Here is a 72,089-nt window from a genome sequence, read left to right as displayed (position 1 = left end):
GGGTAGGACGGAGAAAAAAAAGAGGGTGGTGGTGGAAGGGAAAGAGGTGAGCTAAATGGTGGCCGATGCCAAGGGGCCCGAAAGGATTTGAGGGGCGGAGGGAGATGAGGGCCCGTACATTTGAGGCAGGGGGAGAGAAGAGAAGACCTCGGGGAAGAAAGATCGCTCGGGTCCTAGTCTTGGAGGCAGGGGTGGAGAGGAGGGAAGAAAGTGCTACCATAATTCTGCCCTCCCCCATCCCACGTGGACGAGAGAGACTTTTGACGAGGCGGGTGGAGGAGGAGGCCGGGGAAGGAGGAGCCGTCATCTTTTAATTAATCTATAGGCAAGGGAGGCGGGAGGGAGCCTTCTGGAGGACGACGAGGCCGGGTGCTGGGTCGGAAGGGGGGGCGGATCCGGTTACGGGGCAGGGAGGGGAGTGTTGGGAGGAGGGAGGGCGGGATCTTTGGCGGCGGGAGAGGGGGCGGCGTCTCCCGGGGAGTGGAGTTGGGGCGACGGGGGAATTAGATGGGGGGATCCTTACCCTGGGGAGGTTGGGTGGGTGGGGTGTTTGGAGAGGAAGGCCGAGGGCAGGAGAGAGACTTTTAAGCGGGGTTGACGCCGCGGTGAGAGTGATCTCCCTCGAGCCGAGCGAAGGAGGAAAAAAAGGAGCGCGTGTTCGTTTGATCCCTTGTTTCGTATGGGCGATCGATACAAAGGCGAATTCCTCCGATATTCGATAGCCAGTTTGACTCTCTCGTCAGGGCCATCGAAGCGTGAGACGGGAGGGCCGTTCCAACACCTGGCCGTCCGCTATCTTCCGATCTGTTGCGCTGATTGATTCCGCTCGGCTAAATAACGGAGAACCGGGACCAGCAGGCAGGAGGGTAGGGGGGCAGTTTCCGATTCGTAATTATTTCCTGAATTCGATGAATGAGAGAGATACCGAGTGATTGTGAACCATATATATATATATATATATATATATATATATATATATATATATATATACGAGAATATACATATATATTTAATGCCTAATAATAATTTTCTATATCCCATTTGATTAAGATTTTGCTACACCAGTTCCTTAAGATACTTTAATTTGCTTCGCTGAATTAAATAATCAATGAGATTCATCACTTTCTCCTTTACAAAAAAGGTAGTATTGCCAATTAGTAGTTTTGCCAAGAATTTATTTAAGAAAACAGGTTTGACTTGGGTAAAATCACTTTCGGACTGACCTCAAGCATGCCAATTTTAGTGCAAAGAATGCAAAAGCAATGTAAAAGTAATACCTAGAGTACATTTATTTGCTTTTTTCACATGTAGATGTAGTTTTAGGAAATTAAAGTAGAAACTTTCAACAGAAGATAGCACTAAAATCAATGACCCTATATTTGTATCAACACATTGAATACGAAAGCATAAATATCAACAATGCGATTAGTACTACATTTCCGTAACCCTACAGTTCCAGCAATTCCACACTTGTAGCGCCCCTACCTGAAGAAAACGAAGCCCGCCAACTACGTATGTTTCGGCTGGCGAAGGTGATTATTACGTTTAGCCAATTATTTCGAACCAATGAAATTGAATTTTTTAAATCTGCAGACATCGCTTTTTTTCTCAGCCTGGGAGATGCAATCAAGTTACGCACCGTAAATTCGGACAGATATCATTCCTCGAGGGAATGCTAAAAATGCAATGCCAATAAATGGGTCGGATACAATTAGTTGGAGCATCTCCCCGAATTTCCCGCTGGAAGGATGACCGAGTCGGCCAGGAGCTCCTCTCCAGATATCAACCAATCGTCGGCAACCACCGTGCCGTCGGCGCCGAAGGTCGGAGGTGTAATTGCTGTGCGGCGACGCCACCACCACCGAAGGCTTGCAGTAGTATATCACGCCGTGATGGGCTCCACCACTGGAGGTGCAGCCAGCCAGCGAGCGACCCAACCCCTTTCCCCATCCCCTCCCCGACTCCTTCCTTCCTTCCTATAACGCTCCCCCCCCCCCCTTCCCCAACTGCCTTCCGATTACTCAATTAGCTTAATGGTTCGTGGGTGCAGGACGAAGAAACCGGCGCAGTGCGATGGAAGGAGGGGGCGGGGGGGGGAGTGGGAAGGAAGGAATCGGAGGGGAAGGACTCGGAGGGGAAGGACGGGAGGGATGAGTCGATTTAGGGACACCAGTGGTGTGCGCGTTTGTGTTTGCGAGGGTGTGCGTGCGTAGGGTGGAGCCGACGGGGGAGTTGCCGCAGGGGAGAGGGGCGTGGGGGCCGAGGGAAGGGACGGGAGGCGGCAGGAGGAGGAGGGGGAGCGTGGGAGTGGTTGAGAGAGGCGCTGGGTTCTCGGCGAAAAAGGGGGAGTGGTCACCAAATTGGTTAATTAACAGACTGACCGGATCACGCGAGGAACGGGTTTCTGGGGCGCTAAAGGAATTAAGCTTCGAAAAATGCCCCCGGAGGTAGTTATGGCATCGCATCCCTTATAGCCGAGTCCCGGTGACCTCGGATTTTTGCTCGCACGACGGTGAAAATAAATTTTTTCAAGCAGAAAATAGATGAATGTTATTTACAGTGATGATTACAATTTCTGCAATGATTTTGGCATCGAAAATGTACCATGGTCTGAAAGTGCTTCCACTCGCATTGCGCTTAGTGTGGAAGTTATGTAGTGAATTAGACTTCATCGCAGGATGGATTAACGTCAAAGATTTAAAATGATACCTTGGAAAATTTTCTATTTGTTCATTACTGCATTACTATGCAATGTAATCATGACTTTTTCTTTTGAACAATTAATTAAAAATGTTTTGCCACCGCAAAACAAGAGAAACACGCAAATTTAAGACTGTAATGCTTATTTCAGTAATTTATTCAACTTGAATGTCAGAACAATTATTTGAATGGGGAATTTAAACCTAATGATTATTATTACTAAAATGCATCCAATGATGCACATAACAGGAAGAACAAATAAGGCATTACACGTAGAAGTATTCCGGAAGTATATGAAATATTATATTCTAAAAACGACATCAAAAGAGGCCTATATTATATTATAAAAAACCCTAAAAAACATGAGGTCGCCAACTACCTTCTAGTTTAACTGATCTCAGAATACGAATCCGTGCTAATAATAAAATCAAAAGCTGTTTTCTCAATCAAAAATTAATAGTAAGAGCATTGGGAGTTAAGAATTACTGAGGAATGCCAGAGTTGGAAAATATTCAATTATAATCAGGTTGAAAATATAAAATTTTGCAAACGTTATAGACTTTATGGAAAAAACAGACTGGAGAGTTACAGAAAGCTATTATTTAGATTAGATAAATGATGTTATTAATATGTATTTTTACACAAACTTCGAAACTTATTACAAGTCATTTTTTAACAACAGGATTCAGATTAATGATCGTCAAAAGTCACTTTGTCAAATTTGACACTTTAAATATACTTCAAATTCATTATATAAATATAAATAATAACAACAATCGATAATCTAATAATACCCGGAACCCCGCCTAATCAATGTACATGATAACATTTTAGATTGTATACTGGTATACATGTGATATTCGTTTCCACACCATTGAAGATATTAAGCTGACTCTTCTTGTAATTCTCTTGACTATGTTATACTATCCTCTAGTGAGCTATCCTGAGGGATCAATTACAGTCTACTTAGTAAAACTTAAATCATTTCCGTAAGGATTCACTAGCAGTTACATGAAGAGAGATATAAATTCTACGTAATACTTCAATCATTTAAATTAAAATATAGATAGCAATTAGTTAAGTTAATTTTACTAATACCCTAAGATTAGTTATTTTAGGGTGTTAGTAAAATCATTTGACGCAGGAAAATTGATCGTGATAATTTTTGTTCATGTAATCGTAATCATTTTTTTGAAATGTCCATGAGGTTATTGCTCAAAATACATTTTTCAAGCAATTGATACTGAGTAGTTTTTGGTTAGAAACAACACTAATTTCTCATTTGGCTGACTTCTGTAACTCAATCAAGTTTTACTGAAGGTGTTCGTTCGTAGGTTTCCGCGGCGATGAGTAGGTGATTTCCACATTTTTCGGGCTGCGTCCGCATACTACCTTGATCAAAAAGTTCCCGGAATAACCACCGTGTGGCGCTCCCATCGTTCCGATTTGAGTTCTGTTTTTTTGTTAAATTGGTACATCTGTTGTTGACATTCCCTTTAAATCTTAGTGTCATAACTTGACATTTGCAAAAGTTACGTAGCCAAGAGTACATCTATCTCTGTGTGTGTTGGCGATTTTTTACAATTTCAGAAATGGATTTAAATTTGCAACAACGAACTTGTATTAAATTTTGCGTAAAAAACGGATTTAGTGGCGCACGGACGTTGGAAATGTTGGAAAAGTGTTTCGGCAACGATTCTCTAAAAAAAACGGTCGTTTACCAGTGGCACGAGCGGTTCAGAAGTGGTCGTGAGTCAATCGAAGATGATGAACGCAGTGGCAGACCATCGACATCGAAAGTCGGTGAAAAAATTGATAAAGTAAAAGAAATGTTGGTCAATAACCGCAAATTAACCATCAGAGAAATAGCGGAGGACTTGAACATTGCCTATGGATCCGCCCAAGACATTGTGGTTAATGATTTGGGTTTCCGTCGTGTAGCAGCAAAAGACCTCAATTTCATGCAAAAAAGAGACCGTGTTGACGTCGCAAAAGACATGATTTGCGAGGCTGAATCCGATCCCACATTCATCAAAAGGATCATTACTGGAGACGAGACGTGGGTTTATGAGTACGACACGCAATCCAGACATCAGGCAAGTGAATGGCGTTCACCAAATGAGCCGAGACCAAAAAAACCACGTCGTTTTCAGTCAAAAAAGAAGGCAATGCTGACGGTTTTCATGGATTACAACGGTGTAGTGCATCATGAATTTTTGCCAGAAGGCCAGACAGTAAACAAAGAGTATTATTTGGGCGTTATGAGACGTTTGCGTGAAGCAATTCGCCGAAAGAGACCAGAAATGTGGGCAGAAAACTCGTGGATTTTGCACCATGATAACGCACCGTCGCACAGTGCTATCATTATTCGTAATTTTTTGACGAAAAATGCAACAAATACCATCCAACAGCCACCGAATTCACCTGATTTGCCTCCCTGTGACTTCTTTCTGTTCAATCGAGTTAAAAAACCATTACGGGGAACGCGTTTTAGCAGCCGAGAGGAAGTAATGGAAAAATCGCAGGAAGCACTGATGGACATACCGAAAACCGAATATAAAAAATGTTTCGAGGATTGGATCAAGCGCTGGCATAAGTGTGTTGCAGTCGATGGGGATTACTTTGAAGGGGACAATATAGATTTAGATGAATAAACTTGTATTTTTAATTTTCTGAATAAATTCCGGGAAATTTTTGATCAAGGTAGTATGTCGTTTAAATGCACAACAGTTTCGCCAGCTATCCTGTTGGCGTCCTCAGGTCAAGGATCTGAGTTACACATACGTGGACGCAGCCCGAAAAATGTGGAAATCATTTTACTGAAGGTGTTGGACGACGACTGAGCACCAGAGCCGTTCGTATACGTCGAGCGTCGTCGTCGTTGTCGCGGATCCATGGAGTTGGAGTCGCTAGTGACAAGTATCTGCCACACAGGATAGGGGCGCACAACGTAGGTAGCGTAGTTGCAAAAAAACAGGGCCACTTCCAATAATCAGGGCCGATTGCAATATTAAGGGACAAATATATATCTGTGGACCACCAGCGAAAATTATTTCCGCAGATGGTCCATAATTCAGACCCAGTTACCACGATTTATGAGCATTTTCCAAAACCAAGGAACAACTGTACACAAGAAAATTCAGACTATTATTTCAACTAAAATATGCCGGATTTAGAGAGGATACGTATGCATGCGTGTGGTCGGGTTTTCATAACCCATAATAAAAAGCTAAAATTTATGGATTTTTACCGAGAAGCTCTGATATACTCGTAATAAAAAAAACGTATGACGTTTTTGATATAAGTGGTACCCGTTATCAAAATGACTAGCCTCGCTAATATCTGAAAGAATTTTTTACAGAGAGAGTCATAAAGCATTGGTCTACCGTTCCGTCGTTAGTAACGGGAATTCGGAAGTGTGCTGAATTAAATAGGGACTTGATATAGTGATGGGTGACCGGTTATGGCTTGTGGTAAGAGAACGGGAATCATGGTTGTCCATTTAAATCCTGCTTTATCCATGAATTACCAGTAATATTAATTTCCACTTGACTGTGTGTGTGTGCATATACACCCAGATAGGTCGAAAGTTAGGAGCCAGACGAAAGACAGTCCACGCAGCGTCTGTTCCTCAGTGAGGCGGCTGCAATGACGTCTGACCCTAGTGGGGCGGCCAATAAGTGATGGTGTTACACTAAAAACACTATTGAGGAAGGCACGGGACACCACCTCAATTATCATTCCCAAGATTTAAATCATGGAAAATACAGAGACTTTGAGTCCTGGCAACTACGGGGCTCGGTCCATGCGGCCGTGTGTCGTGCCCGGCAGCGGGGGAGACAAGGCTTCCACAGTCGTCATCCCATGAAACCCTTGCAAGGGGAAGCCGGCAGCAGCAGGACAGAAGACGCAGGAGAAGAAGGTCAAATTAGTTAGAATAGCAACGTGGAATGTTAGGACTATGATGAGGAGAGGCAAATTGGAGAATATCAAGCGAGAGATGGAAAGGAGAAATATAGATATTGTAGTTCTATGCGAGGTGAGATGGAAGGATGACGGGGATTACTGGAGTGATCAATATAGAATAATATACAGCGGCGGGGATGAGAGCCAACAATGGGTTGCCATAGCCTTAAATGAATAGGTTGGAAGAAGCATAGTCAACATAAAACAGGTAACGGATAGAATATTACTAGCAGAGATTAAAGCAGAACCGACGAACTTGGTAATTATTCAGGTATGTACAGGTATATGCCACCGAGCAACTATACGGCAGAGAGGTCCATAGGATATACGATCAGTTAGAGGACATAATCGCGTGTGTTCCCGTAGGGTAACATTTGATAGTGATGGGGGATTGGAACGTGACGGTAGGCGAAGGAAGATATGGTGATGTGGTCGGGGACTGCGGTTTAGGCACGAGGAATGACCGCGGGGAGAAAGCAGTTTAGTTCTGCAGGAGACAGGGGTTAGTTAAACCAACACTTGGTTTGGACACCACAAAAGACGCAGGTATACATGGAAAATGCCAGGTGACTCAGAAAGGTATCAGCTAGATTATATCCTGGTTAGACACAGGTTTTCGGAACAGTGTGATAAATTCGCACAGCTTTCCGGGAGCGGATGCGGACTCTGACCACAATTTAGTTGTTATGAAATGTAGCGTCCGTTTCAAAAAGATTAGGCAGGGGCGGTGGGTTAGAAAATGGAATGTGGAAGCATTAAATGGTTTGAAAAGGATGGAGTATCAACAGGCTGTTCAGAATATCATGGAGGACGGTAAGGAGCTAAGTACTATCTAAGTACTAAAAAAATGGGAATGTATCAAGAAAGAGATATCGAAAGCCGCAAAATACACAATTGGAGCCGTTAACGGGAAAAGGACTAGAAAAAGCTTGGATCATGAATGAAAAAATTACAAATATAAATGAGATAAGAAAATGGAAGAAAATAAACACAGAGTTAGGCAAAATGAATAACAAAGAGTTAAATAATAAATTGAGACGGTCCTCAAATAAAGCAAAAAAAAAGCATGGTTGAAAACGCAGGGTGAGGAAGGGTGAAAGTGGTGCGCTGTATAGCCAAGTTAAATCTTTATCGGGAAGTAAGAAAGGAAGATCTATGCTAACAGTTAGAGAAAAGGTGGGTAAGGTAATAGCTGACGCAGGAAAGATCCAAGAGAGATGGAAGGAGTATATAGAAGAACTGTATAGTAAAGAACTCAGACCAACAAAGTTAGACATTGAAAAAGAAAATGACGTAGAAGAAGACAGCTTACGTCCAGGCATACTAGACAATGAGATAGAAAGGGCATTAAGGGAGATGAAACTAAATAAGGCCGTAGGGGTGGATAACATTCTTTTAACTTTTAAAATGTTTAGGAAAATGTTGGAGGAAGAGGCTATATGGGCTGATTCGTAATATTTATGAGGAAGGAATCAGGCTGGAAGACTTAGTGAGATCAGTTTTAGTTCCTATTCCGAAAATGTTAAAGGCTACATCATGTGACGACTACAGGACAATAAGTTTGATATCCCACGCAGCTAAAGTTGTTCTCAGGATCATAAACAAAAGGATAGAGAGTAGGGCATATTACTTCAAATGTTCTCATCACGTGTTTCTATTCCCATTCCAAACCCAAGCTCGTCATCGCCTAGGATATAGTTTCCACTATTTCGTAATCTTCTCTTCAATGGTTCACAAAACTGCCTGTTCTGCATATGAAACTTAGCAATGGAATATCAGAAATGAAAATTAGGTTGCGAATATTTTTTTCCGTTTCGGCCGACAGTGGATCACGTTTCGATTGTAATCTGTATTTTCCAGCCTTGATCTCCATCCAGTTACAAGTATAATGCCTTTATTACTCGCATATCGATGTTAAATTTTGGATAAGTTTAACTTCAGTATGATGCACATTACCTCAATAATACGATTAACACTTCAAGGAAGAAATGACTGTTCTTGTGGGTTAGAACTGCAAACCTTAAAGTGAAATACTTTAAAGAATAAATTATTTACTAGCCCGAACAGTGTAAAGGGAACTTTAATTATATTTACAGAAAATTCCAGAAGGTTAAATTTGAATGAGTAGGATGAAGTCATTAGTTTTTAAAAATACTGCTTCGTTAAACTTTTGCAATAAAATACTATTTCATCAACTACATTCCTCGATTTTGCCCAGTGCTACCAGCCATTCAATGCCTTAACAATTCTATTTCCTTGCCAATGTATTTTAAGAAGGAGAGATTTAAATTCAATTACAATATCGTAATAATGTGAAAATTGTAAATGTATAAATATTAGTAAAAGTTTATGCGATAGTACCACCAGTGAAAAACAGCGAGCAGAGAAGAATAGTGACAGATGAAAAACAATATAATCCCCGGGGTGCTTGGTGCCGAGGACCCTCAGGCTCAACGGTCCTGGGCCAGGGGACGTCGCACGTCACCGTTGGCCTTGGAGCAGGGAATCGGTGCGCCTGCATCCTGAGGCCCCCAGGAGATACTGGTTGGAAACGGGACGAGGTGGGAGGTTTTAGATCGTGGGTGGGATGAGGGCAACACAAATACTCACGAGAAATGAGCGATTCCGGGGGAAAGAAGATGTCGTGGTGCGAGAGGAAGGAGAGGAGTTCCCGAGAGAAGCAAAGTATAGGACGACGGGCTTGATGAAGAGAGAGAGGGAACGAGAAAAGGACGGCACTAAGTTGGCAGCGTCGGCACGGAAGCAACGGAGACTCAATTTCGGGAGGAGGCAAGTGGCAGCGGGTGGGAGATATGGGACGCCGGAGGTGGAGGGGCGGTCCGGGGAAGGGGGAGGACGGGGGAGTCGAGGGTTGGAGTTGGGCCGATGGGAGAGAGAAGAGGTCGTGGGCGGGAGGACGGGGGAGGGCACCTAGGGCGTCGTCGGTTGATTGATGGACGGGTTCCTATCGACCCCTCGCCGGGATCCGCCCGCCGGCCTACACCACCCCCTCCCCACGCCACTCCACACCAGGAAAGAGGGAGGGAGAGAGGTTTTCGCCGATATCGTCTCATCCCTTCCACCCTCCATCCCTCCCCCACACCCATCCCAAACCCCGTACACGCGGACAAACGACAGAGAAGTATACGAAGATCCGTCCCGGTCGAAGTATCGAATTAGCTCGATCCCTTCCTTTTCGGGAAGCAGGACATGGGCGTGGGGAGGTGCTCGGGGATTGGAAGGAGGGACGGAGGGTGCTTGAGAAGCAGACGGGGCAGGAATGGGGGCGCAATGGATAAATAAAGGGAGAGGGTACAGGACGGAAAGAGATAGTTATGTGAGATGGCATCCGTATAGCACAATATAGGAAAATGAGGAATATTACAAAACGGCAACATTGAAGAAAATAACGGGACTCGACGAGGTATGAGCTCCACTTATTCCCCGATCTTCTTTCCTTCAAACTCACGGCATCATCACTGATAGTCACGTGTTGACATAAAATCGAGCGACTCTTTTTTATGAAATGCCTACTAAACAACAAAAAGAATACCTTTTTTAGACAAATAATAAGGTAACTCTAAGTCCGCCCAAATGGCAAACACAAGTAAACTTCAGATGGTTTTGATAAATCATGCGTACTGCCTATTTATTTTAGTTAACAATGCTGCAAAATTGAGATTTGTCCTTGTTGACAATCTATTCTAAGATGGACACCGTAGTACCTAGGATCATCTTTACTCATAATTCTAATGCAGGTGAGGTTAAAAATAATGGAATGGTTGTAGTTCTCCGTTAATGAAGGCGACAGAAAACTACCCCATTATTAGACTAAGGATTAGCAGCTCACTAAGACTGAAACGGGGAGGAATTCCTCTATAATTTCGTTACAATTTTCATCAATGGAAGAAGCAAGATTGAGATATGAAGTTAAGAAAATTTATAGACACACCAAATGATGTAATTCCGAGTTGTTTCATCCATGCAAAGCAAGAACAATAATTTCTCTCAGGAATGCACGGGACCATTGAGTTACCTTCTAACACTGAGGAAAATATTATGAGCCCATGCTACAACGTATATTATTTGATTTCCCACAAGGTATGAGAGCAATAGAGTCCAATACTGACTCATTGAAATACTCATTCTTTCCTCACATGATTTCCGATCACCAAAGTCAATATTAAGCACCGTAATCGTAATGGGCGAAAACCTTAATGCCACATACCATTCCTCTTACTATACTTTTATATTATTACTTGATTGAATGATGGTGCCAACACACTTTCTTTTGCATCAAGTTGTGGTGGCTCGCAAGTTAGAGTGAAGGTGAGTTCGCACATGCTCGTTTAAATAGCAAAACGAGAAAAAATATATATTTGCAAACTTCATGTTTGTAACCTCACTAGCAGAAGGCCCGTCATTTACAAGCACAGAGACAAGGCGTCAGAAGTGTCCCGCAACGCGTTCAAAGATGACCGAGGGACTATCGGTGGTTATAAGAGTATATGATACGTGTACGTCCTCATATGGCTCGTCGACCCTCCTGATTCTTTCACCGCCACCCCAGTTCGAGCGGGTTGCCTTTGGGAACCAGAAATCGAGTTGGAAGGAATGCAGAACAAGTAGGTCTCCTAACTTAAAACTCTAGACGTATTGAAAAATGTCTTTAACTAAATAACAAAAGAAATCACGAACTTCCCAAAAAGCCTTGTGACATGACTCTTATTCTAGGTAAGTTAATATTATTTCCTTGTACAGAGTTTATGGTTAGATCCACATCCATCTTCAATGAGCATCTCAACCAGAGAAATAACTTAAATTTTCTTATTCTTTACTAACAAGTATAGCTTTTTTCCTAATAATCTCGAATTTTGAAATTACGAGTATTTAGAAGTACGTTTGTTTCATCACTGTAAAATTACGCGAGTTAACTCAAAAATATTTCGAAGTAGAAACGAGGAAGGACAAAGTCTACTATATATTCTAAGATTACATCACAAATGAAAACGCAAAAAAAGTATTAATAAACGCGATAAAGGCAAATTAACCACCAAGGCTTTTGTCATCGCATAATGACAAATGGTCGATCCACGAGCCGCAAGGTTTAAATGTATGTCATGATCTCGGAAATGTATTAAGTGCTATGATCGGTGAGGTCGATTGAGTAACTAGGAGACAACTGACTATGTCTTCGGTAGATGATTGAACACTCAAAATCAATAGGTTCAAATAAGTAGCTATTATTTGAGTTTCAGCAATTTGAGCAATTCGGATTGTTTAAATAAAAGCTGTATTTAACGTAGTTATTCATTAGCTTAAACTCAAAATGATTATTCATGGTGAATATATTATGAAGTCAATGCTTTCAAACCAGCCGAGAGAGTGAAGTTATACCGTCCACTTGCTCCGGCTCCGTAGGACCTCCAACAATATCAGCGAAGAAAAATATGAACAAAGCTGACATTTATTTATTTATTTATTCAGTATAAGTCCGAAAACAGCACATTTTGGCCTTTACATCGAACTATTAACAACGATAACAATGGACACATTTACAAACACCCAAGCCCTAGATGGAGGGAAACTCACCCAGGCGGGAATCGAACCCGCGACCCTTGGAATGGCAGACGAGGACGTTACCCCGCCGCCACCGGGGTCGGCAATTGGGAGGAATTTATTAATTGGGAGGATGTCTTTAGCAACGATGTTGAAAATGCATTATTAGCATCATCCTACCTTCGTAGGAGAGATCATTTAAATGAAATTAGAGAGATAAAGTGTACAACAAATAGATATTAGATGCCATTTTTCGCACGAACCATAACGGATCAGAATAACGTGGTCCGACCGCGCTAGGGGGGAAAGTATGTTGTGTCATGTCACCTCTGCCATACACCCTAGCGGTGACTTTCATGGTACCATGTACGAGTTCTGTTCAACAAGTATCGCGGCTTCTGCGTTTTTCAAAAATTATTTATTTATTCATGAATATCTACGTATCTCTGTATATATGTCTTTAGACTTATACACTTGAGAAATGATAAAGTAAAATAAATGTTAATTTAGGTATACAAATTAATATTCAAAATTCCAGGGAAAAGCACAGAACAATAATCTTTTGCTCTCTTATAAAAAAAGATGATAAATTCTAGATTTTCATTAATTAACATGGACTGTATATGCATGGCATTGGGATTTAAGCAGGAAAAATATTCATAGATTTACGAGAAAAATGGCATGAATGACGGCGTGACGCTTAACCAAAATGATTGAGTTCAAATTAGCAGAACAACCAGAGCATAAGTTCAGCTTACAGAAAGAACTCTGAAAACACAGAACTCGCGAATTCCACGGAAAGACTGCAGCATTCAAAAATACTAACAAATTTACAAAAGTCAATGAAGTCAACTTCATTGGGAAGGTTAAAGTATTGATGGGAGTCAAATATATACTAATCTTCCCTAGAAGAACTAAAAAAGTTTCAATATTAGACAATATGGTGTATATGAGTGCAGGAGCTGATATACCTAGTCTGTAAATACGTGAACTGGTGCAATCTGGCGGCCATGACGCGGACTATATCCCATCCCACTACCGGCGCTAGTTGCCTGAGCCCCAATGAGCCGTCTGTGCTTGACGGATCGTCGAGCTGTGCGTGCATAGTGCCATTTTGTTAGTTTCTGTTGTCCTTGTTTTTACTGCTCGTTGAAAAGGGAAATTGACGAAATCACGGAGCACAAATCAACATCAAGTTTTTGGTGAAGTGCGGTAAAAGTTATCAAGAAATTACTGAAATGTTGACAGCTGTTTACGCTGATAATGCTCCATAGAAAACTTCCGTTTTCAAGTGGATTAATCGTTTTTAAATATGGCCGACAAGAGGCCACGGATGATTCAATTCAGGGATGACCTTCAATCACCTGTGTTGACGACAACATTGATCGTGTGTGGTCCCTTGTCCTTACTCATCGTCGAAAAACTGTCCGATTGATAGCTGATGAACTAAACTTAGGGAAGTCAACAGTGCACACTATTTTAACCAAATATTTGCGTTTAAAAAAATGTGTGCAAAAATCGTGTACATTCGGCATTGATTGTTCGAACGTTTCTGGCAAAAAATTCAATCGCAATCCTTGATCATTCTCCTTATTCACCAGATCTCGCCCCATGCGACTTTTTCTTATTCCCAAAATACAAAAATGTGATGAGGGGACATCACTGGGAAGATGTGGAAGACACCATAAAGCTAGAAACGACGAAAAAACTAAAAAGCCTAACTGCCGAGGACTTCCGAGGGTGCTTTAAACAGTGGAAAAGAAGATGAAATAAGTGCATAGCAACGAATGGAGAGTACTTTGAACAGGGGACAAAATCGATGTATAGACTAAATTTAGCAAAATAAAGTTTTTATGGCCTCAGTTCGCGTATTTATTGGAAATATCTCTTATGCTTACATTTTATTGACATGTCTAGCGATGATTTCCATTGCAGTATGAATAGTTTAGCTACTAATTTCAATGTTTCTGAACCATTTAATTCCCCCTATAATCGCTGAATGTATAAAAAAAACTTATAATTGATGTGCGCAAGTCGAAGATCAACTAGAATGAAGCTCAAAATAATCAATCGGTAGATTTCTATGTTTTCAGTAATTCGAAGCCAAGTAAATTTTAACTCAACGTACAGCACACGACTCCGTTTTCAGGCTAACGAAGGTTTGTCGTTGATTTCACGCCGTGCATTCCGCCAAGCAAAATACCAAGCAGCCCCAGTACCCGCAACCCCTCCTCGGCATGCTGCGCATTTCACCGCCAAGGGGCGCAAATGCCGCCGTCGGCGCGGAAGGGAGCGAGCGACTGCGGGCAGGGGTGAGCGGGATAGAGAGAGGAGGAAATGGTTTCCGAATTCACGCGCGTGCACTCGGGACTGCATCATGGAGCGCCAAGTTGCGCTCATCTGCTGCCGTACCCCTTCTTCTCCCCCCTCCGTTCCCGCGTCCCCCTCAGTCCCTGGCGGCGACGATTGCGCGGTGGAGTGGTGGGAGGTTTAGAGAGGGAGCGAGCGGCAAGCGGGGGCGTGTGGGGGGACGCACGTGAACCACTGTGTGGAGGGGAAGAGAAAGCGGTCGCATGAGCTCGAGGGAGGGAGCAAATCCTTCCGAACCCTTGAACCCTCCCCCGTCTCCCACCTATGCGTGCACGCGGGGTAGGGGTTCACCGGACTGCGAAGGGAGGAGGGGATTGAGGAGGGAAGATAGATGGCACGGGGAGGCGGGAGGTGCCCGGCGTCGGAGAGGGTGAGGCCGCGGGAGGGTGGTGCATGTTCACGGGGGATCGAATCACAGGGGAGAATGTAAGACGGGCGGGGGGGGACATTCTGGAACCAAGAGCGGGTTCCAGATTTTTAAGAACCAAGCCTCTCCCTCGTGCCAGCTGTGAAAACTTGGTTGCTCTTATTTCTTTGGCAGAAACTTCCACATTTCTTTCGCGGAAAATGAATCGCCGTAACACCCCTGCCACAAGAACTTATTGCGTGACAGAGAACCAGAGTTGCTTTATGTGTTCAAATATTCTAACGGACGAGTTTACTCGCCTATTTCAAACCTTAAACGTCATTTATTCAATTCGTAATATGACTTACTCTTATTATTGCCAGTTAGAGCGCCTTCGTTTATGAATAGGTACAGGACATGCCTTATGCGTAGACTCTGTCATTGCACATCAATTCAAACCGAAGTCTTATCTCAATTGGTAGACTAATAGTATCCCGGAGATCTCCTCTAAGTTTATTAATTTATTCGGCAATATCATCATTCTGGTAGATTTGGCTGTCAATGGGATCGAAAATCACATTGGAAATTACCTAAGACGATGGTACTGGATTTGAAGCTTTAGAGTATCGCACTTAATTAACAACTATTTAAATGCAAACCGCATTTTCCTGGTCACATAAACGGAACGGGATTTCGCTTGAATTCAAGTCCCGAAAAAACCTACATCCATCTTGGAAATTTACCGTGACACTACGAACATGTACGGTCATGCAGTCAGCATCTCGAACTTCGTTCACTTGGTTAATAGACGTGCTTTCTCTGTACGAAAAAAAAATCTTACGTGTTATTCTGGGATTTGGTGTCGAAAAAAGTTAATTTTGTATAGGAAAAGGCAATTTCTAATAAATATCCTCAGGTTGACGTAGTTATGCTGGTGCAGAATTTTTTAAAGATGATAGGTTCACCTCTAACGAGATTAGAGGAGTATAGACAAAATGTGAATATCTCGTTTCAGCAATATGCATACAAGCTTGTTGCATTCCTTTCATCAAATTTATCTTCGCCATTAGGACGTGCAGATTTTATATTTTAATGCTTATTATTAGTGGTTACAATTTAACAGGTTTAAAAAGTAAATACGCTCTGTTTCGTTCCGTTTTTCAAATGCTTTTTATCATTTTTATCAATATCAGAGAATCGTAAGGTGTCCATGCTACTGAGTGCACAACGCATGAAAACCTACAGGATGGCAACACATGAAACACTACAGGATGAAGGGAGGAATATGCTCGAAAATAAAATGAATCAGAAAGAATGCTTTATCGAGAAATCTGGGGAGACTGGGGGGAATTTTACCTGTTTGAAAATATCGTTGAAATTCTTTCCCCGCATACGAAGAGGAATTGTGGCATGAATTTTTACGAACAATTTCGTAATTTCTCTTTCCTTCAGGAAGATTCTTGAAGTTCCTCTGCTCCATTCTGTGTCACTAAGGCTCGAAAATCCCCGTCTTTTAGAGTGCAATTCGCGAACCAGGGGCCATCTTTACGTAAGACACAATTGAGATGTTACCTTTAGAGAGAAAAAACCAATATATACCGTCAAATGTTTGCCAAAAATGCAGCTATTACATATTTACTTGCTGTATTTCTGGTTGAATATGCGAAATTATGACCTTAGGAGGAAAATCCAAGAGTTACTCAACGAAAAATATGTTTTATATGCTAACAATATTTCTGTCCATATATAACCCACCAATTCATACAAAATACCCTACACCGTTCTTAAATGCGGGTGAGAACAATAATAACCTGAAAGTGTTTGGCTTGAAAAGGATTCCATAAAAACTTACAGACCTGTTGAAAGTCAGTAGTCGAGCATTCCATGTTCCAATCATTCTGAAACATTGTCGTCATTTTTTCATATTTTCTTTACTGGTGTAAAAAAAGAAGACAGCTACGGGCGTAACGCAAATAAATAAAATCAAGTAATGTATGACAACATCAGTATCAGCAATCCTCAAAAATAATTGAGCAAATCTCAAGCATATAATCCTAAGTCATTGCGCTGATATTTTTTTTGGCACAGAGAGTATGATAATGATAATACTTCATACATTTTGAAAATGGAACAACCATGTAAAATCTCGTCAATATAAATATTACTTAATATATAAACATAAGTTCTAAAATATGATGAAAATTGTCACAAAAGAATTCATCCAATGAGTAAAGTAGGTGAGCTTATACCCTATTGGAACTCTGGATACCATCCAATGTCAACTGAGTAGGCAGATAGTTATACAGTAGTATGCTCACATTATAAAATGTGTTGTAAGTTGATGAAAATCTACAATAAGTATTATTTAGATTCGATTTACCCTTTGTAGTGTAGTTATGGATGTGAGATCTTAATTGGTTTCTAGATTAACTTTCACATGAATCAGAGCCTTAAAGATATATAACTATATACCTGTACAGCCATGATTACATACCTAATAAAAAGGCTTGCAGGAATCACGTAGTGGTATATTAGCAGGGGAGCGAATAGCTCTCTTTTGCACTAGCAAAATTTGTTTAACATGTGGGGAATGACCCCATACCTCAACACCATAACTCAGATAATATTGGAAGAAGGCATGCATGGTAAAGTGTTAAACGATACTCATTTGAAATGAGAAAGTTGAGATTTCTTCTCATATAAACAGCTTTACACAGTTTATTACAGGTCTGATTGATGTGGGTCTCCCAGTTAAGTTTTGTGCCAAACTAAATTCCTAGTATTTTAACAATTTCAATTTTAGTTATTTTTTATTGAAGACTGCAGAGAATATGGTGGGTGTTTTAGTATTTAAATGTAAATGATTAATATCAACCATTCCTCAGTCTATCTTTGGGTAGCGCTAGATTGTACCTTTACTCATCTAGATGTTGACATTTTTGCACAAAAGTGGTGTCATCAGCATATAAAACAGATTTACATTTCATATTTCAGGGCAAATCATTAATCATGATGATGAAAAGTTCTAGGCCAAGCGCAGAGCCCTATGGGACACCATATGTTACTTTAAGAGCTGCAGATCAACAGCCACTAAGTTCAACCAATTGGTGGCGAGCATCCAAATATGACTTAATTAGTTTCGGTGCAACGCCCTTTACACCATTATATTCAAGCCTTAATAGCAATATTGATGATGACATAAACGACCGAGAAATTTTCCCAATATATTTCACAGTTTACCAACTCAATAGAGGTAATAGATCCGGAGGGGTTTTCCTAGAAATAAAAAGTATTTTTGAGACAGGCCATGTGTCATTGATAATAATAACATAGAAAGTATTTGGTGCACCTTACTGCGATCTAATAAATACAACGTCAATTAATGCTCCTTATACAGGCCTCCAGACTCAGAAGCTCAAACACTTCATACGCTCGATGAACAAATATTCCAATTTACATGTAAAAATGATAAAAAATCAGCATTATTAGTAATAAATTTAACCCCCGGTATGGATTGGGACAGCAGTAACATCAAAACTCGGACACCATAACCGCGAATCTTGTAATTCACTATCAATATTAGTGGAAATAAACTTCCTTCATCAAATAGTTCGCATGCCCATTAGTGGGAATAACATATTAGACCTATTTCTTAAAAACACACGAGAGCGCATTATGAGCGTAGCTAATGACGAGGGCTTGAGTGTCTATAAATACGTTTATGTCAACCTAGAAGCAAAAATAAAAATGATTATTACACCAAAAAGAAAATTTAATAATTACCATAAAGAAGTCTTCGAAAAATTTGCCAAGAAATTAAACTCTTCACTACCGGAGTTCAAAATACGTTAAAGTCAGGCCTATGTGGAAGAAGCTTGGACACAATTTGTCAATATTATGGAAAGAGGCATCGCCGACGTCATCCCTATAAAATACGCCAAAACAAATCGCGACCCCAAGTGGAACAATAATGGCTTTAGGAAAGCCCTTCAAAAGCAGAGAATGTTACATCCTAAGGTGCAATTGTTTGTTAGATGATAGTGTATATATTAGCATGCGTGTAAAATTATAGTTCTTTCATGAATATATACACATGAATGTATACGCATGTATACTTTGCATGGATGTGTTGATTTTGCAAGTGGTTTTGTTCACTTTTACAGGTGGTGATATAACATCCCCCGCCACATGCCCTTCCGGCGGCTTGTGGGGTATTATGTAGATGTAGATGTTACACTCTGCAGTGAAGGCAGCACGCGTGAACATATACATGTATTCCTGGTAGAATGGATATTTATTTCCCAAGTTTTATCTTCTAAAATTGAAACCAAAAGACAATCACATAGCACCTTACGAGGCTTTAAACGAAAAGTACTATGCAAGTGACCCTAAAGTGTTCTGGTCATATGTCATATGAGAGTTAAAAGGAGGTGAGCAAACCGTGGCTTTCTTAAGGGTTTGTAGTAATATCATAATAGCTAGCATAACAGAAAAGCTAATATTCTCAATAAATTCTTCCAAATCGAAATCCAATAAACTCGTGGAAGTGGGCACTATCCGAGCGAAACGAAGTTCCTTCCAAAGCGTTTTCACGAGAGATGTTGTCACCGCGGATTTTCCAAATACAATGCATACTGAACTAATGGCAAATATTACAGCGGATGAACAAGGAATTATGCAATTGCTCAAAGAGATTAAATCCAACAAATCCCCGGGTCCCGAAAATATACCGGCTAGGGCGTTAAAACATTTAGCTCCTAACATCGCCCTGTATCTCGAAGTTATATTTAAAAATCCCTAGCAGACTGCAAAGTCTCTAAGAATTGGAAAACGGCGCAGATAAAGGCTATTTTTAAAAGTGGTGACAGATAGGACTCTAGGAATGACAGAACCATTACTCTCACTTCTATATGTTGCAAGATTTTGGAACGCATTATTGTAAGTTCGACAACGGGATACCTCTATAGAATTAACTTTGTAAGTAACAATCAGCACAGAATCAGGAAAACCTGCTCATGCGAGACCTAATTGGAGCTATTTACAAATGACTTGCTTTAATCGAGTGAAAGTGGTAGGCTAGTTTATGGGATCTTTTTGAATCTTCCGGGGGCATGTGATAAGGTTCCCCATGGTAAACTAATTCATGCATTGAAGATGGCAGGCATGAAAAAGAGCGCAATGAATTGGTTTGAAGATTTTTTGTTAGAGCGGGAATAGAGGGTGGTCATTAACAACACTAGTTCTGTAGCGTACCAGCGACCTCAGGGGTACATCAGGGAAGTGTGATCGGGCCGTTGCTTTTCTTGATTTTTGTTAACGACTTGGACCGCGCAGTGAAAAGTAAGATTAGGATTTTCGCTTATGACACGGTAATTTATTGGGAGATATTTTGGGATGAGGATTAATAAATTCTAACACAGAATCTAGATTGTATTATTAAATGGTGTTTAAAATGGGGCTTGTCATTAAACCTTAATAAATGTTCGGTGGTCAATTACTTTAAAAGATCAACGGGATTTGTTTCAAAATCATGCCTCACTTACAAAAATACCCTATCTAGAAATTGAAAAAATCTTACAAAATAAAATAATGACTACAACGAATATTGAGCTAAGAATACGCTAAAGATAAATTATTCAAAAACCTAAGTAAACCTCAAGTGAATAAATCTAAAAACAAAACTAGCCAACTAAAATGTAAAACTAAAGATGAAGGTTGAAAAAACAGCGAGGTTGGTCACGAGTGCTCGTGGTCACAGTGATATCCCGAGAGATCATGAAAATTTGTATAATGTACTTTGTACTTTTAAACTTTTATACCCTTATTGGAAGGGGTGAGATCCAGGCCCAAAACTCGTTTCTGCGCATGAGCCACCAACTTTCAACCGAGCTTTACTAGCAAAAGACCTAGATTGCTTTTCGAAATGGTTAATAAAATGAGGATTGTCATTAAACCTTAATAAATGTTCCGCGGTAAATTCCTTTTAAATATCAACGGGATTCGTTTCAAACTAACATAGCTGGAATTGACCTAGTCGTTGATACGCTGTACGCGACTTGGATCGCGTGGAGCGTAGAGGAGCTATATTTGTAAAACCTTGTTATGATGAACTTAGTAGCGTATCCAAAATATTAGAGCAGCTAGGCTGGGAATCACTCACGGAGCGAATATTAAATCACAGATTGAAGCTCGTGCATTAATTGGAAGGTCTCTTTAGCAGTGATGTTGAAAATGTATTATTCACCCCCATCGTACTACGGTAGAAGAGATCATGTTAATAAAATTAGAGAGGTTAGAAGGAGGGATAGATTTAAGATGTCATTTTTTCCACGAACGATAGAGAATCATAATAACATTGTCCAGCCGCGGTAGTATCAGGTAAAAAGTAGTCTGGTATGTATTCACCTCCTGCCACACATCCTAGCGGCGGCTTGCAGGGAACAAAAATAAATAGCAAATAAAATAAAGATACAGTAAAATATCTAAGTGTTACTATGACTAATGACTTAACTTGGGGCGGGACATTTGCGGGCAAGCACATAAAAAATGGGATGTATTAGTGGCATTGTTGGCAGGAGTGACTACATGGTCCAGGAACGTTGTTACATTCTGTTGTAAAGCCTTATTTAGAATATGCATGTAGTGTATGGGATCCGACTGAAAAAGGACTCTTTCGGGGTATTGAGAAGGTTCAACGCAGGGCAGCCCGTTTTTTACGCTGAACTTCCTAAATAAATTTAGAGCCACATGTTTCAGCGCTGAGGTCTCGTAACTCCAACATGTATTGGTCGATTGGATCATGAATATAAAATTCGGGAAATCCAAAACTAGCACACTCATGGACTCCTTCCCACGGACAATACGGGGTAGCAACTGCAGAGTTATCGATAGCAAAAATCCCACTTTCCACCCACAGAGCCTAGGGTCTAGGGAATAATTAGTTTTACTCAAATATATGCGCTGTCAATAATATCGTAGGTTTTGTTGTCAAAACCCTCCCCCATGACCGATTGGGACTGCCATGAAAGAATTTATATCTATAATCAGAAGTTATTAATGAAAAATCACCACGGTTTCCGAAAAGGTAGATCCTGCGAGAAACAAATTGCGATTTTTCTTCATGATATTCTTATATCGGGAGAGAGCAATGTTCCCGTGGACGCAATTTTTATAGATTTTAAGAAAGCCTTCGACGAAGTACGTCATAGTGAACTAGTCACAAAGCTAGAAGTATGTGGCATAGATTAAAATAGCCGGGGTTGGATAAAGACTTTTTGAATGGTCGGGTACAAAGGGTAGCCAAAGATGGAGTTAGTTTAAATGCAGCAGAAGTTACTTCAGGTGTTGGACAGGACATAAAAGTGACATCTACTTACTCTAAGATTTTCTGTCCGTCAACTACCACTTCAAACAATGAGGTCAAAGTGCTGAAAATTATGTGGACCCACAAGACACTTCTTCAATGATGTCGCTCGAACGCGTGTTTAAATCCATGACGGGGCATTTTGAGGAGGATAACTGAAATAGAAATTGATCCAAAAATGGGACAAGGATATGAATAAAACCCTGTATTCATATCTTTAGGCACCATCGCTAATTATAGACAACAAATTAAGAGACTATCAGGGCTATGAATGCAAAGAAAGAGGAGAAAGTCAATTAATTGAAGTAGGAAAATCAAATTGAGATCTGTGTGAAACTTAATCGCATACATTGAAAATGGCAAGCTTACCAATACCTTTCAAATAGACTCTCCGATATATCTACTACGAACCACCCTTAGGATACGAGCCTAGACATATTAGGCTCCACAAGATAACATACTTACAGAGTCACTAGACAGTTTTTTCCAGCACCTTTTTACTGACACATAGTATGTACTTGTATGTCATGTTACCAGTGTATCGAGTCATGTCTTGACCGTGTATCGAGTTTAAAAAATTTTGCTCTCGGCGGAGTCGAATGAGTTCCAAATTTCTTGGTCACTATGAAAGAGTCACTTTTCGGGATTTGGAATCTAATCTATAAAATTATAGTAGAAGGTTTATTTAACCTTCTAAACAATGAACTTATGTTTCATGTCAAACAATTGGTTTACTAATTGGGGTCTTGGGCCCCAAAGTGTTATTTTCCCCGATCGTTCATCAGAATGAAATCAATGAAAACTAAGGCTTAAGTAGAAGTAAGTACAATGACGGTCTTGAAAACAAGAAGTTGAAAATAGCTGCTCACGGAAGCGCACGAATCTGAAATCCCGTCTAACTAACCTCACAATACAAAAAACAATATGGTCAATGTCTAATATCGAGATCAAATGAAGGGTATTGAGTGGAGGCTCCCATGTTGCAATCCATTAAATAACTTTGACTCTTAACGGAACTTATGACTTTTCAAACAATATATTGTACGATTCTTCATCCGCACCGGATCAATGAGGTTCTTACAACAATTACCACGCAGCGCCGATGAGTATTGTCGTCGTACGCAAGTGTACGATAGCCCGCAACGTAAAGGCCGACATGAGACATTTGTTACAATCATAAATCTGAATTGAATATTTAAAACTGTGCAAATCTCGATGTAAATTAACTGGATGCCAGCAATTCTTTAGATCTCACAGGTCATTTGCTTATTCACTGCTTTCGCAACAAGTAATGAAGTTTCAGAAATACCTAGTCTTTCAAATAAGTACACAATACCCTGCCACTAGCCTCAACAGCTGTTCGCAGAGTATTGCTCAAGCGCAGAATGACGAATTTATTTTGAACATATCGTAAAAAAATGAACCAAGCATTCTCTCTAAAATGACAGGCATGTAGGATTTGCTACAGCAAGAAAGACGTATCTAATGGATCTGGGGTAGATAGAAAAGTGGGGACGGCTTTATTAATCCCTAATTTAAAATCGTACTGGTATTAAATGAACCTTACTTAATAAGATGAGTTACATATTTTTATTTCAATTAAAATATTCAGGGCTTCCCTCAGTAGCTGAGTCTTGGGTAATTTTTCGCACCGCGAAGTCGAGAATTTTTATCGCCGCGGGCCTTAGGAGACCTAAATCCTCCTCTTGAGGGGGAGAATGGAGCGAACTGGAGATTAGTTCCCGCGTCTTCCCCCTTCCGGTTGCTCGCCCTATCTCATTTTGTCCGCCCTAACAACCACCAACCCCCACGGCCGCCGGAAGAGCAGCGAGACGAGGCTGGGGATGAAGGGGGAGGAATGGAAGGGAGCGATGCTACGGGCGAACAAGAGCAGGGGGCAGCGCCTTTCAGAATGGGGATTGCCACGACCAAGGCGACCCAGGGAGAAGTTTTATGCTCAGAGTTGTTTTTCCTGCCACAGTTTTACTCCCACAGATGTGTCCGGAAATACTTTTTAAAAAGATGTTATATCAGGTTTGAAAATTATTTTTTTTCTCACTCACAATTTTACTAAACTCCCGATTTTAGTAACACAAATAAATTAAGTCATTTAGAGGCACTGTGCGTAAATTGCACATAGTTATTGGAGAACATGCATTTTAAAAACTTCCTGATGTACATGACACCTCAGTCATATGGGCACATATGTTTCAAATTCAATTGAGAGACTGCCACCTGAGTTTGCACTACAACGTAATTACTTAATGAGTTAACTTATTTGAGAGACACATGAGTGAAATAATGGTTCATTTCATAGCAACAATTTCAGAGCGTAAAAATCATTCGCCTTGACCGGGATTTGAAACCGGATCTCTCGATGTCCGGCCGAGTGCTTTAGCCAGTCAAGCTACCGAGGCGTCCTCTAGCGGGTGACTCCGTTAAAAGTTACTGTTGCGGCATCTCCGCAGTTTCTTGGAATGGTACATTTATTGAAAAATTTGTCCTCTTCTATGTTTAGCTTTAAAAGTTTATTGTTTTGCTGTTGCATTAGAGTTTCAACAGAACAAAAATTCGGGAAAAATTTGCCGTATTTTTTGTACTGTCGAATGATTACAAAATGAGAAAGATAATACAATTGTGTACCAATGCCACCAATTACGAGCGAAACGTAATGACATTAATCATCAAGAGAACTTATATAGCGTTGCATTTGAAGTGTTTAGAGTACCTCTTCCTCTGGGTAGTAATTCAGATAGCTAAGAATGGTATCACTATCCTCTACTATTTGTAGTACTGATTACAAGACAATCGCTTTCGGGTATTCTCTCCAATTGAACCACTGATAAACGTCTTCCCTACCTAAAGCTTTAGTCACTGAAGAGACTGAATTGTTTAATTTAGGCATGCTTACCTAAGTGATGAGGATTTGTACGTTTTCATACGATGAAAAATACATGAGGAGTGATTATTTACTAAAAGAGAAATTCATTAATTTTATTACTTTAAGTATTTCTGAGGCTAGGAAAGTACCTCAGAGTTCGAAAGCCATGCCAATAAAACTAAACTCCGATTGCTAGGAATAAATTTTGTGAGGTTTTCTATGGCCCCTCCACGCCGCTAACTTCTCTCTAATTGTCGAAAACTCGACAAAAACAATTGCGAGGCGACTCTTTTTATCCTAGAGGGGCTGGAGAATGGAAGGGAGACTGGAAGGGAGTTGGGGCGGGGAGCTTCGACCATGACCCTTGCTCACTCCGCTCATTTTCCGAACCATTTCTTTCTGGCCTTGCCTCACCCTTCCCTCATAGCCCTCTCGCTAACCCTCAATCTCCTGCCCCCCTCCCCCCCGCCAAAAGGTAAAGGGAAGGGGGGAGAGAATAACGACGCCACAAACTCGACAGGGTCCTGCAGTTACGAAAATTGTTGCCTGGTACTCTATGGACGAATGTGCATCAAGAAATATACTGATTTATTATAAATTATAACAGAATCAACGTGGAAAATGCCTTCGATTTTATAACGCACGCACTTGCTCGTGAATTTTGAAAAAACCTCGCTGAATTCAGTGATTTCAGATTGCAATTCAGTTAGAGATTTAAACATGGTTCATCCTATCAAATAACACGCGAAATCGAATTCATCCTACGTTTAACTTCTCAGGCGTAGAATTTCTTAATCTATATATGCTGCATAGGTTGTCGGATATCAAATAGGTAAACACATATGATTATCGAAGGCTGCCCGCCTTTCATTCATCCGACCAAATATTTAAACACAAATGTTGGTAATACTGAGTTTTTAGCAGTGTGACATCCGCAGATATGAGGACGGTGTGGCCGCTGCGGTCCCTTCAGACTCTGCGATCACTTGTCTTTACATTTAACTCCCAGAGAATTCTGATTCCAGAAAACTTCGCCTAAGGTCTATATGTCTGGAGGTGCTTTCAGGAAATTAATCCCAATACTTCCGTTAGTAAACAAAAGTTATGCCCATTGGGCTACCACACATTCTAATTTCTGGAGGCGATGGTAAAGCGGACGTGTGAATTAATTACTACTGTTTTTAAATAATTATGTCCACTCAGTAATATAAAAAAAAAGAGTGACCTTTTGGATTTTTGCAAGCATATCATATGCGTACGTTGTCATGACATGAAAGTGCTCTTTGCTGGTGCGGTAGTATGTCGTCATCATCATCAGTATTTCCATCCTAAGATTGGTTTATTGCAGCCCTCCATTCTTCGCTGTTCAGTGTTAATTCCCTCACCCTTGGATACTTTCCCTGTTTTACGTCCTTCTTAATTTGCCCCATGTACTTGTCTCTTGGCCTTCCTCGCGGGAACTTTCCTTCAATTTTTCCTTCCATTATGTTTCTAACCAATCCATTGTGCTTCAAGGTGTGTCAAATCCATCTAGTTCTTCTTCGCCGTAGAGCTCTCCATATGGTCCTTTCCTCTTCTGCTCTTCCATATTCTTACACCATCGTTCCTCACTTTGTCCGTCCATTTCATCTTCAGCATTCTCCTCCAGGACCATGTTTCAAATCTACTACTTCCTTGTCTGCAAACTATTACTTCATTGCTTGCAATCTTATGTCCTTCAAACATTGTATTTGTCTCTCCTCAATGAACGCCTTCTTTGCTTGGGCTATCCTTTGCTTGATGTCGGTCGAGCTTCCTCCATCCCATGCTATACTGCTGCCCAAGTAGTTGAAGGATTCCACTTGCTCTAGTTTATCTCATCAAATTGTTATATCTGCATTCAGCTTCTCTCTTCCACACACGAGGATTTTCGTTTTCTTCTTTTCGATGCTCATATTATATTCCCGAAGAACTTGGTCGATAGTATTCAGGTTTGCTTGCAGGTCATCTCGCGTCTCTGCTACCACTGCGATGTCGTCTGCGAACCACAGCATGTTAATTTCCTCGCCATTCACCTCGACTCCTTCGATGCCCAATTCTTGTACTTCCTTTATTGCCTCTTCTTGATATACGTTGAATAGTGCTGACGAGAGGTTGCATCCTTGTCTTACTCCTTTGTTTATTTTGGCTTCGATTTTACTTCCGTTTTTCATTTGCATGGTAGTTACCAAATTCTTGTAGAGGTTATGGATAATTCTTCTGTCGTTGTAGTTCATTCCAAGCGCTTCTAGTATCTTGAACAATTAGTAGTATATATAGATTTAGAAGAATGTCCAAAATCAGACGATTTTGAGTCAAGGATACTTCTGTGTGTCGAAATCTCTGGTTTCCAAACTGAATTTGCCGTCAGTAGCTCTATTTCAGTGATTCTAAACGGGACCTGCGTCACATCTCTGGGGACCTAGATGCTTTTGGGGATGTTTCGCATTGCCGAAATGACAAAGGGCGCCGATTGCACCAAACGGGCGCACTAGACTGATAGCTAGAGTGAATCGGTAAATTGGATGCGGTTGCACTATTACAGCCCGGGTGAGTGGAACATTAAAGTCGATGGAGTTATAGAATTTAAGGCAAGATATAACAAGCACGTTTAACCAAATGGAGTCTAAAAAAACGTGAATATTTATTATTGAAAATCTTACCTTAGCTATCGTTCATAGCGTTTCATCGTGTCTGACTTCATAGCGCTTTAGGGACATAAAAACAAATTGAGCATCATGGAAAATTTATGAACGATTGTGCAGGGAATAATTTCCGTAAATTATTTTGAAAACAATATGAAGGTTTCCTCGAAAATTCCAAAAAATTCAAAAAACCAAGGGAATGTAAGTCATTAGAAATACACAGGTTTTTCTGCGAGAAAGTTCTTACTTTTCCATAAAATAACACATTTCTATGCGTGACCACTAGCTATATTATTTAAGTCCTGAGGTGGTTGGACGTGTTGTCACATTTATGTAAGTAGTTAGACCATAGTATGGTGGCCGAAATAACCTTTAGCTTGGTAATTTCACTATTGCAATGAAATAATAATGATTATTATTGGTATTCCTCCGGTTAAGGTAAGATTTGGCTGGACACAGCCAATCCAACGCTACAGCGATGCATTTACTTACCTTTCCTAACAAAACACTACTTGACTTAGCATACTACGATAAACCCTTCATTAACTCCGCTTAATTACATCTCCCATCATTCCGTTTTAATCCTTTACTACCCCTTACTCCCTTATCTAACGTTCTAACTTCTATCGGAGCATTCAACCACCCATCGCCAATCATTATGGTCTGCATCCACCTTTCAGCCTTCCTTAGATATTTCTCAACAATCCCCTCTCCTCCCCAACCATGCCCACCCACTTCCTTGATTGATTTCATTCCAAAAGAATCCAACCTGCGCCCATCGTCTTGCTTCAACTACTGCGTTTCTGCAACGTTCAAAATTACGCTCCACATAAAAGTTTTCAAAAGCGTTTTCTTAGTATCCTTACTCAATGTCCCCGTCATCAATTCCCTACTTGTGCTTCATTTTTTTACACTCATTCTCATCCCATACCTAACTCACTGATTTTCCAATGCGCTCAGCAATGCTTGCAACCCCTACACTGACTGGCTAACCAAAGCTTGATCATGCACAAATCTAACTGGTTTAATAAACTCTCCACCAACTTTTATTCCTTGATCCAGTTCTTCCAATGCCCTCCACATACCATACGTTGAACGCATGGGTCATGATGGAAATCCCTTTCTAATCCTTCCTTCTAACACTGCTCATTCCCACCCTCGATCCACCACTCTCACCTGAGCCGTCTGAGACTCCCTGGCTGCAGATAAGTCATGCCTCCAACTGACTCATATTTTCTCCAATACTTTAATTGACTTAACCCAATTCAGTTTATCAAAAAAATTCACAAAATCTTAATTACGATATCACTTCTTATCTTAATACGATGATTGAAAAAATACTTCCTGATTTTTCGCTAGAAGCCGGGTATTTCTGAAATCACACTTGTAAAAATGAAATCATTTACGACGAGAAACATAGTTGAATCATCAGATCATAGTAAACAGCAAGCAATATCCTCAAATCAGGAAAACACAATAATAAATCTGTTAAACTGTGCGCAGGTTTAATACACAAACAGCGCAAGGATCAAGGACAGCAAGTGCCCTCATTGTAGTTTCCCGTCTTGGGTTACGACTTTACGTCTTGCACCCATTTGCTTCTTCACCATAACTTCTTCTATTTCATGACCCATCCTTCTTTTTAACGCTCTTCATCTAGTGCAGCAATGTGTCAGCTAACTGTTAATGATGCATTAATGGGTAAAATATTAAAAATAATTTGCTAAAGAATCTTACATCACAAATGAAGCCATTCGACACTGAACTAAGAACTGACCTGTTTCAACCAACAAAGCCTCTACACCCCTGGCGAAAGATCGAAATCACGAGCCGTTCGCTGTGCACTAGAGAAGAATGATCTCCCGCGTCTCTGCATCCCTTATCCCGCCCTCTCCATTGACCCCTTTCCTCCCTTCGACCGCTTCCCAACCAACACGCACACCCCCTTCCCCCCACCGACCCGCCCACGCTTCCCCAGCATCGCTATACCGCATCCCTCGACCCTTCGCCTCGTAATTCATCGGCCGCTTGTTAGCGAGCGATGTCTCGGGCCGCTGGCGAGAGGAGGAGGCTATCAATCGAAGTGACCACCGCCTCCCCGATGTCTCCCCGTCCGCCTTGCCTTCCTCCAACTTCTCCCTATATTCCTCCCTCTGCACCGCCCGTCCCACCACACCCCGTCCCGCCCCCTCTTCCCATCCGAGGCGACTGGTACATCGTCTCGAGTGCGAGGCCGAGTGTACATCCGCACTTAATGTGCGCGTCCGACGGTGCAGCGGGGATGCGAATCGACCCGCGAGTGCTTGTGACCAGTGCTGTCCCTTGATGATTTGAGATTTGAGATGGTTCGAGGTCCTCCAAACAAGCATTTAAGTAGATAGATATATTCTTAATACGGAGGGGAAAAGTAAGTATTTTAGAACGGAATGTGTTTAGCCATTATTCTACTTAATTCTCTGAGTAAATATTTAGATTCATTAAATGAATTCGTTGAGAGTTTAAATTGGTTTTGAAATCAAGCTTTGAGCTGACAATGATGCCCTGAGGAACATAAATATTGATTGGAGTAGTAGTACTTTTGAGGGGAGGCGACTGACAGCTGAGGTCATAGGGGATGGACAGGAAAGGATGAAGGGTGGAGAGAAACCCGGCTTCGGCATTAGTCTACTCTTTACGAAAGGCGCCAAGGGGTCCGCAGTTTAACGTCCCATCCGACGGACGGCGTACTCACTCAAAGTGCCCTCCACAAAGCACCTCAAGTAGGGATCGAGATACCTCTGAAAAATATTCAACACCGCCGGGATTTGAACCCGAGCCCTCTGGGTGGGAAGCCAGTACGTTAGCCCCCGCACCCTCTCGATCCCCATATTGATTGGATTTTATTATTTTAGCAGTGATGAAGTTTAACTAAAAAGAAATGATAAGTTGAAGTGTAAGAAACAAGCCAACTGAATCGCGTAAAACCGTTGATAAAACCAACGCACGGCATTTTATCTCTTTTCTATAGATAAAAACATTGAATGGCTCAGAATAAAGAGCATAACTTGCCTTTTTCGGCCGTAGATGCTGCATAGAAAATACAAGATTTACCTCTCCGGCAAGGGATGTTACTCTCAAAGAAATTTCTAGCAGTAGGTCGAAAGAAGCGCTTTCAATAGGAAAAGCTCCAAAAGTAGTCCGCCCCGTTATGGAAAATAAAAATTTCAGCGAAAAGGACGTTAGCAAAGTTATATGTCAGGACATTGTTCTCTCTGTCATCCTACCAATCGGTCTAGCGGTCGAAGATGAGGTCTTGGGCACCGCTGGTGAAGCACCGCCGCGGATGGAGCCTTCTCTGTGATGCGTGAGGCCACCGAGTGGCCACAATCGACCCTAGCCCTCAAGGGGGGAGAGATACCTTCGAAGGAGGGGCCACTTGAAATAGGGGAGATACTCGATCCCTCATCCCTGCGAAGTGGGCCTGACTTAGCGGGTGCGGGCGGCTTCCCTCGCCGAGGCACACGCCCGAGAGAAATGGGCCGTACACTTGTAATGGCATTTTGAGAGCCGGGATTGGTTGTAATGGGTAACAGAAGTGAAAAGAAAGTTAGCAGCCTTTTCCACTACAATTACGCCACACTCATGCTCATTCTTCTCAAATTCATTTGACCAACTCAGATAGAAGCAATGGAGTCCTTAGGAAGGTCTGAAACCTGACCTTCCTAAGGACTGGTGGCGTCGGGTTAATGTCCTCCTCTGCCAACCCAGAGGCTCGATTCCCGCCTGGGTGGTTTTTTCTTTACTAGGGCTTGACTGTATGCAATTGTCAAATTGTTACACATTGTTCAAAGTCCAATGTGAGGGTTGAAGTGCTGTTTTCGGGCTAATGCTAAATAAATGAAGTAATTTATAATGGGAAAATCTTTTAGTCACTGAAGCCGCAGCTCACTTATTTTGTATTAAACCCTACAGCGGCTAAAATTAATGCATCAGCGTAGGGAGCTAGTTTTTCTTCTCGTGATGCCTGCGTTTTCCCAAAAGTTCCGACTCCCTGAGCATCAAACTGACTGTGTTTAGCTGAGGGCGTGCCTAGGTTTCATTCAGATACGAACCCGGGACTCTCTCTCTGGTCAGTAGCACAACGCTCCAAATATCTAGATTTCCGTAATGACGTAACGGCGGTGTCAGCCATTGAAACGCTGGTGCTCAACTTATCAACTCTGTTACAGGCCCCAGGGATTTTTACTCTCTAGGTTACCGCAGCGAAAAATGAGATTTGGTAAACATATAGAAACCATTTTCGGTGACTTTATTATTCATTAAGCTATTGGAAAAAATTTTCATCACAAAGTACAAATAGGTACAAAACATGTTTTAAATTACAAAAGATATAATAAAATGATGATTGTGAAGATGTGCCCACCGCGTGTGGACATGTAGCCACCACACGCGTCTTATGGCAAAACTTTCTGACTCCTTCAAACAGACGTGTGACAATGTAAACCGAGTGATCGTAATTAGGCGAACGGAAAGATGGCAGCTCATCTTGAATTTCCTTCTCTGTCTTTATCTTGAATTTCAATTTATCCCAAACCAGGAGAATTCCTTTTATTCCATTATTTAAAACGAGCCACATTTATTATAAGTTAATAATGATAGTTTTATTTCCACAAATTTTTGAGGTGTACTTCGTACTGAATATTCAAAAATTTAGTCCTTCTAAAGGTTCGGGGGTAAATTGTTCTAATAGAGCAAAAATAACAAAATCCGCCCGTAAGATTAGAGGATTTTATCGCAAAAAACATAACAAAGTGAACAAATTATAAATGATAAACTAGGATTTCTATTATGTAGTAAGAGAATGAGGCAATTTTTGTATGCGTGCTTGCAGACGCATCTCCTAAATAAATAACACATTTAATTTGCAGACTACGTTCCGGGGGGAAATGTTTTTCACAATATCCGTGCATGTATCTGCATTTTGGGAGCTGTATAGATGGGAAAGAGTCCATTTCCCCCCAATTTGTGCTCCGACCAACTTTCAAGGCTTCGGAAATCCACCAAATGGCCGCAGAATACAAGAGAAAACTGGTTCGGGAGCGAGGAAAACCCACATCATGATGCGTAGCCAATTAGTGAGGCACAATCACCGCGCTCGGCGCCCCTCCCCGACTCCACGCCGTTAGGACACGTCAGCAACGTGCTAGGGCGGAGAGAACACGCCTCCGTTGCCATGGGAACCACACTGCGCCAAGTACGAGATGATGTAGCGAGGCTGGGCGGGAGGCTTCGGTCGTCTCTCCCGCGCCAAGGCGGATCTCGGGCCACCCCGGCGGCGGCGGCGGCGGGGAGAGGAACGTGACTGGGGAGAGGAGCGGATGGATGACGACGGGGCGATGGGATAGGATGAGAACGGGAAGGAAACTCAAACATCGGGCGATAATGACGACTTTAAACATTGATCCCGTGTCAACAGACGCTCGGCCTCCCGGAAAAAAAGAGGGGCTCGGGAAATTAGTTCCCCCACCACCCTGCCCGATCAAAAAGGACACAAGGGGAACGAAGAATGAAAAAATGGCGAGTGATAAAGTGTGGGGGGAGGAGAAGGGCGGAGACCGGAGGGTCTCTACTCTTGCCGGGATATTTCCCTCCGAACCAGATAACCGGCGACCACTCCCGAGAGGGACGAGGCTTCCCATATGGTGGACGAAGTGATCCTATGGGGTGGAGTGGCGTCCGTGTTAAGGACGGGGAGAAGACATTGTGAGTGGATGATGAGGATGTTGTGTGGAGGGCGGGAGGGTGGGATAAGGGCCTCAAAAATCCAAGATTGAATCCCAATCGCGATCTTTGCCCGCTACACCCACCCCTTCCCCTGCGTCCGAAATACACGACCACCGTTCGCGGCCATCCCATCAAATCAAGTTTACGCCGCGGCGGCCGTGTTGTTGACGCAACACTCGCGCACGGAAGCACGAGGAACGCCCGAAAACACTTCGACCTCGATCCGAAGGAGGAGCTGGCGGGTGAAGGGGGAGGCGATGGAAGGGTTGGACGACGACAGGAAGGAAGGGTGGCTCAGATGGGGAGGACGGAAAGCAAACAGTAGGGAGCACGTGACCACTCCGAACACCCGCCAACTCCACCCCCCCTCTCTCACGTAAAAGAGGACGGACGCGGAGGTATCAAAGCCGTTGGAGGGGGGGTGTATGCGAGAGGGGTCTGTTGAAGGCGCTCCGAAATTGTGGTGGCTGTACGCATAATACGCGAGAGTCCTGGGTGGCGAGGGGGCAAGTGTGTACGAGGGGGTCTCAACAACCACATCGGAAATAGTCTTCGGCTATTAATAATGTGCGAGGGAGAGTGCTTTCCCGCTCCACTCCCCTTCCCCGCCTCTCCCACCCGTGCCTCCGTTCCTTTCATTATGATCGTCTCAATATTAATAGACGGCGCGTTAGACGGATGGAAAAAAGGAATTGTCCACCCAAGAAGTCCCCTAGTCCCACCTCTAGCTCACCCGACCGGAATGTCGGGGAGACCCCGTGTCGGCACAAATGAATGTAGGGACGTTCATCCCGGTTCCCGCCCACTTCGCCCCCTCTCCGCACCTCCAGACTCGTCCCCCGCCGCGTCCTCCCGACTTTAAACTCTCCTCCTCGCCGACCTCGGCGCGTTCCCGCAGTCCTCGGGAGGAGCGAGGGGATAGAAAGGATAGAAGAGGAGGAACGGGAGTCCGGGTCGGGCCGGGGGAAGCAGCGACGAGGGTTTGGACCGAAATAACCGCTAACACGGCGGGCGGAGGAAGCGTGCGGGGGATGGAGGGATTGGGCGGCGGGGGTGGGTCGTCCCTCCACGCGGACCCCTCCCGCCCCAGAAGCAGCGCTCACTTTACCCGCGGGCCGGTCGGATGGGAGTAGGGCCGAGGGGTGGTGGAGAAGGGGTTGGGAGAGGGGGGTGGGGGCGAGCTTGGGGTTAGCCGGGGACGGAGGATTGCGGCGCCGGAACGGAGCGCCGCCGCGGTGGGGGCGGCGGATGCGGCGAGGGAGGGGTCGGGAGGATTAGAGAGATGAGCGGGGTAGAGTCCGGGGAATTGGGAAGGGTAGAGGGAGAGGAGCAGTGGGTGATACTATGAGTCAAATCCTTCCTTTTCCACGTCTCAGCACCTCCCTTTCCCCTTCCACGGGCTCCCCCCCCCCCCACCGACCTCGCGGTGGCCACCTTCCTCTCGCCCGGAACCGTCCTCAGATCCCGGAGTTACGGTAAAGTTTCGCTCCGCGAACCTCTCGACCTGCGGTATCCGGTGGCGGTGATGGGGGAGTGGACGAAAGAGGGAGGTTCGTTGGTTTTATGTGTTCGCCTGCGGGTGTGTGGATTATGGTTGAGAAGGGCAGGGAGGGAGAGGGAGCGGAGGGAACACCAATTTCTTGACGGTTGCGAGCGGGAGAGTGGTAGTGGGGATTACGTCCTCCGCCTGCGGGAATAGGCGAGCGGTTCCCTAGGGACGCGAGAAGTAGAATAGGGATGGACACGAAGGAACACCGGTGAGCGGGGAGCTCCTACAGTACAGTGCGTGACTATCTCACGTATACACTACTGGCGTGAGACAACTCAAAGGCTTTTAGATAGTTAAATAATCACTGTTCCAGATTGAAACGTAAAGACAAAGGATTTTTAGCTGATTGTCAAAGGAATACAGCTCCGAGAGTGAGAACCTAAGAGTCTTAACTACCGAAATAATATAATCAACCCTGTCTTAAATCACGCAGTTCGTAGGTAAGCGGAAACAGCGTTCGGTTGGCCAGAGGAGCCAGTTGAAATTCGAGTGACGCTAATTATCTGTGAATGCTCCTCAGCTTCACGTGTTGATTTCACACGACTCCGAACTGAAACACAATGAGCTAGACCTCGCTTCACCTACCAAACTAAACTCCAGATTGATTAGAGTATTTTTTCATAAAAATAGTGCAAAAATAGTCTATCCACTATAATGTTTTTTGAGAACTGACTGGCGAAGAGTCTATCAGCGGGGATAAACTTAGGGAGATAAACTTTATGAAGAATTGGTGACTAAATCCCTAAAAACAGCTTTGACTCATGCAACTAGAGGCAACAAGCAATGCAGGATTTTTTGAAAATTTGCATCTTAAAAGAAAACAATGAATTAAAGCCTGCTGCTGTAGTCATATCGGTGACAAGCAAGTTGATCAATCCAAGGCCGCGAGTTCGAATCATTCATTCAGGGAGGTTCTTTTTATCTTGAGGTAATGGGAATTAAAAAACCAGAAATCCAACACCGAGATTATAAAGACGAATCTTGAATCTTAAAAATGTTGAATTAGATTGGTAAATAATTAATTCACGCAAAATACTCGTTTTTTCGTTTACCTATGATATACAGGGTCGCACCCAAAAGTGGTAGGACTGATTTTTTTATAAGAATTTTATTGACGATATACTTACATCGACTTAATAATCTTCAAAGTATGCTCCTTGAGCTGCTACACACTTAGTATAACGTTACTCCCATTCCCCGTACGCCCGCTGGAAATTTTCTTTGGGGATGCCGTTGATGACCCTCGTCGAAGCCTCTTGAACGGCCTTTATCGAGTCAAAACGTCGTCCCTTGAGCTGTCTATTCATCAAGGGGAAGAAGAAGAAGTCCGGTGGTACCAGATCGGGAAAATAGGGCGGGTGCGGCAACGTGGCAACGCCGTATTTGGCCAGGAGCTGTCTGACGACGAGCGCGCCATGGCAGAATTTTCGGCACCATCTTGGCGCACACCTTGCGCAAGGCCAAATCCTGTGAAATAATGCGTTGGACGTTGGATGCAGACAGACCCAACTGGTCTGCAGTTTCTTCACTGGTTAAGCGTCGGTCTGTGTTCAGCAGTGTCCTCACTCTGTCCACATTCGTGTCGGTTATTGCCGTCGACGGCCGTCCGGAGCGATGGTCGTCTTCAACGAGCTCCCTACCCTCTTTAAACAACTTGTGCCACTCAAATACTGTGGAACGGCTTAAGGCAGTGTCCCCATAAGCCTGCTTGATCATATCGAGAGTCTCAGTTGGCGTCTTCCCGAGTTTCGCACAAAACTTCCCCGAATAACGTTTCTCTAAATTCAGATTCATTTTGTTTTTCGACGCGGACAAAAAACTTGCTTCACTGAAAACGGTGTCCTCACTCAACGACAGCCCGCAGGCAACTGAGGTTGGTGTCGGTCTATTGCTAAGAGTCCCCTCCACCTTACCCTACCAGGCAGACCCCCCTCCACCGCTCCGTTCGCGCCAGAGAAAATCAGTCCTACCACTTTTGGGTGTGACCCTGTATATTAACATTTCTCTAGGTATTAACAACTACAATGAATTCCACTATCATTGGAGTAGAGAAACGAGAATAATTTGAGAGAATTTCTTCATTTCTTCTTTATTTATTTTTCATTTCTTTCTTTCTAAAATCCTGCTCAGGTAACAACATAAACTTTCTAATATATTATCTACGTTAACCAGATAAAAAATAACAATTATAAATCAAAAGATTTAGACTCAAAGACGTAGGCAGGGCTCACCTACTACTAATCACAACGGTTTGTGATATTCACACATAAGGGTAGGGGGCTCCTTCACGTCTATGGTATGCAAGTTCTGATAACCGAAAAAAATTCAACAGTTTGGGTGAATCTGAGGGTAACTAGTGGCCCGGAAATCAAACCCGGACCCTTTGACCAGTAGTCCAGCGCTCTACCGCTCTCTCGTGAACCAAAAATTTATTTTAAAGTAATTCGAAATTTAAGGATAGATCGCTTGATTAAAACGGTACTTCTTGATTATTAACACTAAAACTGCTATGGCGCCACCGAAATAAAAATATTGTAGAAAATAACTGTTGCAGGAAAATAGATTTAGAATATTAAAGGTAGCATGTAGCAGTATTTTTATACACTTTCATAATATATGAAATATAACCTTTTCCCTGAAAACATGCGAATTGATTTACTTGACGATTCTCTAAAAAACAGGCAAGATAAGTCGAAAACATGAAAATTTTATCAAAACACTAACCGAGCATATCTAAATAGTAAATATGTTTGGGTTACAGATCACACGAGAGTTTCTTTCCCAAGTACTGACGGAAAGGAAAATAATAAAACAGCATGGCCATTAAAGAGGGTCAAAGTTGGAATACAGAGAAGAAAACCAACTGTTGAATCATCGGGAATATATGCAACCAATTTCCTTGACGACAGGAGGTGCATGAACTGGAAATCATCAATTAATGGCATATAAAAATATCAGAGGAAATGGCTAAATATTAAACGGATATTTTAGCGGGTATAAGTATTTTAGCATATCCATATTGATGATTTAAAGAAAATATTTGAAAGGACAGTCCATGATCTACGCACGAAGAACATTAACCTGCTAAAGTGAAGCACATAAATTCGAGTTTTGTTGAAGTACCAAGAAGATAATTGGAGTGAAAGAAATCGGTGAAGTTTACAACACAATCAATAGTTAGCAGTAAGTTTCAGCAGTAAACGCGTACAGTATAGTAAACTTATTAATACAGTAAATGGTATAATTAGCAAAAGCAGTGGTTACTCATTACTCGAGGCTGAGATAAGATCTTGTTCGTTGATATTACCACAGACTGCCAACGATATAAAAAAAGAAGCGCCTGAAATCCTGATAAACAGGATATGGAATAAGCTGGAGAAAAATAAAATATTTCCACTATTTATTCCTCAACCACAGTCATATTTTGACATACATATACATTTATTTTGCGCACCAATAACTGATATTGTTTTACATATCCATATACCTTCATCAAAAACCATAAATTGATTCGAAATAGGAGACTAATTGAAGCGGAGGACGTGCATAGGAATGCCCAGAAGTACATAGTAGGCATTTCAAAGAGTGAAGCACATCGCATATTAACTGAAAATTTGGACATGAGAAAGCTGAGACGTGTGATGGTCCCATTGTGGGAGAGGGCAAACCGTGACGGTGTGAGCCTGCGCCTGACTGCATGGTCCATTAGTGCATGGTACGACCTAGTGGCGGCGTTCCCCAGGTGACGAAGGCGGTTGGAGCGGCGGCTGCGGGTCGTGGCTCAAGTTGGCGTCAACGATTCAGTCAACCGTGGATCTGAAGAGATTCTGAATTCCTTCAGGGAATTGAACTCGAAAGTGGGTGGTGTCGAAGGGGTTGATGTGACGCTCTCGATCTGCGGCTTTGTCCCGAGGATTGTTGGCGGGCCTCAGGTTTGGAGCCGAGTGGAAGGCATCAATTAGAGGTAGCGTGCTTTCTGGAGGGATGTTGGGGCACCCTTCATCAACTTTCAGCCGGCGATCCATTCGTCTTGGAACCCCCTGAACCGTCCTGGAGTTCGCTACACGTCGGAGACCGCCAGATGTGTAACAGGATATTTGAGCAATGTAGGGCTTTCTTATATTAAAGTGTAGGTCAGCGTGTAATTCAAACAGTTGATCTCTGAAGTCTTCTTTACCAATTAATATAGCTTTAAATGAAGTGTGAGATTCAGTGCTAGCAATAGTTCATTGAACACGAATTAGATACCTTAGGACGGAAATTTTTAGAAGGAATTTAATATCATTAAGAAGTCGATCCTCGTCAAAAATTCACAAAACCGTAATGTCAAAGAAAAATTATCTGTATGGGTAGTAAATTGCCGAAGTTTAAACAAACAAATCATAATATTAAAACAAATTAAAATTATAACAAATCATGATAGTAATCGGTGTCCGCGGATAGAGAGAGATTTGCAACGCCACAGCAACTCTCAACAAATACCTTGACAATCTACACCTTGCACTCCTCAAACGCGGTTACCTAGAAAAGCTACTACGAAATAAAATCCACCGCTCCACCCGACCACACACACCACATAAAAACAAGCCCACATCTGACGCAGGACTCAACCTTTGCATTACCTATTTCCCCGGATCATACAGACTGAAAAGCTTCCTTAAAGAACTGCTTCCAATTTTACATGACAATGACTCGGCCTCATCCTTTCTACCCCAATGCCCATCTATCGCATACAGACGACCCGCTAATCTCAAAAACCTTCTGAGATCCACCAACCCTTTGGTGCCCCCCCGTGACAAATGTCCTAATATTTCCCCTACTTGCAACCGCCCCCGATGTAAAACCTGTCTTCTTATTAGGTCTAATCCCCTCTCCCTACATCCCATCATTGTCCCCTCACCTCGTTCCCACGCTAATTGCCTCTCAAAAAACATTAGTTATCTTTTGTCATTCAAACATTGCACTTCCTTTTACGTAGGCGAATGCATTACCCCCTTATCCATTCGAATGAACAATCACCGGTACTCCTGCAATTCTGCCTCACTTTCTTCTCTTCCTATCCCTTCACACGCCAATTCCCACAAACTTTCATTCGACCAGTGTGTTGCTCTTAACATCCTAGAGTCCCTACCTGATTCAGCCACCAACATAGAGGTGAGAACTCGTGAATCAGCCTACATATTAGCTTTCCGTTCTTTCAAAATTCCCACCCTTAACCGCCATCTTTAATTTCCCTCCATGCATTCCCTCCACACTTTCCCTCCCCGCCCATACCCCTTTCCTCTCTACAGCATATTTTCAGTCTCACTTGAAGAAGGCCTCTGAGAGGGCCGAAAGCTCGAACAATTTACCGTGTGAGTGTTTTTTTAAATGTTGCTATTCTTTTCAATTTGTGTTATATTGTGTCAGCCCATTATATATATACATATATATATATATATATATATATATATATATATATATATATATATATAAATATAGGGAAAATGAATAGAAGCACTCTTAAAGGACAAACCCTAAGTAAGTTGTGGGGCTGAAAGGGTGCAAACTCCATGTAGGAAAAATTCTCCTAAACTGGGCAAAAAAAAAACTTCTTTGTTAGTCCTTGTCCATCCAAATCTTCCTTATGGGTCGAATGCCAATAAAACAACAATATATTTTTTTGTTAGTTTACCGTTTAAGTTAGATGAAGGATGGGCACAGACTATGCATCGGTACAACTATTCATTTCTGTGCCTCTCTTAAGAAAACACAACTGTAATTCCGACACTGCAAAAGGGGTCTCTTCAATTGCTCAAGCTTCCATTTTCCCTTCATTCCGCCCAACAGGCGTATCCTATTCCTAAGCCTTCATATTCTGCCTAGCTCTCTTCCCTATATAGTATCCGCCACATTCGATTACCAACTAATCAATCAATCATAATTCTCCTCATACAGTTTTCCTGTCTCCTTTTGATTTCTTTTAGCAATTCTCTCTTTTGCCCTACCATGCTTAGCAGCTCGTTGTTTGTGCTCTTTTCTGCCCATGTCATATTTCCCATCCTTACTCACACATGCATTTAAACACTCACGCATGTCAATGCAACAATTTCAGAGTGTAAAAATCATTCACCTTTAAAAGTTACTGTTGCGGCATCTCCCGCAGTTTCTTTGGAACTCACGCATGCGTTTATAAGGCATCCTTCGTTTCGCTTTTCATCTTGCTTCAACGACTGTGTTTCCACGCAATACGAAACCACGCTTCACGTGTAAAGCTCTTACGAGTCTCTTCTTAACATCCTAACAAATCGTACTTCTCAACAATTCCATCCTTTTGTGAAAGCATCTTTGCCCAAAGCAATTATTTTTCTTAAGTCAAATGTATGAATACAAAAGGAATTAATGAGAACATAAGAATCATTTTTTTAAATCGATTTCGAGACCACAGCTGAGTCTTGAATGCAATGATCTCAAAATGCATTAATTGAAGAAGAAAATCGATTTCAGTGAAAATCTGATATTTACTTTTAGAGAGACCGGAATAATAGGCAGATGTTAAAATTCCATCATAAATTATTTATATCGCCCATCGAAACGAATACCTTTGGGATGAAACCAGGCTTTCTTGCTCAGATTAGAAATGAATTTTCTCACAAGTATATCTTGATAATTAACCTAAAACCCATAGAGAAGTGTTCATCAAATAAGTCAATAGAGAGCTGTACAATTATCTTCAATCAAATCGAATTTGATCGAAGTGATCAACACCAAACATGGTGCTTACAAACACTGTGGAATTGATTACTTAGTCCTTTATTTCCTGTTTAGCTTCAATAAGCAAATCAATGACTCAAAACAATCGCCACCCATTCCTATTGCCAGGTAGGTGACTTAAAGCTCTTGTAATTTCAGTTTCCACTCCTCACGAGAGTATCATTTAGAACGTAGCGTAATTGTTTACACAATGCCACGATGATTCAGTCATTCTAACTACTCGAGTTGCAAATTATAAAAAAAGGTGAATGACCTGCATTACTGCAAGTAAAAATAAACTTTAAGGGATTAAATTTTTCACAGAAAATGTATATTTATTCCAATTTTTTGAAAGGAAATTTTATAAAAATTAAGATTAAGGAGTCACTGAACTTATTATGAAAGTTGTCCGTTTGAATGTGAGGAGTAATTCGTCTATGAAAAATAATCTGACAGAACATAGGTTTTGGTGTATTTAACGACAAAAAAAGTTTTACTGAATAGCAGTGCTTGTTTTTTTACATACTCTGACTGTTGGAGTATTACACCATGAACATTTTAGAAAAAACTGCGAATGCGAGAACTGTGATCGAGAGTTCTATCCATACGCAGTTCCAGCAAATACATTTTGCATATCTTTAGATGTACTTGATAGTGTAATATAAATGGCTTAGAAAATAAACTTGGACTACATGCACAAATTTCCAAGGGTATGTTTAAAACAACCAAATACTATAAAGGCTGCGCTTTTAATTGAGGTAATGATATGAAATATCTTTGATTAATAAATTATTAAAATTCAAAATCTGAAACTTTAACTACAATTTTCCAAGTAAAAGCATAATAATAGCATGTACAAATGCGGAACAACGCTTTGATCGGTTCACAGACATCAGTTCCAACAGAATGATTGTACATTATAATTATTTGCGGTCATTTTACTTGACATTATTTTAAACGTGAATATTTACAAGCATCTGAAAGAAATTCTACTTATAATTTGAATGGCAAAACTACTCACAAGCAACAACTTTCAGGCTTCACTTCGTGGCATTGTTTGATGTCCATATTGAATGAGTTTGAAATTTCATCAGACTTTATTTCTGAGTACAACGCGTTCCACCGACTTGCAGCATCATCAACTGTTGATGCCGCAAGCAATGGTGATACGCGCCCGATGATAGAGACAGTAATGTACATGAAACATGAAAAATATATAAATACACCAATCGTTTTTATGGTTGACACTGAATGATAGAAATCTCTCTGAGAGTAGCATGATGCGTGATATAGAGCAGCATATTAAAGCCAAATTTTTAGTAGTCAATTTTTCACACACAAATAGCTTAAAAGAAGAGTAAAACTGGAAAATTAGGTTCTTATTCATTTTCATTTGATTCAATAAAATATCGTATTCATGACCAGAATTTATTTACAAAGGAAACCATATTCAATAGTTTCGCAGTGGTTCCAAGTGCACGTACTTGGCGAGAGAACTCATTAAATTAATTGGATCATTCTGATTCACATGTTAATGCGAAAGAAAAGTGAATTCATTTAAGCAAAGTAAATTTTGCAGCTAATATTTCGTGGAGGAATAACTTTACCATTAGTGGGATGTCATTTAATTTAAAAACGAGGTAAAATATTTTTAAAATACGGACAAAATAATATAAGAATATTTATATTAAAAAACGGAAAATGGGTACAGCAATATAATGAGGAGAACTCCCGATATATGCACAGTTTCCGATTCATTTTTCTGAGAGAATATTGACCCAAACCTCAATTACAAAATTAACTTTCCCGGCAAAATTACGCATATACGCACGCGGGTCCCACGCCGTCACCTCTGTTGGGGAAGGTTAAACAATAATGTGCTCCGGTTCTCTCTCGAGAGGGAATCTCTAGAGACGCGGACGTTGTGGTATTTTGATGTCTTTGCCTGTGGATGGGAGCGTTTTGTGGGCTGAGAGGGAGGAGAGGTTGTCCGGGAGGGGGCAGGAGAGGAGGGGGAGGACTATAGGAGGACCCTCTCTCCTCCGGAACTCAATTACATCGGCAATTCACGCTCACCGGAACCACTTTCTTCTTCTTCCTACGCACACACATACACGCACAAACACACTCCCACGCACCAACAACATCTTCTTACTTCCTCCCTCCTCGCCTCAGAGTTTTCCCTTCGTTCCGGGACCCGCACCCCCCCCCCCCCCTAATGCGGAGATACACTGGGGGCGCGCGCACTAAACCAGAGCATCTCCGGTAACCCTGGGGCGCATCCCTCCCCCCCCCCCTCCCTATATCTCAGACAAGACGCCTCAAGTCCATCCACCCTCACCCTCTTAACTTCTCTCTTTCCCTCCTCCGCCTCTGCCCCTCTTTCCAGAGAAGACTTCGGCGGTTAACGGGGAAGACACAGCAACCTCCCGGAAGGTAAGCACAAGACGGGAGTAAGGGTGAGGGAGTGGGATGTCCCGGAAGTTTAAATAAGGAGCGGGGTGGAGTGGGCAAACACGAGTGCGAGGAGTGGAGAGGAGAGGGAATGGGGGAGAGAGAAAGAGAGAGAGAGATCTGTAGAGTCGTGAAGACACAAAGAATGGAATGAAGAGATAGTATAGTGATAAGAAGATCTCGATAGCTAAAAAAAAGGGACGAGGAAAAGAAGAATTGGGTGACGTAGGAAATGGGAGAAATAGGACTATAAGTGAGTGCGGATTGACCGTACTTCCAGGAAAGAAATAGGAGGAGAAGGGCTTCTGAGTACATAGGAAAAATGAGTGGAAAGTAGGAAGGAGGAAGAGACAAGTGAATGCAGCAGATCTCCGCATCGTTTCATTCATAACAGTTCTAAACATATGCTTTAGATGTAGAATTTTGAAAAAGCATTTGATGGTACTTCAGAATATTGAAATACGTGAGTGTTGGCATTTGGGATTTGCATCGAAAGTTATAATGGTAATGATATAAATTTTCAAATAAATTGTTCTTTTCCAAGGAAAATCTAATAATAATCTCCTTGTCCAATGTGAACCATATCTTTAATGAAAAAAAGGCCTGCGAGAGTATTTGAAGGCAAGGGGTTTAGACAACTACATAAACGTATGCGTAAATCGTTTGATTATCAGAATTTGACACATTTTGCAAATATTTACTCCAAAAGATGACAGAGAATCCACAAATCGTTCACATCTAATGGCTTATGCAACTGTAATCGGAATATGTACGACAAATAAATTTGACTATTGATTAATACCAAAGAATGTTCACACACAATTCATAACAAATCTTAGGAGAGAGTACAAGGAAAGAAATAAAATATATTTCTTTTCATTACTTGGAATAACCAGGTAGCTGTCTCAATTGATTAATGCAATAGTTTCTATGCATGTAGAGTGTTTCCCAATGAAAACTATATAATAATTACAAAACAATTATAAAATATATAAATGAGTACTAGAAAACTACATTGCTAGGCTTGTAATTAAAAATGACTAATTAAAAGGCCACTAGATGGAGACATGAATACAAAGTGCACTTAAATTTAGCATAAGTTTAAAATAAGATGTTAAATGTAGATTAAATATTCTTAACATTTAAAATTAAACTTTTATTAATGAAATCTGCAACTTTAATGCATGTTAAAACATATATTTAATATGCATTAATGAAGTTCTCAGAAAATACAAGGAAATGCTCGTCTAAAAAAACCTGGGCATTTTCAGTCATGTCTCCCATGAAATATTTTTCCTCTAGGCTCAGTTTTATTCTTTAGAGCTCGCACGTCCTAAAATGCCACAGTTATTATAATCATAACGCTTAACATAAAATGAAAACAGATCGAGTGAATGGTAAAAGCTAAATTTAGAAACGATAAATAAGGACGAAGATATTTGTGAAACTAATGTCAAAGCAAATGTCTCATAAGTGCAGTGAAAAAATATTTTAAAAATTATAAATTAAAAATCTTAAACACAAATGCTTCCTTCGTTGGCACACCTAAAAAGCAAAACAATGAATCGAGCAACTTGTTGAAACTGGGTTTCCCTCAAATATGATCAAAGCTATAATTTTAAATTGATAATTGAAAAGGAACTACGGATATACATTTTCTCTGTCTTTGTCTTAGAGAAATCACAAAGATAATTCTAAAAATTGAGAAATAAATACCAGCATACTCCCACAACCTGGAAACCTATACGTGCATGTTTTATCTTGCGATGAGACCTGAGCGTCAAAACTCAAACATGGTAGAAAAACATCGACCGTAATGTATTTGGAATAATGGATATCCTTTGTCGATCTACCCCGCGGGTCAGAAAGGATTACCCTCTCTTCCGCGATCAGCGTTACTGAGAATAAATTCAGTTAGCGAGTGATTGATGAAATTAACACGCTAAAAGGCACCAACGAAACGGCGGTGGCTTTAACTGCCTCGATCCAGTCTCACGGCGACGCGGTGTTGGGGGCAATGGGGAGAGACATCTCCTCCGCACCGAGCGCCACAGCATCCCTGAAATGAGGGGCGGAGGGGGTTGGTGGATGGACGAGACGATGTAGTGGGAGGGCGGGGTGACCCCCCCCCTCGTGATTATCCCCCAAACCCCCGTCTCCCTTCTTCGCGCTCCCATCTTTCTCCCTCCACTCTCATTTCATGCTTCGCGTTCCCTCCCATTCGAATCCCAAATGCGCACCCCCCCCCCCGCCCAAAAGATCCACCTTCCCCCCTCACTTACGGTACACCCACCCTCCCTCCCTCGCACTCCCTGACGTCCCGCCCGACCCCCTCCCGACGCTGACAAAATGCACGGCCCTCGGATGGAACGGGGGAGGGAGCGCACCGGGACAGCGGGAAGCGTGGGAGGATTAAAAATATCCCAAGCCGCGCGGGAGGAAGGAGCGGTGGTTGTGGGTGGTGGCGGGAGAGGCGAGGGGGCGAAGGAGGGGGAGCGGAGGGCGGCTGGCGAGGCGCTTAACTGGTGCAACTTGACGGTGATCGAGGGGTGAGCGAGGCGAATGGGAGGCAGGATCGGAACCAGAAGAAGTGTTATAAGATAATAGACAAGAATGCATACTTCAGAGTAAAACATGAAAAGAGACGCGCTGAATGACAGAGAGGAAGGAGAGAGGGCGAGATGAATTACAAGAAACTGCGGGATTTGCCGCTAAATCTGAGTGATTTTTACACTTTGAAATTGTTGCATTTAGAGCGAGAGGGTTAAGACGGCCGGAGTTGGAGCCTTAGCCCGACGACACTGCTTGTCAAGGAAGAGTCGTACTTGTCAGCCGAAGACTTCTTTGCTTTGGTGAGGAATAGTGAGGGAAGAAGAGGGAAGTATACATATATAGATAGAAATATTCCCGCATGCTGATGATTCTTATGAGAGCCAAATCGATGAAAAAATCTTCAAGCAGAAGGTAGAAATTACGAAAATCCGACTTGCGGGGCGACGAAGGTATAAGGGTTGAGAGGTGCTCCATACGTTTTAATTGCAACAACGTAAAAAAGACAGGTAAGGATTTTTTCTCCCAAAAATACCACAGAATCACAAATTGGAGCAATGATTCAAACATGCTATAGTAACCGCATTTAAACTTCTAGGGATTTTCAAATGAAACGAGTCTACTGAAATTAATGTAAAATAAACGCAATATCCAGCCGTCAACACTAGTGCGTCGCGCAATCTTTGTGAGGTGTAAACTTTCCTCAATGACTGTGAAATCGAATTAAATTTATAAAGATCCAAAAGATATGTGCTAATGATATGTGAATCGGTTAGGAAATTCGGCCGCAATATGAGCGTCGTTGTAGGCCGAAATATGAGCGCGTGAGTTTTTGAAGTTGTTCATGACGCGTCTCCCAGTGGGACTCGAGTCCGCCACGCATGTAATTGTTCGGATGGTAGGGATCTTCATCCGATTCTGGCTTGGTTCCTGATCTCAAACATCCTGAATTTTCTTTTTACTAAATTGTCCTGCGAAAAAACAGGAACCTAAGAAAAGACGACGGAATTTGTTTTCATTAACACCAACAGGTTAATTAAAGTAAGATCTGGTGCTTTCCCGGCGTATTTGATTCGTGAAGGATTCTCGGGTCTTCCACCGGGTCAAGGGTTCCATATTGGCCGACGTTTCGATGCCCGACTCGTGCATCGTCATCAACCCTGAAGACGATGCACGAGTCGGGCATCGAAACGTCGGCCAATATGGAACCCTTGACCCGGTGGAAGACCCGAGAATCCTTCACGAAGGTTAATTAAAGACTCTCCTGAGTAAGAATAATCAATTTGCTACAGATTAGAGGAAGGCAATCAGATATGAATTTTTTAATATTCTCAGCTGATAAGTAAATTTTATCATTTTATGTTGAAAACCTTTACCTAAACCAATTAAATAACAAGTTACCACTTGAGTATGTCAATTACTAATCTCTATAATTGTTTAAATGTTCTGCCATAGAGGGTGGACACATTTTGAACTGGGGTCTTTAGGCATGCGCGTACGTTCGACGTGGCCAAGAATAAAGAAACAAACGAAACTCTTTCAAAAGCTGCACTTATTCTTCACCCAGCGGACAGCCTAACTAACTGGCGATTTCCGGTGACCGAAAGCGCAGAGGAAATTGGTTCATTAAGAGACCGACTGGAATTTGCCGAGTCGTAGAGACAGATATTTGACACAGCCTAACGATGTGTGAGTACCAGCATAAAATAGCATTAAAAAGTTCAATTGAACTTAAGACATGTTTGACCTTTCTATCTTAAATATATAATGTTGGTTGAAGAAAAGGTTTTTGCGTGAGTGTACCTGCCCACTACAGCTTGTGCACTGTCCACGTGAACAAATCCACCCAACATTGAGTCAAGTTCCCCAGTAATCAAGTAATCCCAGGGGTTTGTAAGGGAACTACATCTCAAGCACTACATTCACTTGCTTTTTTTAATGGCACTGTAATTAAAAACTGGTCCCACATCGGCGTTCGAGAATCATAAAATAAAATGTTACAGTGAGGGTATTTCGACTAGTACGAGTATATACGAGCTCGTATTTACCAGAAAGTCATTGACACCGCGCTTAATTTATATTTAAATTGTCAATTGAAGCACTAACCCAATGTTTCATTTTATTCACACAATATGCTGAAGAGCCTCGCTGAATCTGTCAGTAATGGCATGAAGAGAGTTCATCCCGGGAAAAAGCGGGAGAGAAAATGGTACAACTACGGATGGAATAGAAAATAAAAATTAATAATTATTATGACTAAGGAAAACTGTATGCGCTCCGAATGATTAATCCAACTCTCACCCTTTCAGTTCCATTTGCGAACGATCTGATATATAAATAAACTGAAATTTGAATTGTTTTTGCAGGCTCATGTTTTATAACTCTTTCCAAAAAGTAACTAAATACTCGGTTGTCGATTATCTGCTCTGGTCAAAATATCGAGACTCTATAATTGATTCCGCCATATCCTAACTCAATATCGTATTAATCACCTCAAAATTCACATCCAATCCAGTATTACATTAAGGAATTAAAGAAAATTAAAAAGGCATTTTATATTTTTGTTGCCATCAACGGAAGGTGCCAGATAATTAAACATTTTTCGTTTAATTTTCAGTTCAGAAATTCCTAACCGCAAGGTATTTCATAGCTGTTTCGATCATTTGTGTCTTGCGGAGTGGGATAAGTGGCGTTAGCTTAGTTAGTTAGGGGAAAACGACGCCATTTTCAGTAGTCACCATGCAGTGGTCTGGTGAGCAGCGAGGCTTGGTCGTAGAAATGTTCTTCAAGAACAATGACAGTGTGGTGGCGACGCAGAGGGCGCTGTGGTCTAGCGATGAAGCGCATTTTAACCTCCCCGACTCGGTAAACAAGCAAACTTTTCGTTACTCGGCGACTGACAACCCTCGCGAACTTCACCCAAGACCTCTTCATAGCCCCAAAGTAACAGTTTGGTGCGCTGTGTCCTCCATAGGCATTATTGGGCCTAACTTTTTTGAATCTCGAGGTTAAGCTGTTACTGTGAATTCTGTGCACTATTTTGAGATTCTGAAGAACCTTTTACTCCCCAAAATGGAAAAGTATGGTGAGGAACATGACACAAATGCCTTTCAGTTCCAATAGTATGGTGCCACGGCTCATATAGCCTGTCGTTCATGCCACATCCTGCAAGAGCAATTTCCCGGCCACCTGATCTCCTTAAGATGTATGCTCCATTTTCCCCCTCGCTCCCTGGATTTGAGCCCATTGATTTTTTTCCTTGGGGACATCTCAAAGCGGAGGTTAACAAAGTTCGACCAAGGACCTTGGAAGCTTTTAAGTAGACAATTATAGACGTTATCGCTGGAATAACGCAAAATATGCCGAGAAGAATTTTCGAAAGCTTTTTTGAACGGCTCACCAAGGTCGTCACCATTTCGTTTTTCAGGTTTTCCTTTCAGGTTTGAGCTCACAGTGCAATCTCAAACTGTAAGCTGACGCTCAAAGAATATATGCAAGCAACACACTGCGTACAAACAAGTACAAATTCAACCCTTATCCTGATCAAGTTTTGCCATGGAGCTGCCATTTCTTTTTTGATACTTGTAATCGTTGACAAATCAAAAAATATGACAAAAATATTTTAAGCATTGATTTGGAGTATGGAAGGGAAATGGCGGAAATGATAAGAGAGGTGTTACAATGGACCAATTTCCCTGCACATAACCTGTTGGTCCTTTCCAGGCATCTTTATTTTATTACGACCCAGAAGAGTTGCGTCTGGACTCGTATTTCTGCTGTAAGAGACAAAAACTGTGCTTCACATGTAACAGCTTTGCTGCAGTATTAGTAGTATTTAGGGGAGGTGACCGACAGCTGAGGTCATTTGCGCCATAGGGGATGGAGGGTGGAGAGAAACCCGGCGTCGGCATTAGCCTACTCTTTACGAAAGGCGCCAAGGGGTCCGCAGTTTAACGTCCCATCCGACGGACGGCGTACTCACACTCGAGTAGGGATCGAGATACCTCTGACAAGTATTTAACACCGGCGGGATTTGAACCCGGGCCCTCTGGGTGGGAATTCAGTACGATAGCCACCGCACCATCTCAATCCCCATGCTTTGCTGAAGGAGACATGAATATGAGACATGAATAATAAATAGACAGCACGTGGCTGGGTAGTCCAACCATTTTGCACATTTCAGCGCAGAATATATTTCTTACAGCACACCATTCCAGGAATGTTAACAATTTTTGATCTGTGCTTACAGTTGGTGCCCCCGTATTCACGGTTGACAAATCTCACTGCTGACAGCCAAAATGGAACCATCCAGTGAATCAGAGCCGCATGGCTCTAACAAGAGAATAAGGTGAGAAATCGTACAAGCACACCTAATTCAAGAGAATTATTTGCTATGGAGCGAATGAATTCATCAAATTACTTGAGTAGAAGTATGCGCGTTGCAAGGAGAGAGGTCGCCAGTATTTATACTCTGAACAAAATACAACATGGTTTATTTAACATGTCGGATTGATGAAAATGACGAACAAGATCTGTGCACCGATATGCATTCGGAGACACTAGAGGCTAAATAATAAATGTAAATGGGAAAGGGAAGGCATGAGTATCGCATGATTCACGACTGGCTGGCTGCACCGGCATCACTCTCACGGAGGAGTCGTGAATCTCAGGTATTCGCATGGCTACGAAATGTTAGGTTACGCGCCAGCTAACCTGTTGCGGATTCTGCAACCCAGAGTAAACGGAGGAATGGATTAGTTCAGGTTTTCATTGAGAAATGGCAATGCAATTATAAAGAAATTAATAATAATAATTGCAATTGCATAAAATATGTTCATGGGAAGATAGATTTCCCGAATAGTTGTTAAATATAGTATTACTCCTCAAATATGAAACAATTACATTGAACGGCAACCGAGACCGATTCCGTGTATTGTATTTCGCGGCCGGATCGCAGTAAAATTCACAGTGAATAAGGGCGGTGAGCCGAAGTTTGTGATCAACTCCTGCGCGGACTGCCAACAATAACAGCAACACTCCATGAATCCCTACTTTAGTCATCACAAAGCACATCGTAATATAATACAAACAATAACAAAAGCTGCAGGATAGTTAAGGGTGGCTTGGCGAGGTTGTAGCGAGGGATGCAGAGAACGAGAGAAGTTGACCAACTCGGTGGCACGCCACAGACGTAAGGAAGGATGGGAGTGGAGGACGGAAGAAAGGACAAACAAAGAGGAAGAGATAGAGGCAGGCTGAGCGGTGGCCGGGGGGACAGAGGGAGGGCAAGGGAGGATGGGGCGAAGGGTGGCTGGGATGGAGAGAGGGATTTCGGCGGGGCCTTAGGGGAGCTGCCGAGGAGAGAGGGGGAGGGAGGCGAGAGCGCTGGGGGCGCGGGACTAAGGAGAGAAACACAAGAGGGAGCTGCGGTCTTCATTACTTTGAGCGCCCAGGCGGCGACGGTGACGGCTTCGGAGTGAGGTGTGGAGACGGGGATAAAGGAGCTCAAGGGGCGAAGAGGAGGAAGGAAGGGGGAGGGAATGATGGGAAGGGGGCCGGAGGGGGATGAGGGAGAGCAGTGTGTCCGGGGAAGGAAAGAGCTTCGGCGAATAAAAAATGCGAGGGTATATGGGTGGGGATCATTGCTGTCGTAGCGTCGCGACGCGTCGCTCCCCTCTTCACGGAAGACACGGCCATTGGGGACAGTGCCTGTCGGTCCCTCACGAAACAATTTCTCAAGGAATTTTCTCGTGCGTTGGCCAGTGAACTGGACTTCCACGCGGTCGCGCTGGGTTTGCACGGGTTATAATCATATTAATCCGCTTGTCTAAGTGCATAATTCGTCAGGACATTACACCGTGAGTTGAAATGAAGCGATCCATCAGCGCATTTTTTCCCATCTCATCCTGCTTGATCGACCCGTTTGGTTCCTAATGACAGGATTTTTCAAGTCCGAGTCCGAAGCTTCATTCCTTTACATATAATATAGTGAACTTTATCATGGGAGTGCTTGGAACATTTTTTCATTTCTTAGCTTGAGCTTGGAATGGGGGACGACAATTTGTGCAGTTTGATACAGTTGACAATATTCACGGGTGTTGCATTTACACGCGTGATGCCATAGCAGAAATAATTTCATTAATAGGGGAAACATAGAATACAATTAAGATGTACTATATAGTAATTATGATCTGGTGCTTTCCCGGCGTATCAATTTGATGGAGTTTTCTCGGGTCTTCCACCGGGTCAGGGGTTCCCCTGACCCAGTGGAACATCCGAGGAAACCTCATCCAGGATGTACGTATATTTGTTACGCAGATTACGAAAAGGCGTTTGACAGAATGAACTAGGCAGAAATAGTGAATTAACGGCTCAAAATAGGAGTCAATTGGAGTGATAGAAGATTTATCCGTAACCTTAATCTGTCATAGATTGATGCGGATAGAAAAAGAAACTTTGCACTTCCACAATAAAGATTTAATACTTCACACGATCATGGTTTCGATGCTGCGCATTATCATCAAGTGGTGATGCAAGGCATCGAAAACATGGTAATGTGAAGTATTAAATCTTTTTGTGGGAGGGAAAAGTTTATTTTTCTACCCTCATCATGAAGGAATTCCACAAAGTTAATCCTGAAACTGTTATGTCTGTCGCAGATTGCCCAGGTGCATGTGGGAAACGGGGAGTCCGGATGGGCAGTGTTAGAAAGAGGTGTAAGGCAGGGTTGCCCATTATCACCGTTGCTGTTCAACCTGTATGCATAGAAAATGATTAAAGAGGCATGGGAAGAACTGGAGGTAGGAATGAAAGTGGGCGGGGAATTCGTAAAATCAGTTAGGTTTGCTGATGACCAAGCTTTAGTTTGTCAGTCAGCCAAGAGGTTGCAAGCTTTGCTGAGTGAATTGGTATTCAGTGTGATAGGTATGGGATGAGAATCAATATTAATAAAACAAAGGTTATGCGATGTTCTAGAAAGAAAAAGGCTAAGCTTAACATTAAAATAGGAGGGCATGTAGAACAGTTTACGTATCTCGGAAATGTTTTGGACCAACACTGTCAAAGCAGTAGGAACATAAGGAGAAGAATTGCGCTAGGCAAAGAGGCTTTCTCAAGGAGGGAGTTGATGAGAGAGACGTCGAGTAAGGATATTAAGAAAAGAATCGTAAAAACTTTGATATGGAGCGTAGCTATGTACGGTGCGGAAACGTGGTCATTGAAGCAGGAGGATAGACGTAGATTGGAGGCTTTTGAAATGTGGGTGTGGAGAAGAATGGAGAAGGTGAAAGGACCGAGAAGAAAACAAACGAGGAAGTACTTGGTATGGTGGGCGAAGAGAGGGGTTTGTTGGGAGAAATCCTATGGAGGCAGGAAAAGTGGCTGAAGGGGTATTGACCGGTAGTGGGATGTTGAAGAATGTAATTGAGGGGAGAATGTTAGGCAAACGAGGAAAGGGAAGGAACAGGATAGGGTTGTTGGACGGGATGAAGGGAGGAAGAAAGTACTCAGAGCTGAAGAGGGACCTGATGTAGAGTAGGATATGTTTTGCTAGGGGTCACAAATTATTTAATTAGTAATTATGTCCATCCAAAACCTACCTTAACCGGTAGATTACCTTATTATATATATAAGGTATATACCTTATTATAAGGTATATATAAACTATTAAAACGTCAATAACACTCTAGAATTTGAAATACAACAACAATAAAATTTTACAAATTAGGACCAATTTTATTAGCCATGCAAAAGAGTTGCTACAATAAAGTTAACGATGCAAACTAACTGAATGGGCCGTTCTTACAAAAGCTAACAAATCCAATGGTATTAGCTAGGTTGATTAACGTACACGTTAATCAACCTAGCTAATGAAGGGAGGAAGGATGTACTCAAAAATGAAGAGGGACCTGAGGTAGAGTAGGTTGCTGAATTGTTTTTTGTTAGCAGTCACAAAATATTTATTTGATAGTTTTGTCCATCCAAAACCTACCTTATAAATAAAAAGTATATATGCGTGCACATATATGAGTGTGTGTATGTGTGTGTGGGGGGACGTAATGGGTATGGGATGAAGGGCTCGATGTAACATTGTCAGGTTGTGTCTTGTTATTCGAGGTTAAGAAATGAATGGATATCAAATCTATCGAAAGCCTACTTAAAACTGAAGGCTAACAAATAAAAAATCCCAGGAGACTATGCTAGACTTCACTGTTATGCTTTGATTCTTGGAAGGACAGAGAAAAACAACAGTTGATATTCCACATTACATTTAATTAAACGTGCCCATTGCTTCTCCGTGGTACAGTATTATCAAGGGATTGTACAGATAGTACTCAAATTATTGGTTACTTCACTTGACAATCCTGTATCACACTTGAACAACGCATGTGTTTTGTAAAATATTATTTAAAATTTCCACTATTGCCTTTCTCTGTTCTTTCTAGGCGAAAGTATCCCTGTTAGTCGAGCCTAAAACAACATTTTACATTGTTTATAGCTAGAAAATATGGCATCCATACCACAAACTAGGAAGAAATAAATAGAATAAATAATTGATCTGATTGAATAATAAGAAAAAGCGTAGAAAAGAACTCTCTATCCAACTGAATATAACTCTAATTTAACTGAAAATGATGTTGTTATCAGGAAACTACGGGTATTCTTATTATTATGAAGGTATTTTAATGTGTATTTTCATTTTCGTGGAACTAACTTAAATGAAACTAATCCTTCTCGGGAAACACTAGTATTTCTTACCAATACTTCCAAAAACTACGATTGAACAATTAATTTTATAATTTTAAGAATGAGAAATTCTAATTCATCAGATGATTTAGTATCTAGTAAAACGTAAGATGCGAAAATTGAATGGACGTAGGCACTTCCTTTCGGAGAATAAATTGTTTCAGAGTTTTTTTGTGAATATAAATATCACTCAGAATCAAACAAGATTCGAGTATCGGCTACCTATGAAAATTAGGTGGCGATGTCAAAATGCATACCGCAAAAGATTTTCAGAAATATGATGATGCTATGTAAAAATCTTGGCTTCTCATGAAAACGTTACAAATATTTCGATGAATGTTTTGAGCAAAATTCAGTGGGTGATATCGGAATATCTTGTGTTTTTATTTCTACACATAATTTATTGGGAAAATCCTCTCAGAGAATATGTGGAGTGATACGGTTTTCGCATGATTCCTTATGCATAGTCACCACACCAAAAATGAGAATAAGACTATAGTCAAAGTCTGAGAATAACCTCTGTCGTTATGAAATATCGAGATTTGGCAATGGAAGGGATAAAGCACGTACGAAGGGGTACACAACATCAAATCTTTGATCATACCAAATTAAAATTTAAGTGGATGAATAAATACGAGCATTAATAACTTTTTTTTAATTTTAGATACATTATCTTTCACATCAATGACAAAACACTTCGATTGCCGCAATTTTTACCAGTGAATAGTTATCCTCATTTGGATTCAAACATTTCTGCTAATAAATTAGATATGCCATCTGAAATTTATGGTTCAAAACACAAAGGATTCGTACAGGGTGAATGTGAGATTTAATTCGCAAATAGACGAATTTATAGTCCCTAATTTATATTAGATTGCTTTGCGTGGGTAGTTTTGAAAAACATGAATAAACAAACAGTACATAAGAGATCAGCTATTCCTTTCACGTGCATTGTAAAGGAAAAAAGGCCAACACGTTTCGAGGAATTGCAATTTCCCAAGCACGTTTACACCAAATGAAACATTATGCCACATATATTTACAACTTCGCGAGCCTTATCTTCAAAATAGATCCAATCATTATATTCCTCCAAAAATAAAACCATAATGATTTCCACGAAACGTCAATTGGCGAAGCTTCGTCCCAACATCTCTCCACTTAATCACTCTCTCCACGCAACGCACGTATTTCATCTCGTGCGTTAACCGCTCTTTATGGAGCCGAAGACGCGACTTCGATCGACCAGGCTCGCACGACACGCCCGTTACCACGACCCTTGGCACAGTCGCACGCCTCGGCCGGCACTAATCCTTTTTTCGCCCATCCCGCCAACCCTCCGCCTCCTCCAACTTCGCTCCTTCCTTCCACTCCACTCCCCACGCCGCCGCAAGTGGCGGTGCTACCACTCCAACGAAATCGGCCGACTCTCCCCACCCACCCAAAAACCCTTCCCCCAACCCCATCACAACTCCCACCCGCCCCAACCCCCAGTTAATACTTTACGAGCGAATGCTGACGATATTGGAAGTAGCCGTGCGGGGGCGGAGCCGATGGGGGAGGGAAAGGGATGTGATGCCGCAGAGGGGAGAGATGTCGATCGCGGGGGGGCGGCGAGAGAGGGTCGAGGGGATCGGGAGGGTGGGACTGGGGAGCCGGTTTGGGTCTCATGTACTACTGGCATGGGGTCATTCCGAGAGCGGGCGGGTGATGGGGCGGCGGGGAGAGATAAGGGAAGGACCCCCCGGTGGGAGATGTTCTCGTATTGGGAGGGAGTTGGACGGAAAGGAGGAAGGGCCTGGAGGGGGGTGGCTGTGGGGAAGAGAGAGATAGAGGATTGGGGAGAGGCGCGGAGGGAAGAGTGACGCATGTACTAGTGTGCAGTGTCCCAACATAAACAATTAATCGCTTGAGCTACCCGGGTTCACCGTTTGTTGCACCGAGAATTATTACCTTTTGCGAATATTACGCGAGTTCTGTGATAATTTGAAGTATTCACAGTATTCCAACGATTGCAGTATGATACGATGCATGGAGGGGTGAAAAATGTAGGGAATTCGCCTCTGGGATCAAACCACTGCACGAAAAGTCTAAAACTTGCGTAAAGAATCGATTGATGATGGGGTTCATTGAAAGAACCGCGCGAATGGCACACGAATAAAGGCTTGAACACTCTCGAAAAACGTTTTACCTCTATTTTATACGATAATTGAGCACGGGACTTTGACTCGCCTAATTATAACCGCATCAAATACTACTGATGATGCTTCTAACGTTGTGATTTAAATTCTTCCTGCAAAGTGATGTATAACTTATCGAAGGCCACAATGATGTGGAAGAATTTGATAGGAGGACAGAATCTGAAAACCAAAGGTATCAGGGACACATGTAATTATTTATTTCAACAACTTACATGCATGAAAATAATGCACAATTGCACCAAGAAGTCATCGAATCGATGGCCGCAGATATCTACTGGCACATGAACTAGCAGAAGAAGCAGTTGGCAGCGGTCAGAAGCAGTTTGAGGGCAGCTCTGAGCTGGCTGGACCAAAAGACACCCATCAGAATAACAATATGTTTGTCCCTTGGGCTGCTTGAAATTTAGACACCGAATTTTCCGTGCTTCCGAAGTCAGAAACGGGATACCTGACAGGATTCCCGCACCCTACGTCTCCATAGAAATGCCTTAACAGTGGTTGCTAAGCCATCGAATTTCCGAGAGGAGAGAAAGGGGTCACGGGAGCCTGTGCGGTTGCCTCCAGGAGGCTTCACAGCTCAGACATTTACGAAAGCGCGTACGTATCGGAAAAAAACTTGAAGCGCGGTAGGATAATGCCAATCCGAGAAGAGAGTTATGGAGAAGAAAATAAGAATGATGCGAGATGTGGAAAAGAGACTTGGGTTGATAGACAAGGGAAGGATGGGGCGCAAAATAAAGAAGACGCGGAGGAAATTGCATTCAGGCAGACGGGCGTGAATTTATTGCGGAAGAGCGGAGAAACGAGGATACAGGGAGGGAGACGGCAGAGGGCGGTTGTTGGAAAGTCACCTCGTAGGAATATGAAACGATGAAGAAAAGGGGAAGATTGGGGGGAAGGAGAAGAAGGGGTGGAGAGGGGGTTGGAGAAAGGAGGAGGCGGACGGCAGGGACACACTTGGGCCACGCAGAGCGAGCCGAGGAATTGAAAGAGAGACGGAGTGGAAATGAAACGGATGGATGCGGCGACAAGGATGAGGAAAATACCGGAGGAAAAGAGAGTCATGAAAAGGAGGCAGGAAGACAACTGAAGAGCCTTCCGGCAAATCACAAAAGAAATCGCGTGATGAATTAAATGTTTCTCAAAATCAGGAATTATTACCGTGGGAGTCAAAGAAGTGCATTACTCTTATTAGTTCAGTGAATTCAATGACGGACGGCTGACTATATGATTGCAAGATTAGACTTGTCCTCATAGGAAGAGCCACTTTTCGTGACAAATGATTTTCGTAGACTGCATTAGCCTTTGAAAATCAGCTAAATCATGTGTGCCAGTAAAATTCAGTCATTGCTGCTCCTACTAGACAATAAAGATGGAAGCAATTAACTCTAAGAAAAAAGGAGTGAGATGACAACCGTGATGACGAATCGCGAAACCTACATAAACGAGCTGAAGACTTGACACGATCCCGACGACACCATGTGGCATCGAGCGCGACTCGACGAAATATTAAGACTCGGTTGTAAAGCCGACAAAATTCGAATGCGGAAAAAATCTAACAACAAGCAATAGGAATGAAAATATTTAAACCAAGGGGTGTGGGGTGGATGAGTGAGGAAATTTATGTCGAAAATCCGGGAGCGGGACACGAACGCGCGTGGAACTCGCGGGGAAAAACCCCAACCGACAGAGACGGGAGCGAGAGGGGAAAAGGGGGGGAGGAAGACAGGCCCGGGAATACCCTAGAGAGCGCCTCTGCTTGTATATTGAAATAGAAATCAGACGCGCAGAGTGAGAGGCGAAACGGAATGATAGGGGAGGGGGGTCCGAGTGAGGAGCACCCCTCGGGAGGGACGTGGGGGAGGGAGAGGAGGAGGGAAAGGGAGGGAAGGGAACGGGACGGGAAGAGCGCCGGGACATTTAGCACTCACACCCCCCCCCACCTTCCCCTCGACCCAACGCGCCGTCCCGGCAGCACATTCCTCGCTGTTTGATTTGGGGGAGGAAAGTGGATTTAGCGGGAGGGTTGACGGGGAGGAAAGGCGGGAACGGAGAGAGAGGAAAAAAGGGAAAGGGATGGGGGGGGGGAATAAAGAAGGGAAGGACGCAGGAGACGCACTAATGCGGGCCTCACCCTGTCTCTCTCTCTTTCCCTCTTGCACACTTTTTCTCGCTCGAAAAAATATTCATTCCCTTATTTTTTTTCATCCTCTCGCGCGAATCGCGCGTATTTTTTTTCTCCCTCTGCGGTTTCCCCTCAAACGCCCGTCCTCTCCACATCTCTCCATCTGATTCCCTTCTCTCTTTCGCTCTCTCCTTTTTTTTATCAACATCTACCCACCATCCCCACTCCCTCCCCCAAACCACCACTCTCTCCATTCTCGCACACCCCTCCTCCTCTTCTCTCTCTCTTTCCAAATCGTAACGATTTGGTCTCGGTCGCCGCAGTTGCTATGCTACCGTCGAGTGGATGGGAAGGAGGTGGAAGTGCAGGCAGTGGTATGGGTGAGAGCGCGGTGCTTGGGATGGCGCTGCGAAACTCTCGGCGAGAGGAGGAGTGTGGGAGGGAGAGGGATGGAGGCGGCTGGAGCTGATGGAGGGTTGGGGGGGGGTGGGAGATGAAAGAGAAGGGAATTGGAGAGGGTGGGGTGGGGCGGGACGTGGAGTGGGATGGGGGAGGGCCGAGTGCGATAAGGGAGACCTCGGATTGCCTTTTTCATCGGTGGCGTTAGAGCTATTAGTCCCAACTCATCCTTTCCCTGCGAGTATTCGCCCTTCTCCCTCGCCCCAAACTCCGCTCCACTCCACCCGCGCCCCTTGTGCCCCGTCGGTCTCCCGTTTCGACCTCCGTCTCCCCTGTCCGTGTATCTCCTCACCCCGGCGCCTCTCACCGAGGGCTATCGCCCCATTCCCCGATCTCCTTATGGACGACATTAAGGTCTCCATGGCTCCTCATTCTCTCGGAAAACGTATGTTACTCTTCTTCCTTCCACACCCAACGTACTTTCTCTCCCTCTCTCTCTTTCCCAAGCCCTCCCCCATCTCCACCACGCGTCCCGCTGTCTCTATTTCTCTCTCTTCCCCTCCCTCTCAAGCAATTCCCTCTTGTAACACTCTCCCACCACTGGCCGTATTGAGAAATTGGCGTTAAACTTCAGTGGAGTCAATGGAGACACGATTCAGCGATGCGGACCTGGGGCCAAACATTTCTGGAGACATGGGAGGTCGGATAAGTGGACAGAATGGGCCGAGAGAAGAGCAAGAATTATGGAGAGCACACCAGAGAAAAAGGAAAGAAGATAAAGCAGGTTGTAAAGAGAGGCAGATTTGGGCGTCCAAGTTAGATTTATTGGACGAATTTAGGAGGAGTACAACAAAAATATTAACTAAAAAAATCTAATATTCATTAATATGGACCTTCGTGAAGCTGTTTGAACGGTTATTAAATCTAAGATTGGTATGATGATGGCTAAAGAGAATAAAATCAAGCGTTTCCTCTCAGGAATGGGGTCGAAACGCCATCCGAGTCGTTAGTTAATGCGGCGGAGTCAAAAAAAAATATTTGGTCAATATTTAAGTGAGGAAACCAAAATTACACAAACTATCTGGGCACACATACTGAACTAACTCGATTCTTATTTTAAAATCAAAAGACAATAATCGTAGAGAAAATCAAATTGGGTTATTTCGGGAAATTTCAGTGCGGTGGAATCTTTAAAATGATACTGACCATTGGCAATAATTAGACCACGGAGAACGCTTATGCGTAAGTTTACAACATGATTGACTCCATACAAATGAAAATTTACACGTGGCAATTAATTAAATGTTTGTACCAAATTAGAAAAGAGAAAGCCTTTGTTTAAAATTCCAACGAAGTATAATTTATTAAAGCAAGCAAACTAAAACTGTAAGAGATACTATTTTTCCTACTTCATTCAATTGAAAACTACTCCGAAAATCGTAAAAAATTGTATTGGCAGAATAAGAGACAATAAGTTCCTTTTAAAACTTTTCGTAACTGTTCGGGAACAAAACTCGGACAATCAAAATTCGGGCACAAATCTCTCCAACTATCGCAAAAATTTCACCCGAGGGCTATGATTTTCATTGTAACTTACATTTTACTGGTGGATTTATACTTGAATTCAATGGCATAGGAAAACAAACTTCGGTCAACAGCTACGCATGAGCTGACATTAAAACCAACGTGGATCGAAAATAGCGGAATAACTGTACACTCAAACTATATTTCTATTTATTTCAGCGGAATATTTTAATTAAGCATAGACTCTTTGCTTGTACTGACTTGAAGTAGCTGAAACATCTCAGGATGCAAAATTCAATTTTAAGCTCATTGGTATTCTCATGAGAAAGAGCTGTCATTTTTATCGAGTTCACGTATCGAATAAGTTCAGTAGTAAAGTTAAAAAGAGAACATCAACGGATTTTAATACCCAGACATTTCACAAATTATTAAATAATATTATAATAGTTCTATAAATGTATGGAATTTATATTCTGGTAAATTATACCAGCATGTATATAAAAGTAAGGAAAGGAGCGACACGAATAAATAGCATAGAAAGCAGTTATCACGAGGGTCATACTAACTACAGTTTAGATTTTTGGTAATATTAAAAAATAAATACATACAAACAAGTATATATTAAGGATATGTAGGCATTTACACAGTATTGTTTCACTTAAGGTAGATTTGGGATGGGCGCGCAGACTTAACTTCTGCCGCTACACATATCTCTTCACACAACACAACGTAACATCCTACCTTACAAAACTCTTCTTTTATTCCGATTCATTTTTGCTTTCCCCCTCTCCGTCGAGGATTCATGCCTATTCTTGTCCTCTCCCTGCCGCGGTTGCCTAGTATTCTCCCATCTATCACACTCCAACATTCCATCGTCAATGAATATACCCTTCCAACGTATCCATCGCCTCTTTAGAATTGCTGCCAATACCCCTCCCTCTTCCTCTGCCACGCTTACTATTTCTTCGTTTGTTTTTCTTTCCATTCATTTGAATTCATCCATTTTCCTCTACAAGAGTTTCACGAAAGCCTCCAATCCATGCACATCCTCCTTGCCTTGACGCTCAAGTTTTCGAGGCATTAAAAGTTTCGCTCCATGAAAAAAAATGTTGCATCCTTACCCAAATCCTACGTCAAATCCGTTCCTTTGGTAAAGATTCTTTGCCCAGCACAATTTTACCTCTTATATCCCAATTACGTGGACCTTCTGCCTGCAAAACAATTCCTGTACATGAGAACGTAAACTTGCTCCTTATGTAAGAATAACTTAACGATAAAGGTTGACTTAATGAATGAGTCTCAAAATTCCATTCAATTTTGTCATGCTTTGCTATGGAGAATAAATACTCAGTTATTGCATCAAGAGAAAACGTATTTGTTTAAAAACGTTTCTACAATCGACAATCCGCAGAGAACTTTCATTGCTTATGTGAAAGTCACTCATTTTTCCTGAGTTTTATTGGCAATACTTTCACACCAACTACCAATATTATGTATAAATGGATCAAAAAATTAATCTCTTCTCAGCTTGAGGAGCAAAAGACAGCACCACTATGTACTCCTCTGGGTCGATAAATGGTGATCCTATTCTACATAATTAAGGTTAGTTCCCTTAACATTTGCTTCATTACGTTAATAATTTTTATTTATCAAGCTTGGCGTATTTTCTTCAAATAGATTTGCCTACCTATTCCTTAAGCTGTGATAAATTTCTTAAGATGACTTAGCTACAAAACATTAAGTGGCAATTCGCCAAAGTAGTCCTGAATTTGTCAACCTTGACAACGTTACTTAATAGAAGGAAGTCATTTGCTAAAAATTTCGATTTAAATGTAAAAAGTAGTACTCTTCAATGGAATGGGGAAACATTTATTATTATTAGTAATCATCAGATAATTGATTACATTTAATCCATTCCTTAATTTGAGAGTTGATGAGACATTTTTCTATCATAAATATTTCCTCCGATGTAATAGGAATAAAAAGACTCAGGTCAAAAGTTTACGTACAAAAAGCATGACATGATATCCACGAAGAACCCATTATACCCCTTTATCAGATGACCGTAATGCTATACAACGTTGTTGCGGCACTTGACAATTGGAATTAAATTTTAAAAAGTGCCTAGTGATAAATTTTTGGAAAAAGAACAATTCTCTCCCGAGCGCCTACTGCATCGATAACACCGATATGGAATCCGTAGACTCAATTAAATTCCTAGGCGTTACCCTCACTCACGATCTATCCTGGGTGAAACACATGTTTGAAGGTGAACTTGGATTAATTGCCGAACTGGATCGTGTGCAGCGCAGAGAAGCTAGATTTGTAAAACGTTGTTATGATACAATTACCAGCGTATCCAAAATATTAGAGCAACTAGGCTGGGAATCACTCAAGGGTCGAAGGTTAAATTACAGATTGAAGCTCTTGCATCAATTGGAAGGAGGTCTCTTTAGCAGTGATTTTGAAAATGTAACATTGCCTCCATCGTGCTACGGTGAGAGGGATCAAGTCAATAAAATTAGAGAAATTAAGTCAAGAACGGATAGATTTAAGATGTCATTTTTCCCGAACGAAGGGGATGATAACAACATTGTCCAGCCGCGGTAGTGTTGGGTAAAAATTAGTACGTCGTGTATTCACCCCCTGTCACACACAAAGTAGGACAAGAGAAAGCATATGAGATGGCTCTTTAAAGAAATATCTTAGTGTTGCGGACTCATATTGTAAACATTATTTTTTATGTATGAAATTTCATGGACCACGCAGGAGTCTGATTGAAATGGTCACTTTATTCTATCATAAGAAAATCGGGGATTAGAAAATATTTTAATGGAGATTTCCAACTTGATTTATCATATCGTAGTTAATTATCATAAAAATTAAAATTAAACCTATACCTTGAACGAGTCAATATATGAATAAATATGTTAAAATTACTAATTGAATTGCATTATTTTCATTAATATCGCATTCGTCAATGCGGAGTATTTAATTAAAAAGCATAATCTAGCGAGATGTATATCTGAATGTAATATATTTTTGGAATTAAAATATATTACATCGTGCACAGTTAACGGAAAATATGATTCAATATATGGAATATGTTCACAGATTCAGTGATAGAGATCCATTTTTAATATGAGTCATAGTTCTTTTCCTGAAATAAACCGCCAACCATTCCAACTCTTTGATATATCCTTCCGTGAAAGGACATTTGCCTTACTCCCCCTCACCTCTGAAAGACAATCAGTCGTGTAAAACCTCTGAACAATAATCTGGCGAAGAGAACTGCTGCCATACTCCTGCCCTCTAAATCACAACATTCTGCAAAGGATACCATTCCCTGCCCTACGCCCACCTCAGGTATTCCAAAGGAATACCACCTGCCACGGTCACGGCTGAAGCATGGTACTGGCCACTCTAGCACCTCAGACCGGCATTTCGAGGCACCACCAGGTGTAATACAGCCACGCAACAGTAGGAGGCCACCCAGCATCCACGCATTGGACCACGACGCGCCGTTACCGTTGAATCCTTGTTAAATTCCATTATTAATTTGATGCTCATTTTCTTAGCATTTTGTTTTTTTAAAGTTGTTTTGACCAAATATCTAAAAGCAAAATGCTTGCACGACCATTAATTTAAATCCGTGTTCGAAGGTGCATGCATCTAGTATAGCCAACATAAAAAACAAGTAGAATACCCCAAAGCAAGTTGAACAGCAAGGTGGTCAAGAGGTTTCCAGAATTTTAACTAGCTTAAATTAATCGGTGATGACGTATTTAATGTCTGATACTGAGATACATGGTTTGTATAAAAATTATCGGGAAAAATTTCATAATATAAAAATATATTTATTTTGGATATTTCTAAAATGCCTCAAAATTCTTCAAAATACTTCCATTGAGTATCGACACACTTTTCCACGACTTGAAAGCTCCCTGGTAGACGGAATCCGGATGGTCCTTTTAAGGGCACGCGTGCAAGCTTCTTTGACTGCACTTGATGGTCCCATGGCGGTGTACTTTAAGGGAGGATTTCAATTTTGGGAATAGGAAATAGTTTGCCAAGTCGGGACTTAAAGGGGGTTGGGGAATCGTCTAAATACCGCCGCAGAAGGTCTTTAGACATACTCGAATCTACTCTCCGTCGTTCATCAAGACTTTCGGGACGAGTAAAGCGCAGATGGTTCGCATCGCCATGTTTTCAGGGTTCAAATGTTGTATACTGTCATCTTATCAATGCTAATGCGATGTGCGATCATGCGCACAATTCACCGACGATTTAAATTCAGCATTTCACGCAAAAAACTGTTACCTATACTATTTATACAAGCCTTGTGTTTCATTTATATTATTCTAAATGAAATATCACAAAGAAAAAACTTGGATAAGTTGGAAAAAACTAGATAAATAGGATAGGGTGAAGGTGGGAGATGAAAAAAGCCGGACGGTGGCAAAGGCAATTCTCGAGTGTTTGAGGCAAAGTGCAGCCACGCTGGATGAGAGGTGGGAGGAATTTTATGGATTGAGATGGGGCAGAGGATTGAAAATCGAAGGTCGGAGGGAAGGGAAGAAATGAAGGAGGGATAGAGAGGGTCGCATCTTGGAGGCAGGGCGAGGGGGTGAGTGATCAAAGCGAGAGGTAGAGAAATGCGGGCCGTATTGCGAAAAGGGCTCTCACGGTGGCGGCGGGCGTATGTTTATTTCGATATCAGGGTGACCTTTGGCATATCCCGTCGGAGCAGAGGAGGTGGCGATGGGGAATGGAAACAAAAAGAGTCCTGAGATATACACCTCCAAAGGGAGTGAGATTTAGGGTTGGGGATGGGACCTTGTATGATGTAGCGTCCAAATGTTCTCTTCTGCTGAAATGTTACCTATGTTCCCGTACCGGAAAGGGTGAAAGTTTATCAAAATGCTCCGAAATGTGTACTTAAAATAGATCCTTCTGAAGATTAACTGAGCCACCGTGAGCCTATTTGCGATACATAGATATGTATGTATGTATGTATATTTATATATATATATATATATATATACATATACATATATATATACATACACACATATATATATATATATATATATATATATATATATATATATATATATATACATATATATGTGGATTGTAGATAAATGGATATGTAGATATATATGCATATTATATACATATGTATATGTGTGTGTATATATATATATATATATATATATATATATATATATATATATATATATATAAATCTACCATTAATTTCAAAGGAATAGTCCGAGTTGGACGTCATTACAGTTGCAAGGGCTTCGTAAAAATTCATACTATTTCAGCGGCCGTAAATGTTTCGGTGGTCAAAGCTCATTCGGGCTGCGGGTTTTCGAGAAATGTTCTTTGACGAAGCATTCCCTTTCTGGAAACCGCTTTCCTATCTGAAACATCTCTCTAATATTTACGCACCGAATGGAGGCATGCTAGGGAAATGAAGAAGATAAGGAAGTGATAAAGTGCTGAGGGGAGTTGAGAGGGAAGAAGGATGTTGTGATAGCGCAGGAGAGAGGTGGAGTAGGATACGGACCACGGAGGGGAGTAAACGAGGCGCGAGAGAGGGATTGGTCACCGGGAACAAAGCGAGACTCCGGCCTCGTAAAGTGGTGAAGCTCAAAATTATGGCAAAAAACATTTTACAGGTGATAAGATCCTCAATGAAATCTACTGAAACTTGGTAACTGCGGTAGTGACCCAAATTCACAGCTAAAATATTAATGTGCGTTTATTTATTGTAAAATATTTGCGATTCATTCAGGCTCATTTTATAATTATTATTAAAACGCACATGTGCACATAGACAATGTCACGTGGCGTACAAGTCCCAACTATTTCAATCAAACGTGCCTTGGGAAAATAACGTGGCATCTCAAATCCAATCAATATCACAAAAGATAATAAATAAAATCAATCAGAAAAAAGTACACTTGAAGGAAACTTCCAAGCATCAATATCTAACACACATAAAAAAAGAAAATCCCCATCTCATTAACATCAGTTTCCTATATCAACAGGAAAAAAATCAAAACTAAGCTGATGCATACAATTGTACACAACATATCGATTAAATTATTGTATATATTGTTTACATCTTTTCTTAAATGTATTTACCCAATTAGGAAAGGGCTTGAATATTATTGTACGTAAACTGTTCCAATTAACAATTGTTTTATTAAAAAGTGAACATTTTTTTATTTGTTCTTTGTTCTCGGCAATTTAACTTGAATTTGTGGCCATTCCTCGGGAGGAGCTAAAACGGACGCAGTGAGTGAGTGACGGATATCTTGTTTCTCATCATTATTTTCGATTGTGATCACATTGGAAAACTTTATCAAATGCAAATTTTGTTTTTCTTTGTTATGATACGTTATAAATAAAATTCCTAACTATGAAATACACGTATTGTTCACAAAAGTTGAAATGGCGTGTGAGTACTTCAATTGAAAATGCTTCAAAGAATGTGATATAGGATTCATGTAACAATGATGAGAAACATTTTATTCATTTCCCGATCTAGTATTTTTCCAGTAATACCACATTGGAGACCACAAGAGGGGCATGGATTCACCATACTATGTAATGCCATCTATGTTTTAGCCGAAAACTCCTTAGATTACTTATTCGTTTTCGTCCTTATGCTCCAGAGTACGCAAATTTTTGAGTTAAATTCTTCAGTATTGTTTATGAACTTGACAAACGAGTAAAGTCATAGTTACACACTGATTTCGACCAGCATGAGGTGAAATCACCGACAAATCAAACATAAATCAATTAGAAGCAAGAAAAACGTTTTACATATTATCAAACCTAATTGCAGTCAACCGGTACCATCACACATGTGACATCTTCAGGTGTCCGTCTTGAAGTATGGTACATTCCCTGGTATGGCACATATTTGATGAACCTGGACGTACTGCAATAACGTTTGGCAACATCCGCGGAAATTAATTAACTTACTACGTCGGAGGAAAGATTAGAATGAAAAATTAAACACCGATATACTCTTTTCTAGTGCTGATTCAAGCGAGAACAAGATAGATTTTTATTGATTAATGCCAGAAGCTCGCATTTCTAGCATATCGATAGTGACCACAAACCAAAGAGATAAAATAGAAAATTCACTCCCGGGTTGCACCTTCTTCAATTAAAAATTAGCAGCTATTTGAAAGCTACATCAAATCATTCAATTGATACAAATGGAAAATCTTCAAATGGATAAGGTAAATTAAGAAATCTCTGACATTTAATCTCATCACCATTACTCGAATTCTATGCATTATCAAAATCTTAGAAGCGGTTTTCGATTGAAGTATCGTACTCATACGTCATTACAAATTTTGCTTAAAATATGTTTATCTCATTGCTAGAAATTTTATTTTTGACGTCATATAATACTAAATTTAGCACTTCGACAGTGCTGCATTGATTTTAAAGGGTAATCGTATCACATCTTTCAAAAATAGTATAAGGTTTCACTTATTTATAATTATCATTTTGGTCAAGCGATATGATAAAAAATATCAATATGATGATTCGAAAAGCTGATGACACACGTGACATGACGTCAATAAAATAGTTCATATTTGGCTAAAATTTCATTGAAAATAGACACGACTCGTATTTAGATCGTGTCAGAGAGATAGTAAGTTTAATATTGAGCATTAAGTCATTTACCTTTCGGGAAACGGCCCATCCTCTCCTCGAGAGCTTTGTGGGGAAAATAACTAGCGAAAAACATGGAACTCCATATTTTTCTGCGGCAAAAATACCGAGCCCTATCAAGAGGCAATTGTTTGCTGCCTTACTTGGGGCGCCCTGACGCCTTTTCCACCGAGTTTTCAAAACGGATTACATTCCGCAACTTGCGCCAAGTGTCGACGGAGGGGCGGATTGGTTTTGGAGAGCCTCAGAGCTCTTGCTCCGTGCACTTACGAAGCGTGGGAGAAACATAGGCCGGCTTCCCACTCGAGTAAGGAAGCTGGAGGCAGTGAGGAGAGGGTACCGTGGAAGAGGTCATCCGGTCAAAGGATTCCCCAGCGAGGACCACACCGAGGTGGCTCGCGTTTTCTCCGTTTTTCACGGAAGTTAGCAGTAGATTTGGACAATATGAGAAATCTCTTGTTCATCGGTTCATATCATTAAATATTGCTTGGCACCTTACGGTCAACTCCGTCTCATTAAGGCTTATACGTAATCATGCCCTAGGGTCCTGCACGGTATTCTTATGAATTTCAAATGAAAAAAGGTAATTTCCTTGGAAGACTTATTACTTGGACCGAAAATACTAAGGACCTTGAACAATAGGTTCTCGATAAAAAAAGGTTATTTAGCCTTGCCAGAACGATAATAACTTCAACACTAGCATCAATACTTATTGAAATAAAATTAAATTATTGACTTTGTAATTCCAAACATTTAAAAAAACGACCCAGGTTTCGACGTTGAAAGTCATTATCAAGTGATGATGGCCTGATGATGTGGTTCAGCGTCGATACCCGGGTCGTGTTTTTAAATTAAGTGTGTGGAATTACAAAGTGAATATTTCATTGCAATACGTTATGCAAATTCCATAAAGTGATGCCGGAGGCAACAAATTTTATCAATACTTAGTCTAAATTTTAAGTTAATATAAAAAAATACATTCAAGGCAAGGTGAATAATACGCTCTGCGATCCCAGCTCTTGACTGTAATTTTTAACAATACCCAATCGGTTCAATCACTGAAAAGAATAAAGACAGACATCCTTCGCCTGATCCCGCTCAGATGACATCTATCATCGAGCGAGGAGAAGAGTCAGCATTGATTATCAAATGTTGAGTAGCAACAGACAGGAGAATAGAGCTCCCACAATCCGTGAGAATAAGGAGGCTTATAGCTACATGGCTACACGGCAGGAAGCAGGATTCACGGGTAGTCGCATTGTAAAATGCCAAATTGCCTCATTGGGGATGACTGGTCTCTCCAGGAGGTTGTCGGCACAGAAGGAACACGGCTAGTTGAATGGTCAGCGAGGGTTGGAAGAAAATGGATATATTGTCATAACCTTTGCACACGCTGGTATGCATGTGAGATGTCTTAACAAAGCACGTATTGCTATCGTAACTAACAAAAGATCTCACTGGTTTTTCCTGATTCATATAGATTATCCCCAAATCCTACCATTAATTTAAGAATTTTTTTGATATTATCGCGGGGATCGAGATGGTGCGGGGGCTAACGTACTGGCTTCCCACCCTGAGGGCGCGGGTTCAAATCCCGGCGGCGTTGAATATTTTTCAGAGGTATCTCGATCCCTACTTGAGGTGCTTTGTGGAGGGCACTTTGAGTGAGTACGCCGTCCGTCGGATGGGACGTTAAACTGCGGACCCCTTGGCGCCTTTCGTAAAGAGTAGGCTAATGCCGACACCGGGTTTCTCTCCAACCTTCATCCTTTCCTGTCCATCCCCTATGGTGCAAATGACCTTAACTGTCGGTCGCCTCCCCTCAAAACTACTACTACTACTACTTGATTTTATCGCGGTATCTTGATAAATTCTTAGAAATTTTCCCCTCATTCCCAAATTTCCTGACGGAGTCGTCACTCCTGAGTTCTCCCAATAAAACAGTTCCTCCTTCCAATATATTGGAAAGTCTTTATCGTTTAATGCGACGGCAAAGACAAAGATTGATAAACACGGATGAGAAAGTAAAGCGTAAAAATATTCACGATACTGGAAATCTAAAGTAATTTATACACTGAACACGACTGCAATAGGTACCCTACTATTAATTTTTGCGACCGCAGCCAATAGTACAGTCTTGCAATCTCAGCATGGAGGGCAGGCAAAGTCGATGCAGCCTTTAAAGAACGGGAATGATTGTTTTCTCTTATATGCGGCGTTCTTGAGAATGGGAAGCCGCGAGAAGAGGGATGAAAAGAGTTAGGAAAGACGGGTACTTGGGCAGGGAGGGAAGGAGACCTCGTTTTGACCCCAAAAGATGAGGAAGAGTGCGGATGGGAGGAGAGAGGACGAGGTAGCCGGCGGGAGTTGTGGTGGGGGGGGTGTCAGAGTTGGGGGCGGGGGATGAGAGAGGGCCGGGGGGAGAGGGTTTGTGAGATGAGAGGACAGCCCGCCCCTCGCATCCTGAGCACGCCTCAGGGGGCGGGGCTGAGGGG

Source organism: Hetaerina americana, unplaced genomic scaffold (assembly GCF_022747635.1).
Source record: "Hetaerina americana unplaced genomic scaffold, ioHetAmer1.1.p SCAF_5, whole genome shotgun sequence".
In the NCBI taxonomy this organism is placed as follows: Eukaryota; Metazoa; Arthropoda; class Insecta; order Odonata; family Calopterygidae; genus Hetaerina; species Hetaerina americana.
Note: the sequence above shows the minus strand (reverse complement) of the source record.